Consider the following 72,089-nt stretch of genomic DNA (forward strand, 5'->3'; position numbering starts at 1 on the left):
AAGCGGAGTACATGGCAGCCTCGGAGGCAGCAGATGAAGCAATATGGGTGAAGGAGTTCATCACCGACCTAGGAGTCATACCCAATGCGTCGGGGCCAATCAAACTCTTTTGTGACAACACTAGAGCTATTGCACTTGCCAAGGAGCCCAGGTTTCATAAGAAGACAAGGCACATCAAGCGTCGCTTCAACTCCATTCGTGAAAATGTTCAATATGGAGACAGATATTTGTAAAGTACATACGGACCTGAATGTAGCAGATCCGTTGACTAAACCTCTCCCTAGGGCAAAACATGATCAACACCAGAATTCCATGGGTGTTTGATTCATCACAATGTAACTAGATTATTGACTCTAGTGCAAGTGGGAGACTGTTGGAAATATGCCCTAGAGGCAATAATAAAAGTATTATTATTATATTTCCTTGTTCATGATAATTGTCTTTATTCATGCTATAATTGTGTTATCCGGAAATCGTAATACATGTGTGAATAACAGACACCAACATGTCCCTAGTAAGCCTCTAGTTGACTAGCTCGTTGATCAACAGATAGTCATGGTTTCCTGACTATGGACAATTGGATGTCATTGATAACGAGATCACATCATTAGGAGAATGATGTGATGGACAAGACCCAATCCTAAACATAGCATAAAGATCGTATAGTTCGTTTGCTAGAGTTTTTCCAATGTCAAGTATCTTTTCCTTGGACCATGAGATCGTGTAACTCCCGGATACCGTAGGAGTGCTTTGGGTATACCAAACGTCACAACGTAACTGGGTGACTATAAAGGTAAACTACGGGTATCTCCGAAAGTATCTGTTGGGTTGACACGGATCAAGACTGGGATTTGTCACTCCGTATGATGGAGAGGTATCACTGGGCCCACTCGGTAATGCATCATCATAATGAGCTCAAAGTGACCAAGTGTCTGGTCACGGGATCATGCATTACGGTACGAGTAAAGTGACTTGCCGGTAACGAGATTGAACGAGGTATTGGGATACCGACGATCGAATCTCGGGTAAGTAACATATCGATTGACAAAGGGAATTGCATACGGGGTTGCTTGAATCCTCGACATCGTGGTTCATCCGATGAGATCATCATGGAGCATGTGGGAGCCAACACGGATATCCAGATCCCGCTGTTGGTTATTGACCGGAGAGTCGTCTCGGTCATGTCTGCCTGTCTCCCGAACCCGTAGGGTCTACACACTTAAGGTCCGGTGACGCTAGGGTTGTGAAGATATGTATATGCAGTAACTCGAATGTTGTTCAGAGTCCCAGATGAGATCCCGGACATCACGAGGAGTTCCGGAATGGTCCGGAGGTAAAGAATTATATATAGGAAGTGCTATTTTCGCCATCAGGACAAGTTTCGGGGTCACCGCCATTGTACCGGGACCACCGGAAGGGTCCCGGGGGTCCACCGGGTGGGGCCACCTGCCCCGGGGGCCACATGGGCTGTAGGGGGTGCGCCTTGGCCTATATGGGCCAAGGGCACCAGCCCCAAAAGGGCCCATGCGCCTAGGGTTTGGGGGAAACCCTAAAGGGGGGCGCCCCCTTGCTTGGGGGGCAAGCCCCCCACCCCTTGGCCGCCGCCCCCCTAGGAGATTGGATCTCCTAGGGCCGGCTCCCCCCCTAGACACCCCTATATATAGTGGGGGAGATGGAGGACATCAGACCTCAGCCTTTGGCGCCTCCTTCTCCCCTGTTACATCTCTCTCTCGTAGCATAGGCGAAGCCCTGCTACTGTGACGCCCTACATCCACCACCACGCCGTCGTGCTGCTGGGTCTTCATCAACTTCTCCTCTCCCCTTGCTGTATCAAGAAGGAGGAGACGTCACGCTGACCGTACGTGTGTTGAACGCGGAGGTGCCGTCCGTTCGGTGCTAGGATCTCCGGTGATTTGGATCACGTCGTGTACGACTACTTCGTCCCCGTTCTTTGAACGCTTCCGCTCGCGATCTACAAAGGTATGTAGATGCATCCAATTACTCGTTGCTAGATGAACTCATAGATGGATCTTGGTGAAGCCGTAGGAAAATTTTTGTTTTCTGCAACGTTCCCCAACATGATGGTGGTCCTTCCGAGCAACTGAAACGAAGGTTCTCTACAGATTCTACTCCGCCATCCTCCCAACAAGATTCGCAAGACAACGCAAGGCTAGCCAGTCAACGTAGCTGTGTAGATGATGAGCACATCTACCCTACTCCACCATCATAGGTGCTTGCTCTAACTTGACACTATTATATGTGGTTGCATGTTGCGTATGATGTCTAGCTTGTATTGCTTCTAACTTTGTTGAATTGCATCTGCTTACTTTACACAGAATGCCTGTGAATATGACATGTGTTCCTGTTTCTACATCAGACTACTATTTTTGCATATCCCGCATCAGTCACTTATGATAAGGCACCTTTAAGTTGCCACTGTGATATTGGTTGTGTCTTGCATATGATTTCTAGCATGTACTGCTTCTAATTTGTTGAAACGCCATATAGTTTGAACTTGGCAGAGTGATATTGGTTGCATCTTTCATATGGTGTCTAGCTTGTAGTGCTTCTAATTTGTTGAAATGCCTTCTACTTAGTTACCACATCATAGGTGTGAATATGTCACACCATCCTGTTTTTCATACATATTCCATCCTCGCATCATGTGTTTGCCTTTCATCCGAGTAGTGTTCGTCAGTATCATGCATGAATGAGTTCTGAAGAGCGAATTTTATCCCTTTTTCTTATCGGTTTGACTTCGCAATGCAAAATCATTACAGCTGAAGGAAATTAGTCCGGCGGTGGATGATGGTGGTCCTTCGGAGCAACTCAAACAGGGGGTATCTACAGATTCTACTCCGCCATCCTCCCAACAAGATTTGCAAGACAACACAAGGCTGGACAGTCAACGTAGTTGTGTAGATGATGAGCACATCTCCCCTACTCCACCATCACAGGTGCTTGCTCTAACTTGACACTATTATATGTGGTTTCATGTTGCGTATGATGTCTAGCTTGTATTGCTTCTAACTTGAATTGCATCTGCTCACTTTACACATAATGCATGTGAATATGACACGTGTTCCTGTTTCTAGAACATACGTGTACATGATGAGCACATCTCCCCTACTCCACCATCACAGGTGCTTGCTCTTACTTGGAACTGTTATATGTGGTTGCGTTTTCCGTATGATGTCTAGTTTGTATTGCTTCTGATTATGTTGAATTGCATCTGCGTAGCTTACAACTTATACTTGCAACGATCACTTACCCATAAGACACATTTAACTTGGGACTGTGATGTAGGTTGCATCTTGCATTGTCTTCTAGATTGTACTGCTTCTAATTTCTTGAAATGGCACTTACAACGAGACACTTTTTAACTGATAGAGTGATATGGGTTGCATGTTCATATGGTGCCTAGCTTTCATTTCTTCTAATTTTGTTGAAATGCCTTCCGCTTACTGTTTTTTCATACATATTCCATCCTCCTATCGTACGTGTGAATATGAAATGCTGTCTTTTTTTGTATATATTCCATCCTCCTATCCTGTGCTTGCCTTACATCAAAGTAGTGTTCGTCTGTATCATGCATCAACCAGTTATGCAGAGCTAATTTTATTCATCTTCTTGTGGTTTTGACTTCATAAGGCAATATCAGAAAATAGGAAGGAAAAGAGTAAGTTAGGGGATGTTGGTGGTCCTCCGCACCGACGCAAACAGAGACTCTCTAGATTTGCCACTGCTACTGCTAATGAAGTTGAAGTCCCAAGTCTACATGATGAGTTCATCTCTCGTACTCCACCATCGCAGGTGCTTGCTCTAAGTTGACAGTGTGATAATTGGTTCCATGTTGCATATGTTGTCTAGCCTGTATTTCTTCTATTTTGATTAAATTGCACCTGCTGAGTTTATATGTTATACATGTGCATATGACATGGCTTTCTATGTCTAGAATACACTTCATCTATCTATCTATCATACCATGTTCTTACATCAAAGTACTGCTGTTGTGTATCCTGCATCAGTCACTCATGATTGGACGCTTTTAACATGGCAGTTTGATAGTGGTTGCATCTTGCATTGATTTCTACGTTGTACTGCTTCTAATTTTTTGAATTGCCACTTATGACAAGACACTTTTAACTTGGCAGAGTAATATTGGTTGCATCTTTCATATGGTGTCTATCTTGCATTACTTCTATTTTCTTGAAAATCCTTCTACTTAGTTTGCACATCGTAGCTGTGAATATGTCATGTTGTCCTGTTTTTCTTACATATTCCATCCTCATACGGTTGTCTTACATCAAAGTGTTTCTTGTCTGTATCATGCATCAATGAGTTCTGAAGAGTGATATTATTCTTTTGTGTTGTGGGTACAACTTGACATGGCAAAGTCAAAAAAGAGCAAGGAAAATAATATAGTAGGGAGTGCTATTACTCGTTGGGTGAAACGGAAAAGGTTCTGCCGTCGAGATTCTGCTGGTACTTATAGTGTAGTAGAAGGTACAAGTCCATCGGCTAAATCTACAAACACAGTATCACCTGCTCCACCAGCTGCAGCATCCGCTTCAACTGTACCAGCATCTCAACCAGTTACTCATTCGTTTGCTCCGGAACTGGCCAGTTCCCAAGCTGCCTTCACACCTAACACTACTTCCGAAGCACTGCTAACAAAACAGGACTTGGCAAGATCACATGAACCTCATGAGCATCAACACCAAGACGATACCTAGCCGAGTCAAGTTGCAGTTGCATGCTCCTTTATATGTACTCTCACAGTTTGATGTACACTAACACTTTCCATATTCGTTGTTGAACTAGCACCACGGCGCAAGCGGAAACAGACATCAGGGATAATGCTTGACAGATTAACAAAATCTAAAGGAGGAAGAATGGAGATCCATTTTGAGGCAGGTTTAAAAAGGCCACGTGATGCTATAGAGTCAGCCAAGTTAGTATCAGAGGCAGCCGTTGCCGTTAGGTGTCATGCATGTATCCTCCCAATGTGGATCCAGTATAGGAATGAGAAAGTCAATACCCAGTTTAACACCTTCCTTGACCATTTATCCGTAAGTAATGTTATTCATCGCAATTAGTAATATTGTCTTGCTCTGTCCCATACTTTCTAGCTTCCTCCTAATAAGACTCACATTCTTTTTTCAACAGATGAGGTTCAAGTTGGATCCGAAAGATGATGCAACTAAACAAGCATGCACTCATGTTTTTCAGTCTGCTCTGCGACATTATCAGTACCACCTTAGAAAATCTCACTTTGAAGGCAAGGCTAATAATGAAATCGCCCAAACATCTCCAGTGGAATATATTACAGATGAAGACTGGACAGCCCTTGTTAAACACTGGTCTGATCCAAAGTATTAGGTAGGCTATATGTATTTGATCAGACCACATATTGAACTTGTATTTACGTATGTGCCTTACAAGTGTATCTTCTTCTAGGCTAACTGTTTGAAGAACAAAACCAACCGTTCTAAAGTGAAATTCCAACAGACAACAGGATCTCGTAGCTGTATTGCACACTGCGAGGCTCTTGTAAATAGCTGCTACTTCCTTATTTTTTTGTGCCATATTACCGTATCTATATTGACTTGTTCCAAATACAGAGGAAAGCCCGTGCGGACCAAAAAGAACCTGAACCAAATGCAGTGCAAATCTTCAAGGATTGCCACACCAGCAAGATGAAGGGAATGAGCACACCAGTTCAAGCCGCTGTTGTAAGTCCTTTTACTCCTCCTGCCTTGAACTGATTGGTATTGTCATGTGTTCATTTAACTACTTGGTTTGCAGCCAATGTCAGTTACTCTGTTCACTTTTATTCACAGTTGTCTTAACGTATCATTTCACCTTACATGGTTTAAAAGAGATGAAGGATATTCTTTTGGTCTTGATCTGTAATCTAGTTGTTATGTTCACGTGCGCACACAATGATAAAATAGCCTGTTTGTTTTATATCTGTTTGCCCATGATATGAATGATGTCATACTATGTTCATCCTACTTTAAACCATGTCTCTTTATCCTTAGATGTCAACGAATGTGAGGAAATAGACTATACAGTAGGCATGCTACATGGACATATGTTCCGAAAGTGATTTTATTATGTAGTTGGCACTACAATACATGCTAATGTATTACAGTAGTTCACCAAAATAAGTTATGTATAAACGTTTAACCTACTTTGTTTGTTTTTGTCTCATTAGTAACTTACCTGGTACACTAATCTACAAGTTCAAACTTTCAGGAAGCTATGGAACAAATGATTGAAAAGCCACAACCACCCGAAGGTGATGAGGCTACTACAGGCACAATGTCACCTCTTGCTGCAGTGCGTCAGTATCTCTCCACTAACAGTGCAAAAAGCACCTTCCTGCATAATTCTGGGTTGGTTGTCAAGGTAATCTCGTCCAAATCGCCTACTGAACAAAATCTTCCTGCTAGACAGAGTGATATATTTGTGCTCCAGACACAATTCCAATCCCTAATGGACGTTGTTTCGGAAACAAGAATAGTGGTTGAGAAATGTCGTCAAGATATGAATGGTTTTGAAACCAGACTATCAGACATTCGCTTCGTTGTTCAAGAGCAATGGCGGAAAAAAGGTGGAGATCGTGCTGCTCCATCAGATTCTACAGCCTAAAACATTAGCACTCAGGTCAAACGATCTGTGCTTCTATACATCTGATGGTGCTTTTATCTGGAAGGACTGTAAACTTTATGCCAACATGCCTTTTGTTGTACGGTTGGAATTTATTTTGTTGTGATACAACATTTATGATGCTGCCTCAGGCTGCAGTAATTACGACGCTATTTTTGTATAGTGTAGGTTTATCTTAGTAATGTATTCGGCCGAAAGCTTCGTAGGAGCCCAAAATGCCAACATTCGTCAGGCCCATTCCAATTGGGCTAAAAACGGTTACGGGCTGAAATTGGCATGTAGCCCACTAAAAAAATCTGGGCCTAAATCAGCATAAGCTTTCATATTTTTCTGGTAGGCATGTGCCCATAGTGGGCCTTTAATAGGCCTAAACATAATTTGGGCCCTTAGTAAAAATAGGTCGTTTACAGGTGTAAATATCTCGAGCCCATAAAAAACATGGGCCTTTAATAGACCAAAAGTGAGATTGGACCCTGATTGTGCCAAATAACCCATTGGACTTAGCAGGCCGAAAGTGGTGGCCCATTTACGATGCGGATCTTTGACAGGCCGAAATTCGGACAGGCCATAAATGTGCCGACCTAATACACGGGCCTTTAACAGGCCGGAACTTCGGTCGGGCTAGATTATCGTCATTTTTATATGGGCTGTTAATGGGCCCGATATGACGTTGGGCCACATATGGCCCATGGTTTACGTCCGGCGTTAACAGGCCGAAAATGACAACAGGCCGAAAGTGGCCCAAAGCTATAGTGGGCCTCTAACAGGCCGAATGTCAGACCTGGCCGAATATGACCCAAATCCTTCATGGTCGTTTATGGGCCGAAAGTTTTGATGGCCTGTAAATGGTCCCAAATGAAGCCGGACCTTTAACAGGCCAAAAATACACCGAGTCATAATTCGGCCCAATTACTTAGCGGGATGTTAACGGGCGAAAAGTGACCATGGGCCGCGTTGATGACAAGTTTAGGACAGGTCGTTGACGGGCCGATTTGATAGAGAATGTTGGGCCTTTAGCTGGGCCGGCCCATTATGGTCTGCAGAATCTTATGGGCCTTTAGCTGGGCCGGCCCATTGTGGTCCGCAAAATCTTGTGGGCCTTTAGCTGGGCCGGCCCATTATGGCCTGCAAAATCGTGTGGGCCTTTAGCTGGGTCGTCCCATTATGGTCCGCTAAATTTTGTGGGCCTTTAGCTGGGCCGGCCCATTATGGTCCACTAAATCTTATGGGCCTTCGGTTGGGCCGGCCCATTTAAACTTTGTGGGCCACTTTTGGGCCGGTCCATGTGTCAACATATCATAGGCCCATCTCGACCGTTGGATGAGTGACACCTGTGCCAACGCAGAGCTGACGCGTGGATCTGTCAGCCAATGAGAATTTTACACGTGGAAAATCGGCATTGGTCGTGGCTGTTAACGGGTTATCGGATCCAAAATCCGCCCCGATAGCTTAACGGCGTTCCGTTACGGTGGATGCCACGTGTCGGTCACCCTTGACGAAAGCACTTCTGTGACGCGCGATTTATCGTCATGGAAGTGGACACTTCTGTGATGATAATTTTGGCAATGTCATGGAACACTTCTACGACAACACATGTATGACTATCTTGATTCTGTCATAAATTTGTCATGGATTTACATGCATGAAAGAAAACACAACCTTCTGTGACAAACACGTATCATCACGGAAGTGTATTTTTTTGTAGTGTATGTCTGACAGGTCTGGATACAATCATCGCATTCGAAGACTATCTTGAAGTTCAGAAAGAAGGGAACCCGCCTTGCAATGCCGAAGACAAATCTGTGCGCCGGACTCCTCGTCATTGAAGCCAGGTTCAGGGGCTACTGAGGGAGTCCTGGACTAAGGGGTCCTCGGGCGTCCGGCCTATTATCCTTTGGGCCGGACTGATGGGTTGTGAAGACATGAAGGCCGAAGATTGCACCGTGTCCGGATTGGAGTCTACTTGGCATGGAAGGCAAGCTTGGCGACCGAAGATTCCTTCTTATGTAACCAACTCCATCTAAACCCTAGATCCCTTTAGTGTCTATATAAACCGAAGGGGATAGTCCAGAAAGGAGTACACATATACTCATTACCATACTCACATAGGCTAGACTTCTAGGGCTTAGCCATCACGATCTCGTGGTAGATCTACTCTTATAACACTCATATTCATCAATATCAATCAGGCATGACATAGGGTTTTACATCCATAGAGAGGGCCTGAACCTGGGTAAACATTGTGTCCCCCGTCTCCTGTTACCATCGATCCTAGACGCACAGTTCGGGACCCCCTACCCGAGATCCGCCGGTTTTGACACCGACACCCATCGATTTGATCTATCAGGCGTCACCGAGTTCCTTTGACATAGCCACTACCAGAAATCCTGATCAATTCGGTCCCACTGATCAGGATCTCGGTCTCACCGAGATGGCAATGCAAACTCTCGGTTTCCCTTCGTAACATTTCGGTCTCACCGAAATGGGCGATCGGTCCCACCGAGTTTGCAATGCAAACTCTTTGTTTCCCTTCGTAATGTTTCAATCTTATCAAAATGAGCGATTGGTCCCACCGAGTTTGCCTGACCAACTCTCTATTTGTTCATTACTGAAGTCGGTCTCACCGAGTTCATGGAATCGGTCACACCGAGATGTGGTTTTGCCCTAACCCTAGCACATCGGTCCTACCGAGTCGATCATGTCGGTCCCACCGAGAATCCTAATGTTCACATTTTGAACTAAATCGGTCTCACTGAGTTCACCTATTTAGTCTGACCGAGTTGGGTCAAATGTGTGTAATATTTTGATTTTGTGTGGAGGCTATAAATACCCCTCCACCCCCTTGTCTATTCAAGAGAGAGCCATCAGAACGTGCCTGCACTTCCACTACTCATTTTCTGAGAGAGAACCACCAACTCATGTGTTGAGACCAAGACATTCCAATCCAACCACAAGAATCTTGATCTTTAGCCTTTCCCAAGTTGCTTTCCACTCAATCATCTTTCCACCATAGCCAAATCTTTGAGAGAGAGTTGAGGGTTGGGAGACTATCATTTGAAGCACAAGAGTAAGGAGTTCATCATCATCACACCATCTATTACCTTCTGGAGAGTGGTGTCTCCTAAATTGGTTAGGTGACACTTGGAGCCTCTGACAAGATCTTGGAGTTGAACCAAGGAGTTCGTAAGGGCAAGGAGATCGCCTACGTCATGAAGATCTACCGAGGTGAGGCAAGTCCTTCGTGGGCGATGGCCATGGTAGGATAGACAAGGTTGCTTCTTCATCGACCCTTCATGGGTGGAGCCCTCTATGTACTCGCGCAACCGTTACCCTTCCTAGGTTGAAGTCTCCATCAACGTGGGCGTACGATAGCACTACCTATCAGAACACACCAAAAATCTCCGTGTCTACATTGCGTTTTCCTTCTCCAAACCCTTCCATTTACCTTCATATGCAATGTTTTAATTTCTGCTGCTACACTCTTAGAATTGCATGTGTAGGTTGATTTCTTGACTTGTGCTAAGTTGCTGAAATCTACCAAGACTTAAAATAGGGAAAAGGCTAGATTTTTTATTTGGTCAAGTAGTATAATCACCCCCTCTAGACCTACTTTCGATACTACATGTGCTCTCATCGCCGGGAGCCAGTCGCCATGGCAGCGTGACGACGAGAAGGGTGTGCCTGGGGGTTGATGACCCCATTCGGCGCTTCGTCTTGATGACCTTGTCCTGGGGAAGGCGCATGCCTTGTAGCTGCGCCCGTAGCAGGGACAGCTAGGGGGTCGCAACTCGCGCCAAAGCGGGCACCATCGCGGTAGCCGCGCCCTCTAGTGAGGTGGGGAGGCGGAGATTGAATATTATCTCCATCCGCGCCATGTGGAACATGGCCATCGAGGTGCTGCTGATGTTGCCCTCCTTCGGCGTCTTCCGCTCCTGCTTCGGCTACAGGGGGAACAATGATAGCACCGCCTGCGTCGGTCATGTTCCCCGCGGCGTCCGCGTTCCCCGAAGCCACAGCAGCCCCCATGGTATCGGTGGCTGCATGCGAGGCGGCCTTCGAGGTGGAAAGGTGAGCTATTCCACCGGACTTTCTCTTGGGCGCCATGGATGATGAAGTCGCCGATGAAGAAGATGATGGTGAGGATTGACACACTGTTTATGACCTCGAGTTCGCGCAAGCACTCCCCCCTACCTAGCACGCCAAAGATGTCGTGGCAGAACACGATCACCTATGGGGCCGTCGGCCCCTTGTGGTTCAGCAAGGGGGAAGGGCGTGTGGCAGAAAGAGCGGAGGCCGTGGAGTAGCACGACAGCGGTGAGGAGGGGAGCTTTTACCCAGGTTCGGGCCACTGCGAAGCGTAAAACCCTACTCCTGCTTTGGTGGATTGGATGGAGGACCATGACGAACACGCAGCGCTCGAGCTCGGCAAGGTTGCCTCGGGGAGAGCAGCTGCGCGTGTAAGAGTGTACAGGGCTCCAAATCCTATTTTAGATTTCCATGGCCCTCCTTCTATAGGCTAAGGGGTTACCACAGTGGCAAATTAGTCACTATCCACTGATTAGGTAGCCAACAGTGCTATCATACCTAACTCTGTCAGTTAGGACAAAGCACATTAAATGCACTTCTAGGTGTCACTCTTAAGATGAAGCCCGGCAATCCTGCCACGCTGCTGAACCACTCGCTTGTCTGTCTGCATGACATGCCTCTGGACAGGTGTCACACAGGGTGGATCTTCTTTCCAGTGGCAGCCACGTGCCAAATGATAGCCACTTAATCATTTAGGGGCTCGACACCGCACTGATAAGTTACTTGCATCGCTGTGTGGTGGAGCGGTGGAGTCTTGGCAGGAGATCTGCCCTTGGTGGCCCCGACAAGCTTGCCGGGGGAATCTTGGGGCTCGCCCTTGGTGAAGCCTCGACCTGACCGTGCTCGCCCGCCCGGCAAGTGATGTTTTTTTCTTAGTGATATCTTGTCTTTTTGGCTTATCTTGGTCTTCTTGATCCGCCCTTTGATTCCTCAAAGGGCTATCTCTCTATCTTGGTCTTGTCCTGGATGCTTGTTGTTGTAATAATCTTGCCCTTGTGCCTTTGTATAGTCTGGGCAACATACAAAGGTTTGTTGTACCGACAAGTGCTACGGAATAAGTGCCTTTATTGGAGAAAGGCAAGACAAAGCTGGAACTGCAAAGCTCTGTAGACTATAGTGCGGGTGAGTTGCACATGGGCTATCTAAGTCGTCTTCATACAAGCTGTGACATGGAAGGCGGCTTAGTAAACATGATGAAGCAGAAGTATGAGGTATGAACTTAACCCATCTCCATCTTACACATCTATACTCATGTAGCCCCCAAGGACCGGCTTATCTTGATAAGATGAGCTGGGTCTTTTTAATAATAACTTTGTGAAGAATCACATGTAACCCCCAAGGGACGGCTTATCTTGATAAGATCAGCCGGGTCTTTCAAAGTATCACTTTGTAGAAACTCGCCTGTAGCCCCCAAGGGCCAGCTTATCTGTATAAGATGATCCAGGTCTTCTGTATCACGGACTTAAAACATCATTGGACATTAGCCCCCAAGTGCCAAGGATATTGTTTGCAATGTGCTTGGGACTTAAATCCAATTGTTGGATACTAGCTCAATCACCTTAGTACTTATTTGAACACCGTTCATTGTTTGTATCCTTTCGCAGGCTTTAAGTCTAGGCGAGTCAAACATAGCGGACTTAAAGAAAAACTTGGAGATGCAACAAGCTGAACATGCCAAGGTAGAGCTAAGCTTAAAGTCTTCCATGGAAGACACAGAAACAATCAGGCCAATTTTGTAGCAGAAAGGAGCACCTTTGAATTGGAGAAGGCTGCTCTATTGAAGTGTGCAGAGGACACTGAAAACTAGCTGAAGCTGCTAGCTCGGAATTGGCCAGCTTAAAGAAGCATATCCCTGAAATGACTACTGCCATCTTCGGTAAGTAAATTTATACCCGCCATTGTTGTAACTCGTTTGGCAGCTTGTGAAATATAGTCCTAACCCGCCTAGCGACTCATGTAAAACAGGTGCAAGGAGTGCTAGCCTTGGAGAAAACATGCTGGTGAAGCTGAAGGCCATCTATACTTTGAAGGAACAACTATATGCCGGTTGCATGCGTACTCTCGTGGCAGTTTGCAATGGTAAAAGGAAAACACAACTTATCAGAGAGGTGTTGGATCAACTGTCCATAGTACCTAGTTAGATTGAGGAGCAGAAAAGATCAGCGGCCCGTGTAGGGGCTATGGTCGGGTTAGGCCGGGCAAAGTCTTATCAAACTGAGCTTGACCTTGAAGAGATGGCAGACGGGTTCCTAGAGTACAAAGATGACGGCTTTGCTTTTACTGAATGGGATTATGCCTAATGCGTCAAAGAGATGCGTCCCTTGGCATGCAAACTTGCGCAAGAGCTGGATCTGCAAAGCTACTAGCCGGCTTATGATGGCAACAACAAACTAATAAAGTTGCCTTCATTTGACATTGTTTACCTGACTCCTTAAAGGCGTAATCATATCTTTGCCTCTGATATTGATTCTTTAACTATCATCAATGACGAAGCAACCTTCGAGGCTTTAACTGGTATAGACTGGATCGTGGATAATCTTCAGATTTCTAGCAAATGCCGGCACAGTATGACCCAGGAACTTCCAGCACAAGACACCACGATGATGCTAACCCGGCGAGATCTAACCCGGACGGCTGAGAGGCCGGTTCAAAGGAGTGATGCAACTCCTGAAAAACTTAAGTGAAAAACTTTTTGGGCTCAGCTGTAGCCTTGGAATAGCTTAGTTAAAAACAGTTATCTGCCCTGCCATGCCTTCATGCATGTTTTTATCAACTTGTGCTCCAGTAGCTTAATCTCTTTGATCTTACCATATATATGCATATCTGGTCTTTCAACATCGCTGAAATTTCTTGAGGTCATTATATATAATCTCTAAAAGATCCGTCAAGTCTTGTCTTGGCGACTCACATTCACAGACCAGGGCAGGTTACAACCATGTGAAGCAACATAACCCAATGACCGTTGGTCGGAACCAATTTTTGACAGGATCACTTTGGGGGCTTATAACCATAATAAGCTCAATGTGAAGCAATATAACCCAGATCTGTATGATTTGGAAACTCATCATCTGCACATAAGCATGATTAAAGGACATAAAAGGTTTCTGCAAAATAGAAATAGAGAATATAAACATGTATATCTCAAATATTTGTTAAGCCGGTTTCTAGGGCATGGCCCAAAAAGACTGGTTTTGAAAAACTCAATTTTTTTGCTTCAAAGAAGCTTGGCGTGATAGCCTTTCATCCCGTAAGCTGGCTCTCACATGACATAAATCCGTTGTTTTAACCTTAACTAGTTCAAGGTCTTCCGAGAAGATTGACTGTTAAGAGTAAGACGGGCCACATATGTAACACACACACAATGTGGCTATATCTCCCATGTGTCGGGGCACGACTTAGAGGCATAGTCTCATGGTAGTTTATTCGCAAGTGGGGTAATATTCACACAATCCCATGTACTGAATAAGAAAGGGATAAAGAGTTGGCTTACAATCTCCACTTCACACAATACATAAATAAATCATACATCATCCAGAACACAATCAAGGTCCGACTACGGAACCAAAATAAAAGAAGACAACCCCAAATGCTAGATCCCCGATTGTCCCAACTGGGCTCAACTACTGATCAACCGGAAAAGACACAAAATTACGATGAAGATCTTCATCAAGCTCCCGCTTCAGCTTGGTTGCGTCACCTGCACTAGTATCATCGGCACCTACAACTGTTTGGAAGTATCTGTGAGTCACGAGGACTCAGCAATCTCACACCCGCGAGATCAAGACTATTTAAGCTTATGGGTAGGAAAGGGTAGTGAGGTGGAGCTGCAGCAAGCACTAAGAATATATGGTGGCTAACATACGCAAATGAGAGTGAGAAGAGAAGCAACGCAGCGGTCGAGAAGCTAGAAAAGATCAAGAAGTGATCCTACAACTACTTACGCACAAACATAACACAAGAACCATGTTCACTTCCCAGACTCTACCGAGAAGAGACCATCACGGCTACACACGCGGTTGATTCATTTTAATTAAGTTAAGTGTCAAGTTCTCTACAACCGGATATTAACAAATTCACATCTGCCACATAACTGCGGGTACGGCTCTCGAAAGTTTATACCCTGCAGGGGTGTCCCAACTTAGCCCATCACAAGCTCTCACGGTCAACAAAGGATATTCCTTCTCCCGGGAAGACCCGATCAGTCTCGGAATCCCGGTTACAAGACATTTCTACAATGGTAAAACAAGGCCAGCAAAGCCGCCCGAATGTGCCAACAAATCTCGATAGGAGCTGCACATATCTCGTTCTCAGGGCACACCGAGCAGTCTGTACAACTAAAACCAACCCTCAAGTTTCCCAGAGGTGGCGCTGCAAGGGGCTCTAGTTTGGACCAACAGTCAGAGGAGCACTGGCCCGGGGGGTTAAAATAAAGATGACCCTCGGGCTCCGGAAACCCAAGGCAAAAAGGCTTGGGTTGTTAGGCAAATGTAAAACAAAGGTTGGGCCTTGCTGGAGGAGTTTTATTCGAAGCGAACTGTCAAGGGGTTCCCATAACACCCAACCGCGTAAGGAACGCAAAATCAAGTTACATAACACCGGTATGACGGAAACTAGAGCGGCAAGAGTGGAACAAAACACCAGGCATAAGGCCGAGCCTTCCACCCTTTACCAAGTATATAGATGCATTAATTAAGATAATAGATATTGTGATATCCCAACATATCCATGTTCCAAACATGGAGCAAACTTCAGCTTCACCTGCAACTAACAACGCTATAAGAGGGGTTGAGCAAAAGCGGTAACATAGCCAAACAACGGTTTGCTAGGAAGGTGGGTTAGAGGCTTGACATGGCAATATGGGAGCCATGATATAACAAGTGGTAGGTAGCGCGACATAGCGATAGAGCGGACAACTAGCAAGCAAAGATAGAAGTGATTTCGAGGGTATGGTCATCTTGCCTAAGATCCCGTAAGGAAGAAGAACGAGTCCATGAAGGAGACAAACGGACGTAGTCGAACGGATCCTCACAACTCCGGAACGAAACCGAAGCTAACAAGAGAAGCAACCTCGAAAGAAGCAAGCAACATAGTAAAACAACCATCACATAAACATGGCATGATGCACAACCAAGTATGCTACATGTCCGGTTTAATGAGGCATGGCATGGCAAAATGCACAAATAACGCTACAAGTTAAGTGGAGCTCAATATGCAACGAGTTGCATATTGATGAAACACCACATTCAATTATTTAGTTCTCTCTCGGTTATGTACCCAACAATATTAAATGTTGTTAAACATGGCAAGAGGTGAAACATGAGTAAAATACACACTTAGGCATTTTAAATGAGGCCGGAAACATCAAACAACAATTCCGGTAAATCCTCATGTGCATTAGCAATTTGATGCAACAACAATTTTAATTTTTTTTAAATGTTATTATCATGATGTGGATGACATGTGCAAGTTTATGCAATTTTATGAAATGTTGATAAGAGCATATTATGAAGCATTTGTCACCGTGGTGGAAAGAAAGGATGCCACGGCGACGAAACGGGAATGGTGCCATGGTAACGAATCCGAAAATGATGCCACGGCAACATGTCGGTACCGGTAACTCGATTGAGATAATGATGCAAAAGAGAAGTGTGCGGATGTGTGGAACACGCAAGAGATGGTGGGGTGCTCCCGGTTACCAGGTTCCCACGGGTCGACGGTAGTGTCAAACGAGGGAACAACTAATGCTCACGGGTGGATACAACATCCAAACATGCATCTCATTCACTCATGCATTCATCCTAGGGTCATCGTATCGGCGGTTATACCTTTGAAGCATGCGAGGGATCGTCTCTCTCGCAGGGAGACGAGGTCGATAGAAGCTTCGCTGGAACAGGGGAACGATGGAGGCGCAGGAACGGCGGGACTCCGGCGTGGCAGGGAGCTCAGGTGGCTGCGGCTGGATGGGTTCGAGCACTGCTGTGGGGAGCACCTCTACCGTATGGCGCGTCGCGCGTGGCTGAGGCCACCAGAAGGAGGAGGTCAGGCGCTGCACGAAGCACCAAGGGGCGGCCATGGCGCTTGGAGCTCCTGTTGGCGGCAACAAAGAGAGGCGGTGGCGCTCCTGGCAGATGACGAAGAGGGGATGGCGCAGCGATGGGGCTGCAAGGCGGTCGAATGAGTCGCCAGAGTAGAGGCGGAGGAAGGGCTCCGGCGAAGGGGACAAGGGGCGCGCCGGGGGAAGGCTCCATCGTCGCTGGGGGGTCGAGTGCGGGGAAATGGGCGGCGACAGAGCGGCGTCTCATGGGGATGAGAGGGAGAGAGAGATGGGATCGAACGCAGGGAGAGATGGTGGCGGTGGAGGAAAAGATCGAGGGAAAAGGGGGGGTCGATCGGCCTAGAGTTGAGGCCTTGAGGGTGCCGGCCGGGCCTCTGGTGGGCTGAGGGGAGCAGGGCGGCCTGTTTGGCCGGCCCAGTGGAGAGGGAGGCTGCTGGGCTCTCCACTCCCTCTCTCATCTCTTCTTTATTTTCAACATAAAGTAATAGGAAGAAAGAAAAGAGAGAAAATAAAATGGTAGAGAAGGAACTTGGGCACTTGATTATTTTTCTGCACTCGCAAAAACGTGCACGTTCACAGAAAAATAGAAATGGCAAGATTGATTGAGTTAAATTCAAATTCATTTGAATATAATTTCAAATGGTTTTGAATTGGGACTAGGTTTGGTGTGGCCAAAAATGTTCGGGTTTTTGGTGGAGCTTGGATAAGGGACAAAAGAATTATCGACAAAGTTTGAGAGTCGAAAACCAGAAGAAGGAAAGGTCAAGGATTTTTAACATGCAAGTGGGTTGCGGATAATTCCAAATTAATGGAATACTTTATAAAAGCTCCCTAAATATTGGGAGGTATGTTATATAGAGAAATCACCATGTGAGTTCCCTCAATTTAAATAGATCAAAGATCTATGCATTTTATTTAGATGAGTTTTAGTTAGCTTTAAGAAAAAGATGGCATGATGACATGATGCCATGCAAAAATAAAAGAGCAAGCACAAATGAAACACATGGTGATCACGAAAATATGGAAGTCTTCTGAAGCGTCGGTCTTGGGGCGTCACAACACTCCACCACTACAATAGGATCTCGTCCCGAGATCTAGGATGCCACCGGAGGGAAACAGAAGGGGAAGAGAAGAGGTAAAACGAAGTTGCTTCTTTGACAAACGAGTGAGACCATGAACCTTGTGAGGTTAAACAATTTCAAGGAAAGAATACACCGGAAATGAATGAAGTTGAGAGAGAAAAAGTCAACTTCTACCACCAATGAACTAGGAAAGCACCCTTCGAAGAAGGTTAAAATGGAGTTGTTGGAAAAACCAACAACGGAACAAATAAGCTTGTAGTGGGCTTATGGAAAACTACTCAAAATTGAGGCAAAATTCTGCCACTACGGAAACAATAGATTGGATTTATATCAACAAGGAGACGAGAAGCTTATTTCACCGAGAGGATAAATGAAGAACTTGGGTCATTTATGAGCACCATAATAGCAAAAATTCTCAGGGAAAGCTTTAGGTGAAATATAACCCAAGATAACTCCAATGAAGAGGTTGATTGGTTGAAAAGATGTCTTGAGCAAAGAGAAAATGATGGATTTAGATATGTCACTCTTGAAAACTTGTGAATCATGAAACACGAAGGGAAATTATCAACAATGACATAACACCACCTCAAAAGATGAGATATGAAAGAATTGCACTTCGGAATGTAAGATGAGGAATGCTTGGACTCCACAAAACAAAACATGTGTTGAACACCATGTTTATTTTAGAGTATATCTTGGCGGAACTTAACTTCGAGAGAAATCTTGAAAAACAATTGAAGAATGAAAAGAATCCTTGACGAACCACCATGTAGCCTCCATGAAGAACTCCGGTAATAAAAGAATAATAAAAAAGAAGTGAAGGGTGAAAACAATAAGATTGAAGCCTTGCAATGATTAGATGGAGCTTAGGGGTGATATAGTTGAGAGATCTTGGAACTCCGGGAAAAGAAAGATGAACAAATGAGATCAAGAATTTTGATGAACCTCTGAAATAAGGAATTAATCGCTTGAAAGAAAACAAGAGTAGGATTTACATTATGCTTATCCTTCATCAATTAAATTGATGACAAGCAACGGATTTGGCATACTACTTATTCTTCTTGAAAAAGGATTGAGGAGAGATATAGCGTAAACTTGAGAAAAGTCTTGAACAAGCCACTGGTAGGCTTGGAAAGAACGAATGAAGTGATACAATAACAACGGAAGAGAATTCTTGAACAAACTGTCGTAAGAATTGAAAATGAATGAAGAAAATACAAAGAAACATCGGGAAGAATTATAAGAAGAACAAAGAAACTTAAGAGAATTTAGATACATGGGAACGAATAGATCATGAGCTGATTAGAGGATACTTGAATGATGCACCGATATGATTTGTGAATGAGAGCTGGAGGCTGAGAGTGAAGAAATGTGAAATGGTGGTCTTCGAAGAATCAAACTAAAAAATACTCCTCAGTTGCTCTGGATGGGTGAAAAGAATTCTCACAATCGAAATAATTATGGGAGGATGGCATCAAGCTTGAACCATGAATCTTTGGAAGAATGGGTAAGGTTTGGAGGAGAAACTCTTCTTTGGTCTTCAAATGTTGAGAATGACGATGAGAAACACCACCATGAATTGATGAGACACCCCAGGAGAATGAAAAGCAAAGAGGTTGAGCCAACAACGAAAAGAATTTGAAAGATCTTGGAGAAACCATCTGACTGATGATGATTCATTCTTACGTCAAACTTAGAAAATAATTTGAGAATACCTCCGGAAAAAATAGAAGAGTCAGGTAAGATCCTGGGTATAGAGTTGTGGGTTAGGGCCCACTCAAAAGATACACCGTTGAACGATTTTGAAGAGAGATTACACCGGTTGATTTAAATGGCTTGAATGAGATAACAACCTCGAGATATCTTGAACGGTCAAGAATGGAAACGTGAATCTTCTAAGATATCTTCAACACTCCGGAACAAATGAATAGCGAGAGGTGAGTGATTAAGAAGTGCACCAGCATGAGAAAACATTTAAACGAGGAAAGGATATGATAGACAAAGCTTGAATTTAATCCAACAGAGAAGAAAAGAGAACGAAGAATGATAAACTTGAAGCTCCGTTAGTATCTTCATAAGAAACACCGGGTAAAACATTGAAAGAAAAGACTGAAGAGACTTCCCATAAATAAAAGGATACATGATTAAGAAATCTGAGTCCTTGAAGAAAAAGGGGTGGGTGGGCGAGAAAACAAAGGAAACTTGGGGATAGATGAAACGAACAACATTGGGAAAACTGAGAGGTGATCTTGCAGATGTTGAAATAATCGGATCCACTTGAAGAGAAACACGACGGTTGAAAAGGATTGACATGACAATCTCGAATATCATGAAGGATTAGTATTCATATAGAACTGTGAGAACACCACTTAGGGAAGGTACGGAATCAACACTTGACATTGAAGCAACTCGAATACCACAACTCAAAACAAAAACAAAGGATTGGCTTACAAAATAAGCCGGAAACAAGCATATGATAGATCCCATATAATATCATGTGTCTGTTGGAAAGATATTCTAGGAGCTACTTGAATTCCCACTTATAAACTCCCGAAACTTTCTGGTTATGCAATCAGGTGTTGGGGATACAGGGGAAGCATAATATCTCACCCAAACTAACAATCCCTACATCAAGTTGTATCCATCTTTCAACACATAACCAATAAACCTTCGGAAATCATTTACCTCAACCTTCGAAAAGCATCCGCTATATGAGTCATGGCAGTACTCCCGAACTCCCGCCCCAGAACTGGGTGGCGTCGAGGTTATCTCACCAACAACTGCATAAAAGAGATTTTCGATGTCGGCGAGCTCAGGTATTCCAGAATTGCAACGATAAAATTGTGACGACAACACCTCGGAGCTCAACTCCCCGGGACACTACCACAACCCCTAAATGTCAGGAGGCACCAAGAACAATGTTTTTGTTACAAGACTATCTGAACGATTCCAAGATACCCATGTGATCCTAAAAAATCATGAAATTTGAGGAGAGAAGAGTCAAAACTTCTACGTCAAGAGGCCTCATGAGAGCGACGAAGGGACTAAGGAGTAAAAAGAATCCTACTCTCCGATATATATATATATATATATATAGCCCGTCTATTCTGATAATATTATCAGAATAGTTTTTCTTATAACACTTCCGCACTGCATTCTCAACGCGAGGGCACTGCACTTTCTTTAGCAAGAGCACTGCATTATAGAGACTAGTGAACTTCGCGTCGGAAAAAACTGCGCGTAGTGTTTTTCCGTACTGTTTTCGCTCTAATTTTTTAACCGTTTATTGGAACAAGGCGTGTAATATACTGTTGGAAAGCTACGGATTAGGCGCAACTTCACCATGCTGAACACTTTTCCAGATTCCCCGCGGTTTAAGAGCAGTTTCAAAAACGGTGCGGCCCACAATGAGTGGCAGCGAGCGTTTTTTCACGTTTTTTTCTAAACCGCTCGTCAGAATGAGGCAAATGATACACCGTTGGATATATATCGTCGAGGCGCATCTTTTTCATAATTATTGTTTTCTCTAATTCGTTACGGTTTAAGAGCAGTTTCAAATTTACTAAATCGCGGAATTCTGTTTTTTAAATTTTTTTAAATTTTCGGCACTGTTTTTGCTCCAGTTTTTTAACCGTTTGTCGAAACGAGGCGTGTAATATACTGTTGAAAAGCTATGGACGAGACGCAACTTTTATATGTTTAAATATTTTTAAGATTCCTCACGGTTTTAAGTTAATTTTAAAAATCATACGATGGACGACGAGTGACAGCGGCCGTTTTTCGTGAAATTTTTACAAATCGGTTGTCGAAATGATTCAAATGATATGCCTTTGTAAAGATATCGACGAGACACAACTTTTTCATGTAGAACACTCTCCCTAATTCCTTATGGTTTAAGAGCAGTTTTAAATTTACCGAAATGCGGACACTCTGTTTTTTCACGACACCCAAATCGACGTGGGTACTTCATCCGACTGAAAACCACACTGCATCAGACGTGTTAGGGAATGGCATGGTTTATTTTATTCAAACGTAATTTCTTTAAGGACGAGAAAGTAGAGTGCAATTCACATCGGTTGTAAATGAACCACAACACTATCAAGAAGTGAACCGCATTACTTTTTTTCGCTTTCGTAATAATTTTTTTGCACTTCGGGATGAACAACATCATACGGCTGACCGCACTGATTCAGAATGAAAACCGCACTGCATCGGATGGGCAAGCGATCTGCATAATTTCTTTTGTCGGACGAGTTTTTGTTTTTTTTTCAATTTTTTTATTAACAAGAGTGGACCACAAAGACAAGGGCAAGTGAACCACGAAATATATCAAAGTGAACCGCATTACTATCTTATTGGTTCGCTTAATTTTTTCGCACTTTCATGTTGCGGCGAGCAAACAACATCACTCTGAAAAGTGAACCACATCCGAGGATCAAACGCACTGCAAGTGTTGATGTGGTCCACTGAATTTTGAGACACACGAAACAAATTGCACTTCATAGAGAGCGGTAATGATCTGCTACACAAATGGATTGAACTACCTTTTTCAATCGTCCCACACACAAAACAAATTGCATCAGAAAAAGAAGTGAACCTCCCATGGGGATTTTTTTACAAAGTGAACCACTAAGGGGCACAGTGACATACAATTGAGGTGTGTTCGCAAGAAAATTGATGTTTAAACGGAGTGCATGTGTGTGCACCCGGCACTGCATAACCACTAAAAATGCACCGCCGCGCAACCAAAATTGCACTACAATATCGATGTAATTATTTTCTCTCTCTTTTTCACAAAGTGAACCATAGAGGGATTTACAACAAACTGCACAAATATTTGTAAAAAAGAACATAAACATTTTCACTGTAAAATTATATTAAACCCCTGAGGGTCGGGGGCGATGGGCCATGTGCCCTGTGCACGGCACTCACGGTCAATAGAAAGCACCACCTGGGCCATATACGCCGGCGAGAAGTGAGGAAAAGGTGGAACTAGATGATGCGCACTACACTGGAACCGCAAAAAACCAAATTTTCTATCGGACCACGTCAGTGAGCTGCACACGAGGCATCAACTGCACTGCACGGCCACGCGCATCGAACAATATCGCGTGCCCGCTAGGATTGGACCTCGCTCCTCGCCGAAGGGAGTTTGCACTCCGGGCGCAGGTAGTGGAGGTCGGAGCTTGACATGGCAGAGAGAGGAAGCCGTCCTCGCCGCAAATGAAGCAGCAGGAAAAGGAGGGGTGTGGCCAGCGCCAAGGATTTTCACAATGAACTGCAAAAGAAAAATTCAAGTGCACCGGGCGGGACGTGGTGGCGCCATGACCACGGGGAGGAGGAGGAGTTGGGCGCGGGAACGTCGTTGCCTGGCAGCTGCGGAACTGGCGTGGGAGGAGCCGGATGGGGATGGGGCGGCGTCGGCGGGGCAAGAAGCGGGTTGGGGGTGGGGCGGCGTCGGTGTGGGAAGAAACCCAGTGGGGATGGGACAGCGCGCCCTAGAAGAGCAGAAGGTGGATCTGGGGGAGGGCAATCGTGGCAGAGGAGGAGGGAGATGGGGTGTGTGGGCGGGGTTGGTGAGGTTTGTTTTAGATGGCTCGGCTGGCTATGTGGGTGCGGGTCGAGAGTGTTATCAGAATAAGAGATGGATGTGCAGAATAAGACTCTTAAGGGGTGTTATCATAATAGACCCACCCTATATATATAATCCTAAGACTCAAAACATTTTCTTCTAGACTCAACAACGTCAGCGATTCGATCAAGCAGGGGGCTCCTGAGAAGGGGATGGCTCTGATTACCAACTTGTAACACCCACAATGCGGCTACATCTCCCACGTGTCGGGGCACGACTTAGAGGCATAGCCGCATGGTAGTTTAGCCGCAAGTGGGTTAATCTTCACACAATCCCAGGTACTGAATAAGAAAGGGATAAAGAGTTGGCTTACAATTGCACTTCACACAATACATAAATAAATCATACATCATCCAGAATACAATCAAGATCTGACTATGGAACCAAAATAAAAGAAGACAACCCCAAATGCTAGATCCCCGATCGTCCCAACTGGGCTCAACTACTGATCAACCGGAAAAGACACAAAACAACGATCAAGATCTTCATCGAGCTCCCGCTTGAGCTCGGTTGCGTCACCTGCACTGGTATCATCGGCACCTGCAACTGTTTGGAAGTATCTTTGAGTCACGAGGACTCAGCAATCTCACACCCGCGAGATCAAGACTATTTAAGCTTATGGGTAGGAAAGGGTAGTGAGGTGGATCTGCAGCAAGAACTAAGCATATATGGTGGCTAACATACGCAAATGAGAGTGAGAAGAGAAGCAACGCAACGGTCGAGAAGCTAGAAAAGATCAAGAAGTGATCCTGCAACTACTTACGCACAAACATAACACAAGAACCGTGTTCACTTCCCGGACTCCGCCGAAAAGAGACCATCACGGCTACACATGCGGTTGATTCATTTTAATTAAGTTAAGTGTCAAGTTCTCTACAATCGGATATTAACAAATTCTCATCTACCATATAACCGCGGGCACGACTCTCAAAAGTTTATACCCTGTAGGGGTGTCCCAACTTAGCCCATCACAAGCCCTCACGGTCAACGAAGGATATTCATTCTCCCAGGAAGACCCGATCAGTCTCAGAATCCCGGTTACAAGAAATTTCGCCAATGGTAAAACAAGACCAGCAAAGCAGCCCGAGTGTGCCGACAAATCCCGATAGGAGCTGCACATATCTCGTTCTCAGGGCACACCGGATGAGCAGTCCGTACAACTAAAACCAACCCTCAAGTTTCCCCGAGGTGGCGCTGCAAGGCGCTCTTGTTTGGACCAACACTCAGAGGAGCACTTGCCCGGGGGATTAAAATAAAGATGACCCTCGGGCTCCGGAAACCCAAGGGAAAAAGGCTTAGGTTGTTAGGAAAATGTAAAACCAAGGTTGGGCCTTGCTAGAGGAGCTTTATTCAAAGCAAACTGTCAAGGGGTTCCCATAACACCCAACCGCGTAAGGAACGCAAAATCAAGGAACATAACACCGGTATGACGGAAACTAGAGCGGCAAGAGTGGAACAAAACACCAGGCATAAGGCCGAGCCTTCCACCCTTTACCATGTATATAGATGCATTAATTAAAATAATAGATATTGTGATATCCCAACATATCCATGTTCCAAACATGGAACAAACTTCAGCTTCACCTGCAACTAACAATGCTATAAGAGGGGTGAAACGTCTCCGTCATATCTACTTTTCCAAACACTTTTGCCCTTGTTTTGGACTCTAACTTGTATGATTTGTATGGAACTAACCCGGACTGACGCTGTTTTCAGCAGAATTACCATGGTGTTGTTTTATGTGCAGAAAACAAATATTCTCGGAATGACCTGAAACTCCACGGAACATCTTAGAAAAAACAATAAAAAATTCTTGCCAAAGATGAAGACTAGGGGCCCACACCCTTGTCACGAGGGTGGGGGGTACCCCCCCGTAGGGCGCGCCCCCTACCTTGTGGGCCCCCTGGAAACCCGCCGACGCCAACTCCAACTCTTTGTATTTGCTTTCAGAGAGAGAAAAATGAGAGAAGAAATCATCGCGTTTTACAATACGGAGCCGCCGCCAAGCCCTAAAACCTCTCGGGAGGGCTGATCTGGAGTCCGTTCGGGGCTCCGAAGAGGGGGATTCGTCGCCGTCGTCATCATCAACCATCCTCCATCACCAATTTCATGATGCTCACCGCCGTGTGTGTGTAATTGCGTCATAGGCTTGCTGGACGTTGATGGATTGGATGATATTTATCATGTAATCGAGTTAGTTTTGTTAGGGTTTGATCCCTAGTATCCATTATGTTCTGAGATTGATGTTGCTATGACTTTGCTCTGCTTAATGCTTGTCACTAGGGCCCGAGTGCCATGATTTCATGAATATATGTGAGTTTTTCATCCTATCTTGCAAGTCTATAGTGACCTACTATGTGTTATGATCCGGCAACCCCGAAGTGACAATAATCGGGACCACTCCCGGTGATGACCATAGTTTGAGGAGTTCATGTATTCACTATGTGCTAATGCTTTGTTCCGGTTCTCTATTAAAAGGAGGCCTTAATATCCCTTAGTTTCCAATAGGACCCCACTGCCACGGGAGGGTAGGAAAAAAGATGTCATGCAAGTTCTTTTCCATAAGCACGTATGACTATATACGGAATACATGCCTACATTACATTGATGAATTGGAGCTAGTTCTGTGTCACCCTATGTTATGACTGTTACATGATGAACCGCATCCGACATAATTATCCATCACTGATCTGGTGCCTACGAGTTTTCCATATACTGGTTTACGCTTATTTACTTTCCTGCTGCTACTGTTACAATCACTACAAAATACCAAAAACATTACTTTTGTTGTCTTTACTTTCGTTGCTGTTACCACCACTATCATATTACTTTGCTACTAAACACTTTGCTGCAGATACTAAGTTTCCAGGTGTGGTTGAATTGACAACTCAGCTGCTAATACTTGAGAATATTCTTTGGCTCCCCTTGTGTCGAATTAATAAAATTTGGGTTGAATACTCTACCCTCAAAAGTTGTTGCGATCCCCTATACTTGTGGGTTATCAATACTAATTTCTGGCGCCGTTGCTGGGGAGCATAGCTCTATTCTTTGAGTCACTTGGGATTTATATCTGCTGGACACTATGAAGAACTTGAGAGATCCAAAAACCAAGATCTATCCCTCAACTACGAGGGGAGGTAAGGAACTGCCATCTAGCTCTGCACTTGATTCACCTTCTGTTATGAGTAAGTTTGCGACACCTACACCTGCTTCTGCTATTCGTTCTGATATGTCGCATGTTATTGATGATGCCACTTCTGCTATGCATGATACTTATGATGAAACTGCTTCTATGCCTGATACTACTGTGCCCCTTAGTGAATTTCTTGATGAACAAACTGCTAGGGCTAGAGAAAGAGAAATTATTGAATCTGAATACGATGATGATAGTGATGATGAAAATATGCCTGTTATTCCTGAGGGCTATCTTTTTGATACGGAATCTTCTGCCACTATTTTTGCTTGCAAAGATAGATATGAGCTTAAGAGGTTTTTAATTAAATGGAACAAAGAATCACTTAGAGATAAAATGAGACCCGACCCTGCTTTTGCTACTTCACCTATATGTGTTCCTGATAAAGATTATGAATTCTCTGTTGATCCTGATATAGTTACTTTGGTTGAATCTGATCCGTTTTGTGGCTATGAATCTGAAACTGTTGTGGCACATCTTACTAAGTTAAATTATATAGCTGCTGTGTTTACTAATGGTGAGAGATCGCGTTACTTTTATATACTCAAAATATTTTCGTTCTCATTAAAGAGTGATGCTAAGATATGGTTTAATTCTCTTGATCCGGTTGTGTGCGTAGTCCCCAGGATATGATTTATTACTTCTCTGCTAAATATTTCCCTGCTCATAAGAAACAAGCTGCTTTGAGGGAAATATACAACTTCGTGCAAATTAAAGAAGAGAGTCTCCCACAAGCTTGGGGGAGGCTTCTCAAGTTACTTAATGCTTTGCCTGATCATCCTCTTAAGAAACCTGAAATACTTGATATCTTTTATAATGGACTAACCGATGCTTCCAGAGATTACCTGGATATTTGTGCTGGTTCTCTTTTCAGGGAAAGAACACCGGATGAAGCTGAAATTCTATTGAATAATATGTTGACAAATGAAAATAATTGGGCACCTCCTGAGCCAGCTCTTGAGCTAGCTCCTGAGCCATCTCCTGCTCCAATTACTGAGTCTATTCTTGAACCAACTCCGAAGAAGAGAGGTGTTCTGTTTCTCAGTCCCGAAGATATGCAAGAGGCAAAGAAATCTATGAAAGAAAAAGGTATTAAAGCTGAAGACGTTAAGAATTTACCTCCTATTAAAGAAATACATGGTCTTAATATACCGCCTGTTGAAGAAACATATGATCTCAATTATTTATTTACTGAAGAACCTCCTGATCCCGATATCCCGACACAGGTAGTAAAGGTAAATTCTCTCTATAGATATGATAAAGCTGAAGTCCCTCCTACTAAAATTGCTAGTCAATGCTTGGATGAGTTCGATAACTTTATGTTTAAGCAAGACGACTTCAATGCTTATTTTGGTAGACAATTAAAATAAAATGCTTATATGATTAGACGCTTGGGTGATTATATGGCTAATATTAAAGGTGAACTTAAACTTGTTAGCAAACATGCTTCTATGGTTAGCACTCAAGTAGAACAAGTACTTAAGGCTCAAAAAGAAGTGCTTGATGAAATGAATAGTAAGAAAAATGATTATGCTATTAGAGTGGCTACTAGAACTGGTAGAATGACTCAGGAACCTTTGTATCCTGAAGGCCACCCTAAGAGAATCGAGCAAGATTCTCAAAGAAATAATATTCATGTTCCTAGTTCTTCTAAAAAGAAGAAGAAAAATGATAGAACTGTGCAAACTTCTAGTGAACCTATTGCTGAACCACCTGATAATCCAAATGATATTTCTATGTCTGATGCTGAAACACAATCTGGTAATGAACATGAACCTAGTAAAAATATCAATGATGATGTTCATGATGATGCTCAACCTAGTAATGATAATGATGTAGAGATTGAACCCGCTGTTGATCTTGATAACCTACAATCAAAGAATCAACGTTATGATAAAAGAGACTTTGTTGCTAGGAAACATGGTAAAGAAAGGGAACCTTGGGTTCAGAAACCCATGCCTTTTCCTCCAAAACCATCCAAGAAAAACGATGATGAGGATTTTGAGCGCTGTGCTGAAATGATTAGGCCTATCTTTTTGCGTATGAGATTAACTGATGTGCTCAAAACAAATCCTTATGCTAAATATATGAAAGATATCATCACTAATAAAAGAAAGATACTGAAAGCTGAAATTTCCACCATGCTTGCTAATTATACTTTTAAGGGTGGAATACCAAAGAAACTTAGAGACCCCGGAGTACCTACTATACCTTGCTCCATTAAAAAGAATTATATTAAAACTGCTTTATGTGATCTTGGAGCCGGTGTTAGTGTTATGCCTCTCTCTTTATATCGTAGACTTGACTTGAATAAGCTGACACCTACTAAAATATCTTTGCAAATGGCTGATAAATCAACTGCTATACCTATCGGTATTTGTGAGGATGTGCCCATTGTGGTTGCAAACGTTACTATTTTAACGGACTTTGTTATACTTGATATTCCTGAGGATGATAGTATGTCTATTATTCTTGGAAGACCTTTTCTTAATACTGCAGGGGCTGTTATTGATTGCAACAAAGGCAATGTCACTTTTCATGTTAATGGTAATGAGCATACGATACACTTTCCGAGGAAACAACCTCAAGTTCATAGTATCAACTCTATTGGAAAATTTCCATCGATTATATTTGGAGGTTTTGAATTTCCTCTTCCTACTGTCAAGAAGAAATATGATATACTTATTATTGGGGATGTGCATATCCCCGTTGAGGTAACTTAGTGTTATTCGAAATTTCTCCGGTTTCATGATTATCGGAACGAGTTTTTTAACAAGACTTGATCAACCTTGTTAGTGGATTCTTTTTGATGAGCATGAGATGGATGAAACTAGAAGAACAAAACTTTTGTACCCTCTCTATACTGTCTGTTATTTATATTAAATAAAGTAAAAATAGTATTTTCTGTCTATTTCCTAACTTATCCGTGCAATATAAAAATATCCCAAAAATAAAAGTCCTCAGAATGCCATGCCAATTTAATATGATTTTTTCGGGAATATTTGAGGATTTACTGTGCAAAAATTACCGCGGGAGGAGCTGCCACCTGGCCACGAGGGTGGTGGGCGCCCCCCCTATAGGGCGCGCCCCCTGCCTCGTGGGCCCACGGTGGCCCTCCTCCACTTATCCCAGCACCCATCTTCTTCCTCTGTCTCACACAAACCCGAAAAACCAACTCAAGAACGAGTTCCAGCCACTTTTGCTATGATTTTCGATCTCCTTGCTCAAAGCACCTCTCGCAAAACTGCTTGGGGAGATTGTTCCTTGGTATGTGACTCCTCCATTGGTCCAATTAGTTGTTGTTCTAGTGTCTTATTCTTTGCAAATTTGTGTTGCATAGGTGACCATGTTCTTGAGCTTGCATGTCAAATTTATATGTTTCCAAGTAGTTCTAATGCTTGATATAGGCTCTAGGCACTTGTAGGAGTAGTTGCTATCAATATTATTGAATTTGGTTCATTTTTGTTTGAAGTTACTAAAAATTTCAGAATTTTTCAGAGAAAAACAATATGCTTAGGAAGATGTTCCAAGGTGGTTCCTCTAAGAAGCAAGGACCCAGGATTGCTATGCGCGATGTTGACGAGGATCCACCAAGAGACGCCCCAGTACGGCCTTGCGAATGGCCGTCGAAAAATTTTATCGACCGTGCAGGAATTAAAGAAGAATTCAAAGCATATTTGCACAATGCCGGTCTTGAGGATTTTGAGGCTAACAAATGCCCCCGGTATCATGATCTCACAAGTTCATTTGTGAGGAGGTTTGAGTATTCATCTTCGCGTAATTCTCCTTCAATCATGTTTGATCTTTATGAAAAATCTTATACCATGGACTTAGAGGATTTCACTTCTTCTTGCAAACTTCCATCATGGGGTAGTGTTAGGGATCCCCCTAAATCTGAATTTAGAAACTTTCTTGCTAGTATAACTATGGGGGAATCTAGAGATATAACGCAGGCTACCATGGGGAGCATTCACTTTCCTGCTATACATTATTTTGCTCTCTTCATCGGTACATGCATAAATGCTAAAGATGAAGCATGTCATATGTGTGTCCCTGATCTTAGCATTCTTAGGAGTGCTGTGTTAGGAGACCAATCTTATCATATGGGAGCCATTGTAGCTCGTAGGTTGCATCATAATAGACATAATGGAGATTTCTTTGGAGGAATTTATGCAACCCGCTTAGCTCATTTTCTTGAGATAGACATTCGTGAGGGTGATATGGAGTTGCCTTCTGCATATTTAGATTATGATTCTATGGCTTCGCACCAGTTTGTCGAGAGGCCTGAATCACCTCTCTTATACCGTTTAATTTTTGATAAACGATGTGTTTTCCGTATTACTCTCCCTGCTCCTGCCTTCTTTGATTCACAAACAAAAGGAAGATATGTTATTACCAGAGAGGAGGCAGAAGAGTACGAGAGGAGAACGGAGGCAGCTTGACTCCACGCTGCAGCTCAGCAGGCGATAACTGCTGCACACCAGTATGATCCCAACTATTCCTCCTCATCACAGTACGACCCCAACAACTATTATTATGGATATCCGCCAGGCCAGCCGTGGCCATAGACCAACTTAGGCCAAAAGCCTAAGCTTGGGGGAGTACGTATTTCTCACCGACATTACATTTATGTTCACACACACACTCATTGCTAGATGTCGGTGCTCATACTTTTTCACTGTAATATCCATGCTAGTTTATTTTCTTTTTCCTGCTTTCTTCTTGTGTGTTTGTTAAACCTTAAGAAAAACCAAAAAAATTAGTAGTAGTTTATTTTTCTGCTGTAGTAGTAATAATTAAAAAGAAAACCCAAAAATATTTCCTGTTCTTCTTTTGCTTGTTGGGAGCTTTCCCGTGTAAATAGTTTTATTTCTTTTCTTTTCTTTTCTTTGGGGGTCAGTAGGAGAAGACCATAATTATATTTTTGAAGTGGCTCTTATATGCATTATTGTTGATTTAACCAAGAGCCCATATTGCCTTGTCTTCTCCTGTTTATTGAATGCTCGCAGATTCTAGCTTAGTCCAATGAACGTGCACTCTTATTATTATTCACACCATTCGGTCGTGCAAGTGAAAGGCAATTATGATGATATATGATGGACTGACTGAGATGAGAAAAGCTGGTATGAACTCGGCCTCTTTTGTTTTTGTAAATATGATGAGCCCGTCATTCTTGATTCAGCTTATTATGAATAAACATGTTTGCAATGACAATTAGAGATCATAGTTGCTTGTGCCATGCTTGATTTGATTTACCTTGTATGCCAACATGCTATTGAGATGATTATGATGTGGTATGATGGGGTGGTATCCTCTTTTGAATGATTTAAGTGACTTGACTTGGCACATGTTCACGCATGTAGTTGAAACAAAATCAACATAGCCTTCACGATATTTATGTTCATGGTGGATTATATCCTACTCATGCTTGCATCCAATGCTTATTAATTTTAATGCATGTACATGGCTGTTGTCGCTCTCTAGTTGGTCGCTTCCTAGTCTTTTGCTAGCCTTCACCTGTACTAAGCGGGAATACTGCTTGTGCATCCAATCCCTTAAACCCCAAAGTTATTCCAGATGAGTCCACTATACCTTCCTATATGCGATATCTACCTGTCGTTCCAAGTAAATTTGTATGTGCCAAACTCTAAACCTTCAAATAAACATTCTATTTTGTATGCTCGAATAGCTCATGTATCAACAAAGGTTGTCCTTATCTTCCGTGTTAGGCGGGTTATTCTCAAGAGGAGTGGACTCCGCTCCTCACTCACGAGAAAATGGCTGGTCACCGGGATGCCCAGTCCCATGCTTTATGCAAACTAAATCAAAATTAATTGCAAACAAAACTCCCCCTGGGACCTGATGTATGTTGGAGGCACTTGTTGTTTCGAGCAAGCCATGGATTGATGCTTGTTGGTGGAGGGGGAGTATAAACTTTACCATTCTGTTTGGGAACTGGCTATAATGTGTTTAGCATGGAAGATATCGCCATCTCTTAGTTGTTATGTTGACAATGAAAGTATACCGCTCAAAATACAATTTATCTCTATTTCAAAACCGAGCTCTGGCACCTCTACAAATTCCTGCTTCCCTCTGTGAAGGGCTTATCCGTTTACTTTTATGCTGAGTCATCACCTTCTTATTAAAAAGCACTAGCTAGAGAGCGCAGCCGTCATTTGCATTCATCACTGTTAATTTATATTGGGTATGACTATGATTGGATCTCTTTTACCATGAATTACAATGTCTAGTCAGTCCTTGATCTTTAAAGGTGCTCTGCATTTATGTTTTGCGGTCTCAGAAAGGGCTAGCGAGATACCATCTTGTTATATCATATTATGATTGTTTTGAGAAAGTGTTGTCATCCGAGATTTATTATTATGACTTGCTAGTTGATTATTCTATTGATATGAGTAATGATGAGAGCTGAGAATTATTGCAAGTGTGGTTAGTTATGATCTATGCTGAAAACATGAATGCTAGCTTGACATAGTTACAACAACAACAGCAAACAGAGTTTGTAAAAGTTTTTCTTTCTTTCTTTCAGTTTGTCAACTGAATTGCTTGAGGACAAGCAAGGTTTTAAGCTTGGGGGAGTTGATACATCTCCATCGTATCTACTTTTCCAAACACTTTTGCCCTTGTTTTGGACTCTAACTTGTATGATTTGAATGGAACTAACCCGGACTGACGCTGTTTTCAGCAGAATTACCATGGTGTTGTTTTATGTGCAGAAAACAAATATTCTCGGAATGACCTGAAACTCCACGGAACATCTTAGAAAAAACAATAAAAAATCCTCGGCAAAGATGAAGACCAGGGGGCCCACACCCTTCTCACGAGGGTGGGGGGCGCCCCCCCTAGGGCGCGCCCCCCTACCTCGTGGGCCCCCTGGAAACCTTCGACGCCAACTCCAACTCTATATATTTGCTTTCGGAGAGAAAAAAATAAGAGAGAAGAAATCATCGCGTTTTACGATACGGAGCTGCCGCCAAGTCCTAAAACCTCTCGGGAGGGCTGATCTGGAGTCCGTTCGGGGCTCCGGAGAGGGGGATTCGTCGTCGTCGTCATCATCAACCATCCTCCATCACCAATTTCATGATGCTCATGGCCGTGCGTGAGTAATTGCATCGTAGGCTTGCTAGACGGTGATGGGTTGGATGAGATTTATCACGTAATCGAGTTAGTTTTGTTAGGGTTTGATCCCTAGTATCCATTATGTTCTGAGATTGATGTTGCTATGACTTTGCTATGCTTAATGCTTGTCACTAGGGCCCAAGTGCCATGATTTCAGATCTGAACCTATTATGTTTTCATGAATATATGTGAGTTCTTGATCCTATCTTGCAAGTCTATAGTGACCTACTATGTGTTATGATCCGGCAACCCCGAAGTGACAATAATCGGGACCACTCCCGGTGATGACCATAGTTTGAGGAGTTCATGTATTCACTATGTGCTAATGCTTTGTTCCGGTTCTCTATTAAAAGGAGGCCTTAATATCCCTTAGTTTCCAATAGGACCCCGCTGCCACGGGAGGGTAGGACAAAAGATGGCATGCAAGTTCTTTTCCATAAGCACGTATGACTATATACGGAATACATGCCTACATTACATTGATGAATTGGAGCTACTTCTGTGTCACCCTATGTTATGACTGTTACATGATGAACCGCATCCGGCATAATTATCCATCACTGATCTGGTGCCTACGAGTTTTCCATATACTGGTTTACGCTTATTTACTTTCCCGCTGCTACTGTTACAATCACTACAAGATACCAAAAACATTACTTTTGCTGTCTTTACTTTTGTTGCTGTTACCACCACTATCATATTACTTTGCTACTAAACACTTTGCTGCAGATACTAAGTTTCCAGGTGTGGTTGAATTGACAACTCAGCTGCTAATACTTGAGAATATTCTGGGCTCCCCTTGTGTCGAATCAATAAATTTGGGTTGAATACTCTACCCTCGAAAGCTGTTGCGATCCCCTATACTTATGGGTTATCAAGGGGCGGAGCAAAAGCGATAACATAGCCAAACCAAGGTTTGCTAGGAAGGTGGGTTAGAGGCTTGACTTGGCAATATGGGAGGCATGATATAACAAGTGGTAGGTAGCCTAGCAAGCAAAGATAGAAGTGATTTCAAGGGTATGGTCATCTTGCCTGAGATCCCGCAAGGAAGAGGAACGAGTCCATGAAGGAGACAAACGGACGTAGTCGAACGGATCCTCACAACTCCGGAACGAAACCGAAGCTAATGAGAGAAGAAACCCGAAAAGAAGCAAGCAACATAGTAAAACAACCATCACATAAACATGGCATGATGCACAACCAAGTATGATGCATGTCCGATTTAATGAGGCATGGCATGGCAAAATGCACAAACAATGCTACAAGTTAAGTGGAGCTCAATATGCAACAAGTTGCATATTGACGAAACACCACATTCAATTATTTAGTTCTCTCTCGGTTATGTACCCAAAAATATAAAATGTTGTTAAACATGGCAAGAGGTGAAACATGAGTAAAATACACAGCTAGGCATTTTAAATGAGGCCAGAAACATCAAACAACAATTCCGATAAATCCTCATGTGCATTAGCAATTTGATGCAACAACAATTTTAAACATTTCAAATGTTATTATCATGATGCGGATGACATGTGCAAGTTTATGCAATTTTATTAAAATATTGATACGAGCATATAGCATTTGTCACCGTGGTGGAAACAAAGAATGCCACGGCAACGAAACGGGAATGGTGCCACGGTAATGAATCCGAAAATGATGCTACGGCAACATGTCGGTACCGGTAACTCAATTGAGATACCGATGCAAAAGAGAAGTGTGCGGATGTGTGAAACACGCAAGAGATGGTGGGGTGCTCCCGTTTACCGGGTTCCCACGGGTCGACGGCGGTGTCAAACGAGGGAACAACTAATGCTCACGGGCGGATACAACATCCAAACATGCATCTCATACACTCATGCATTCGTCCACGGGTCATCGTCTCGGCGGTTATACCTTCGAAGCGTGCAAACGGGACGGTTCGGGTTCGGTGCAATGTAGAGGAAGTAGGCGTTCCCGGGATGGTCGTAGTGGAAGTAGTGGTACTATCTGTCCTCGATGATGGTAGTGGTTCACGGCGATGGTAGTCGTTCACGTTCTTAGTCACACAATTTTCCGTAGATGTTCGGGGTCACGGCGAGGAACTTGACGTCCACGGAGGTTTCGAGGGTCGACGGTAGTGGTACTTGGCAAAATGCACGTCGACGGTAGTTGTTCTCCTATCATCGTGGAAGTATTCATACTCGGCGATAGTGGTACTTGGAGTTTCGTTTGGTACTCGTTCGAGCATCCATGTGGTCTTGTCGGTGGTGTACTTGGCGAATTCCACGGAGGCGGTCTTGGCAGGCAACGAGCAGCGACGCGGTGTACCGTCGCAGCAACGCAGGCTGGTGCTCGAGCAGGACTTGCCATCGGTCGTCATCCTCGCGTACTCACACGACAAAAGCAGGGGACAGTTGCGGCGCCGGGATTGAGGAGGCTGAGGTCAACGAGAGAGGGCTCATCTCCCTCACAGAGAGACAAGGTCGATAGCAGCTTCGCTGGAATAGGGAAACGATGGAGGCACAGGAACGGCGGGACTCCGACGTGGCAGGGAGCTCAGGTGGCTGCGGCTGGATGGGTTTGAGCGCTGTTGTGGGGAGCTCCTCTCCCGTATGGCGCGTCGCGCGAGGCTAAGGCCACCGGAAGGAGGAGGTCAGGCGCTGCACGAAGCACCAGGGGGTGTCCATGGCGCTTGGAGCTCCTGTTGGCAGCAACGAAGAGAGGCGGTGGCACTCCTGGGAGATCACGAAGAGGGGATGGTAGATAATGGAGCAGCGACGGGGCGGCAAGGCGGTCGAAGGAGTCACCGAAGTAGAGGCGGGGGAAGGGTTCTGGCGAAGGGGAGAAGGGGCGCGCCGGGGGAAGGCTCCGTCGTCGCTTGGGGATCGAACGCAGGGAAAAGGGCGGCGGCAGAGTGGCGTCGCGCGGGGACGAGAGGGAGAGGGAGATGGGATCGAACGCAGGGAGAGATGGCGGCGCTGGAGGAAAAGATTGAGGGAAATAGGGGGGTCGATCGTCCTAGGGTTGAGGCCTAGAGGGTGCCGGCTGGGCCTCTGGTGGGCTGAGGGGAGCAGGGCGGCCTGGCTGGCCGACCCAATGGAGAGGGGGGCTGCGGGGCTCTCCACTCCCTCTCTCATCTCTTCTTTATTTCCAATACAAAGAAATGGGAAGAGATAAAAGAGAGCAAATAAAATGGTAGAGAAGGAACTTGGGCACTGGGATTATTTTTCTGGACTCGCAAAAACGTGCGTGTTCACAGAAAAATAGAAGTGGCAAGATTGCAGGAGTTAAATTCAAATTCATTTGAATATAATTTCAAATGGTTTTGAATTGGGACTAGGTTTGGTGTGGCCAAAAATGTTCGGGTTTTTTTGGAGCTTGGATAAGGGACAAAAGAATTATCGACAAAGTTTGAGAGTCGAAAATCGGAAGAAGGAAAGGTCAAGGATTTAACATGCAAGTGGGTTGCGGATAATTCCGAATTACTGGAATACTTTATAAAAGCTCCCTAAATATTGGGAGGGTATGTTATATGGAGAAATGACCATGTGAGTTCCCTCAATTTAAATAGATCAAGGATCTATGCATTTTATTTAGATGAGTTTTAGTTAGCTTTAAGAAAAAGATGGCATGATGACATGATGCCACAAAAATATGGAAGTCTTTTGAAGCGTCGGTCTTGGGGCGTCACAATATAGCGGAGTAGCAACAAGCAAACATGTGAGTTTATCCTAGCTCTCTGTAAGCCGGCTCTCACGTGACATAAGCCGCCGTTTTAACCTTGACAAGTTCAGGGTCATAAAAGATTGTCCGTGAAGAGTACGGCAGGTCACCTGGTGGAGTAGTAAGTTCCAAACCGGCTGGATTAACCCATATATGGCATATAAAACCGGTCAAGAGGGTATGGAATCTAAACTCAGTGAGTTGGAAGCCCCCAAGTGTCCTTATGATCAACCAATAAAGACTCATGCGCAAAAATATGAGATGAAACGATAAAGGCCCCAAAATTTGGGGATCATGGCTTTTATTATGTTGATCACAAAAAGATATGTACATTGATGAAGGTATATACAATGATGGGCGCTAGTGGCTCAAGTGTAGTAAGGCCGAAGATGAGCAATGTTCCAGGGCCTGCGGGTCTCCTTCGCAGATGTGCGTGAATCTTTGTTCTCATGTATGTCAATGAGGTAGTATGATCCATTGTTGAGGTTTTTGCTAACCACAAAAGGTCCTTCCCAAGGAGGTGAAAGCTTATGCATCCCTGACTGATCTTGAATCAACCGGAGCACTAAGGCGCCTTCCTGAAAGGTCCAGCTTCAAACCATACGGATGTGATAGCGACGTAGGTCTTGTTGATAGATTGTTGAACGAGCCGCCGCAAGATCACGCTCCTCCTCAAGAGCATCTAAAGCATTCTGACGTGTCGCCTCAGTGTCGGCCTCCACATAAGCCGCCACTCTAGGCGAGTCATGACGAATATCGCTTGGGAGAACTGCTTCAGCTACATAACCATGAAGAAAGGTGTATAACCTGTTGACCTGTTGGGGTGGTCCTGATGCTCCAAAGGACCGAAGGAAGCTCTTCCACCCAACAACCCGATGTCCTCTTTAAAGGAACCATGAGCCGGGGTTTGATTCCTCTCAAGTTCTCCTGGTTAGCATGTTGTGCCTGACCATTGGACTGAGGGTGTGCAATTGATGAAACATCAATTCTTTCATAGCAACTTTAGAAAAATTCATCCCATTATCATTGATGATACTATGAGGATAACCAAAGCGAAAAATCACCTTCTTGACAAACTGAACTGCAGTAGCCACCTCAAAATTACTGACTGGCTCTGCCTCGACCCACTTAGTGAACTTGTCAACCGTGAAAAAAAGGTGGGTCTTCTTATCCATAGATCTCTTGAAAGTTCCAACCATATCCAGCCCCCAGACCACAAGAGGCCAAGTGATTGGGATCATCCGCAATTCCTGAGCCGGCACATGAGCTTGCCTTGTGAACTTATGACACCCACCACACTTACTAACTATATCCTCTGCCACTACATGAGCCGTCAACCAGAAAAATCCATGACGAAACGCCTTAGCCACTAATGATCGTGAGCTGGCATGATGACCACAGTCGCCTGCATGTATCTCCTGTAAAATCTCGCGGCCCACCTCAGGAGAAATATAACATTGGAAAACATCAGTCACACTACATCGATGTAACTCGCCATTGATGATAGTCGTAGACTTGGAAAGCCGTGTGATCTGATGCGCCAAATTTTTATCATCGGGTAACTTGCCATGAGTGACATAAGCCAGATAAGGCAGCGTCCAGTCAAGAATAGCATGAAGAGCCGCCACCAACTGTCCTTCCGGGTCATGTATAGCAAGATCCTCCTCAGATGGCAACTTAACCAAAGTATGGTGTAAAACATCGAGGAACACATTGGGGGGCACCGGCTTACGTTGAGACCCAAGACGGGATAGTGCATCAGCCGCCTCGTTTTTTGTCGATCAATGAGATCCACCTGATAACCCTTAAAGTGACCAACAATATTGTCGACCGCCTGACGATAAGCCACCATAAGTGGGTCTTTAGAGTCCCACTTTCCTAAAACTTGGTGAGCCACGGGGTCTGAGTCGCCCAGACATCTGACCTGGCTTAAATTCATCTCCTTGGCCATGCGAAGCCCATGGAGCAAAGCTTCATAGTCATCTACATTGTTAGTACAAGGAAACATTAGCCTTAAAACATAACATAATTTATCACCTCATGGGGAAGTCAAAATAACTCCAGCCCTCGAGCCTTCTGATTTCCTGGATCCATCAGAGTGCGTTATCCAATATGTATTTTCAGCCTTCTCCTTAGGTTTTTGTAACTCTATCTAGTCATTTATAACGTCCACCAAAGCTTGAGACTTGATGGCTGTTCTTAGCACATACTTCAGATTATGAGATCCAAGCTCGATTGCCCACTCACCAAACCGGTGAGTGGCTTCTCTGTTTTGAATAATATTCCCTAAAGGAGCAAAGCTAACCATCGTAATAGGATGCCCAAGGAAATAATTCTTGAACTTGTGACTCGCCATGAACACCCCAAACACCAGCTTCTGTAAATGTGAATATCTTTGCTTGGACTCAGTCAAGACCTCACTGACATAGTAAGCCGTCCGCTGGACTGGGTACTCTTTCCCTGCCTCTTTGCGCTCCACAACAACTGCTACACTGACTGCCTTGTCATTAGCCACCACTTACAGGAGCAAAAGCTCTTTTTCTATAGGAGCAGGCAAGATGGGCGGCTCAGCCAGCTGATTTTTGAGCGCCTCAAATGCCTCATTAGCAGAATCACTCCAGACAAAATGATCCTTCTTCAACATCTTACATAAAGGAATTGCCTCCTCTCCCAGGCGACTTATGAAACGGCTTAAGGCCGCAGTGTGACCTGCCATGCGCTGGATGTCATTGACACATGCTGGCTTAGAAAGTGAAGTGATGGCCTTTATCTTCTCTGGTTAGCCTTAATTCCCCGCTCTGAGACAAGAAACCCTAGCAGTTTACCTACAGGCACACCAAAGAAACACTTGGCCGGGTTAAGCATCATCTTGTAGACCCGGAGATTGTCAAAGGTTTCCTTGAAATTAGCAAGTAGAGTCTCCTTCTTCCTTGACTTGACCATAATATCATCCACATAAGCATGAACGTTGCGCCCAATCTGACCATGAAAACAATTCTAGACACATCACTGATAAGTCGCCTGAGCACTCTTGATTCCAAAAGGCATAGAAACATAGCAAAAGCCCCAAAAGGTGTGATAAAAGATGTCTTCATTTGGTCTTTGACTGCTAGCTTGATCTGATGACAGCTAGATAAGCATCCAGGAAGCATAAAATTTCACAACCCACCATTGCATCAATGATCTGGTCGATACGGGGCAGAGCAAATGGATCAACTGGACAAGCCTTGTTGAGATCTATGTAATCAACAAACATACGCCATGTGCCATTTTTCTTAAGTACAAGCACAGGGTTAGCCAACCACTCAGGGTGAAAAACTTCCGTCATAAACCCGGCCACCAAGAGCTTGGCTACCTCTTCTCCAATAGCTTTACGTCATTCTTCATTGAAACGACAAAGGAACTGCTTGACCTACTTAACTTTGGGATCCACATTAAGGTGTTGCTCAGCAAATTCTCTTGGTACACCCAAGATGTCAGAAGGTTTCCATGCAAATATGTCTCGATTCTCATGGATGAACTTGATGAGCGCGCTTTCCTATTTTGGATCTATATAAGCCCCCATAGTGAACTGCTGAGATGAGTCGCCAGGGACAAATCCACTTGCTTGGTATCATCAGCCGACTTAAATTTCCACAGAGGGTCTTGTCTAGTACTAGGCTTTTTCAGAGGGGTCATATCAGCGGGGTCAACATTGTCCTTGTAAAACTTGAGCTCCTCAGTGGCACAAGCTGACTCTACATAAGCAGCATCTCCTTGCTCGCACTCCAGGGCGAGTTTGCGATTTCCATGAACAGTGATTGTCCCTTTTGGCCCTGGCACCTTAAGCTGCAAGTAAATATAACAAGGGCGGGCCATAAACCGAGCATAAGCTAGCCGTCCAAATAAAGCATGATATGGACTCTTGATTTTGACCACCTCAAACCACAACGTCACCGCTCTGTAATTGTACTCATCACCAAAAGCCACTTCTAGTGATATCTTTTCAACAGGATAAGCCGACTTGCCATGCACAACGCCATGGAATACTGTGGATGACAGGTTGAGATCTTTGTCAGTCAGATTCATCCGGCGAAAAGTATCATAATATAGGATGTTGATGCTGCTACCGCCGTCCATGAGTACTTTAGTGAACTTATAGCCATCAACCTAAGGGGCCACCACAAGGGCCAAGTGACCCGGGTTATCAACCCGTGGCGGGTGATCCGCCCTGCTCCATGATATCATGTGCTCAGACCATCTCAAATATCGGGGAACAGCTAACTCTACTGCATGAACCACCCACTTATGAACCTTCTGGTCTTATTTGCAAAGACTTGAAGTGAAAACGTGGTATTGACCTCCATTAAGCTATTTTGGATTACTCTGATATCCTGACTGATTATTGTGCTGCTGGTTGCCCTGACCAGACTGCTGATTCTGACCATCTTGACCCTGATAACTAGAATTTGATCCGCCACCACCAAAGACGGACCCTTGAGAACCGGATCCTGACCCGCTAGGCGGCCCATTGCCACTACCATGATGCTGGTGAAGGCTGTAATTCCTAAACTCCCGCATAACATAACAATCCTTCGAGGCGTGAGTGGACGACTTGTTCGGAAAACAATGTTTCGGGCAAGGTTCATTAAGCATCGCCTCAATGTTAAAAGGCTTTGCTCTGCCAAAAGGCGGCTTACCATTACCATTGCGGCGCTAGTTTTGTACTCAGTGTTGGTGTTAGCCACGAGATCTGACCCGCCATTGGGGTTTCTTCGCTTACCACAGTTACCCTGGTTTTTGTCATTATGCCCTGCTATATTCTGCTGCTGGCCCTTACCATTTCCATTCTTCTTGCCTTTATTGGACTTATCATCATCACATCTAGGGTCCTTTGTATTATCAGAGTCTGCATATTTAGTGAGAGCTGCCATGAGGTCGCCCATGTCATTTGTAACACCCACAATGCGGCTATATCTCCCACGTGTTGGGGCACGACTTAGTGGCATAGCCGCATGGTAGTTTTTTTCGCAAGAGGGGTAATATTCACACAACCCCATGTACTGAATAAGAAAGGGATACAGAGTTGGTTTACAATCACCACTTCACATAATACATAAATAATTCATACATCATCCAAATACACTCAAAGACCGACTATGGCCAAATTCAATAGAAAAGGAAGATAAACCCCAAATGCTAGATCCTCGATCGTCCCAACTGGGCTCCACTACTGATCATCAGGAAATGAAACGTAGTAACGACCCAGATCCTCATCAAACTCCGACTTGAGTTCGGTAGCATCACCTACATTGTTCTCCTCGGCAACTGCAACTGTTTGGAAGTATCCATGACTCACGAGGACTCAGCAATCTCACACCTGTGAGATCAAGACTATTTAAGCTTATGGGTAGGGTAAGGTAAGGAGGTGGAGCTATAGCAAGCACTAAGCATATATGGTGGCTAACATACGCAAAAGAGAGCGAGAAGAGAAGCAACGCAACGATCGAGAAGTTAGAAGTGATCAACAAGTGATCCTGAAACTACTTACGTTCAAGCATAACACAAGACCGTGTTCACTTCTCGGACTCTGCCGAAAAGAGACCATCACGGCTACACACGCGGTTGATTCATTTTAATTAAGTCAAGTGTCAAGTTCTCTACAACCGGATATTAACAAATTCCCATCTGCCACATAATCACGGGCACGACTCTCAAAATTTGATACCCTGCAGGGGTGTCCCAACTTAGCCCATCACAAGCTCTCACGATCAACGAAGGATATTACTTCTCCCGGAAAGACCCGATCAGTCTCGGAATCCCAGTTACAAGACATTTCGACAATGGTAAAACAAGACCAGAAAAGCCACACGATGTGCCGACAAACCCCGATAACAGTCGCATGTATCTCGTTCTCAGGGCACACCGGATGGGCAAGACGTCGGGTTGGCATAGACACTAGTTGCCCAGGGGGCGCCGGACATCACCTAGTTTGGACCAACACTCAGAGGAGCACTGGCCCACGGGTTTAAAATAAAGATGACTCTTGAGTCTGTGGAACCAAAGGGAAAAAGGCTTAGGTGGCAAATGTTAAAACCAAGGTAGGGCCTTGCTGGAGGAGTTTTATTCAAGGCGAACTGCCAAGGGGTTCCCATAACACCCAACTGCGTAAGGAACGCAAAATCAAGGAACATAACACCGGTATGGCGGAAACTAAGGCGGCAAGAGTGGAACAAAACACCAGGAAAAAGGCCGAGCCTTCCACCCTTTACCAAGTATATAGATGCATTAATTAAAATAAGAGATATTGTGATATCCCAACATATCCATGTTCCAAGATGGAACAAACTTCAACTTCACCTACAACTAGCAACGCTATAAGAGGGGCTGAGCAAGAGCGGTAACATAGCCAAACAACGGTTTACTAGGAAGATGGGTTAGAGGCTTGACATGGCAATATGGAAGGCATTATATAACAAGTGGTAGGTAGCGCGACATAGCGATAGAGCGAACAACTAGCAAGCAAAGATAGAAGTGATTTCGAGGGTTTGGTCATCTTGCCTGCAATGTTCTCAGAGTTGTCGAAAGCTTAATCCTCGTTAGCGTACTCAACAGGTTCCTTGTTCACGTACATGTCTCCCGGATCTACCCAAAAGAAGAACACAAGCAATGGAACAACAATCAATCACAGTGCAATGCACAAACAACATGATGCAAGACATGGCATGATATGCAAGATATGATGTTCAATGCATATGCGTGCTCTGGGAGGGAAAGAATGATCAAGGCATTAACTTAGCAAACCAAGTATGCCTCTGGAAAGATGAGGTGATTTCGGTTGAAATCGATATAAAGATCACCGGAAACGGATGCACGGTTTGCAAATGGCAAGCAAAACAAGAATGACGCAAATCTGCGATTAACAGCATGATGCCACTTAGAATGCAACGAGAAACTAAGCTACTACACTCCAACATAGCAAAAAAGCATATGGAAGTGATTTATAAGAGATGCTTGACAAAACATGAACACTGAGCTACGGCTAAATCACACTAGAACAGGTTCAAAGAAACATGGAAAAAGTGCAAAAGATATCAGCTTCACAGACTTAGTGAAAATACTAGCATGTCAAAAACAACATCAGGAAGCAATGTTTAGAGCAAGCAAACAACATGCTACAGGAACATATAATAGAAAAGAAAGGCATGTCATGATTCTACTAAATGTATAGAACAAAAGTCCCTTACTGAACATGAGCGGAAAAGGCATAGAAGATATGATGGCACCCATGTAAACATAGCAATTTTTATTAACAGTTTCAGAAGTTTACATGGCATCAAAATGTAACAGGAAATGGACTAAACAAAACTATTGTCTGAAATCAGCAACATATGGAGCCTACTTTGCATGCTTGTACTAGTCCCCACCTAGATCACAAAAAAATAAGACTTGCACCCATGTAAAGATGGCATGATGGAGATCATAAAACATGCAGACATCATGCTCATAGGATGCACACACAAAATGCAACAAAAATGAAAAATCATCAAGTTCTGTTAAATCCCAGTAGGCAACATCATATAGCACTTTTGCAATGAGGATAATGGCATCAATATGGACAGAAACATGCATGCAAATGACACTAACATGAGGATCATCATGAGACGAACATTTTGATATCATATGCATGATTCGGAGCTGCGAACAAAGAGATATCGCATGATGAACAAGGCATAAAAATGTGACAAATTTGGGACTTAGTGAGAAAATGAAGTCAACTTCCGGATCGGATCTAGGGTTCCGTGGCATGGATCTCGAGGTGGGGCCGGAGCAGCTCGTCGGAGTTTGGCCCGGAGAGGAGGGAGATGGTGGCCAGAGGAAGGAGCTCGCCGGAGAGGTCGGGGCGCCGGCGAGGAGGTTCGGGCGGTGCGGCGACCGGTGAAGATGGCGGCGGTGGCGGGCGGAGCCTCTACGGGGTCAACGGTGAGGGGCGGCGAGGGCGTGCGGCGCCGACCAGCGGGAGGCCCTGCGGCGGTGGATGGTGAGCGTGCGCGCAGGAGCCGGGGTGGGTGTGGGACGTGCGGGCGGCGGTGCCGGGCCGGGAGGGCCGTGGTTGGGCCCTGGCGGGCTCGCAGTGGAGGCGCGCGACGATGTGGGCGCCCATGAGGACATGGCGGTGGCTGAGTGGCTAAGGCGGCGGGGATGGTGAAGTGTCACGCACCGATTGGCCGAAGCGACGTGTCCGGCGGAAACGTCCGGCGGCGATGATTTCGTCCAGCGGCGCGAGGGGAGCGGGGCTAGGGTTTCATCTGCGAGAATTTCGGGGGAAGACACATATTTATAGGTAGAGGGAGCTAGGAGAGTCCAAAAGAGGTGCGGTTTAGATGGGCTAGTGGACTATTTTGTAGGGGTGTTGGGCTGCAACAAAAGAGGGGCTTTGCGGTTACCCGGTTAACCGTTGGGGCATCAAATGAATTCCAAATGGAACGAAATTTGACATACGACCTACTGGTGATGTACCAAGGCCACTCAAAAAATCCCGACCCATTCCAAGAACGTTTTTCTCCCGCTCACGAAATGAGATTAGAGGTACAACGGGTGCACGAGAGAGCGTCAGATTGCGAAACGGACAACGGGGGAAAAGACCGGATGCATGAGACAAACACGAATGCAAATGAGATGCACATGATGACATGATATGAAATGCATGACATGAACAAAATGCAAAACAATGACAAAAACCCAACCATGAAGGGAATCTCATATCACGTAGACGAAAATGGCAAGAGTCGGAGTTACAAATATGGAAGGTTACATCTGGGGTGTTACAACACTCCTCCACTACAAGAGGATCTCGTCCCAAGATCTAGACTGAAAGAACTCCGGATATTCAGAATGAAGGTGATCCTCGTGACCCCGGGTGGCTTCTCGGTCAGAATGGTGTGACCACTTCACTTTCAGGAATTTGATTGACTTGTTGCGAGTCTTGCGCTCGGTTTCTTCAAGAATAGCAATGGGATGCTCATGATAAGACAAATATTCTTGGAGATTAATCTCTTCGAAGTTGATAGTGCGCTCGGGGGTCTTGAAGCACTTGCGAAGCTGTGAAACATGAAACACATCGTGCGCGTTTGTGAAGTTGGACAGAAGCTCGAGTTGATAGGCGAGGTCGCCTCTTTTGCCAATGATCTTGAAAGGACCCACGTATCTCGGGGCAAGTTTCCCTTTGATACCAAAGAGATGAGTGCCTTTCATTGGAGAGACGCGGAGGTAGACATGTTCTCCGATCTCGAAAGCCAAGTCACGGTTCTTGTTATCATAGTAACTCTTCTGGCGTGATTGCGCGGCTTTGATATTTTCACGGATGACTTTACACATTTCTTCAGCTTCTGTGATCAAGTAGTTTCCAAGAAGTTGGCGTTCACTAGTATCTGACCAATTGAGAGGAGTACGACACTCTCTGCCATATAGAATTTCGAATGGGGCCTTGCCCGAACTTGCTTGGAAGCTGTTGTTGTCGATAAAAATTGTGATGACAACACCTCGGAGCTCAACTCCCCTGGACACTGCCACAACCCTAAATGTCAGGAGGCACCAAGAACAATGTTCTCGTCACAAGAATATCACAACAATCCCGAGATACCCGCATGATCCTAACAAAACTCGTCAAATTTGAGGAGAGGAAAGTCAAAACATCTACGCCAGGAGGCCTCACCAGAGCGACGAAGGGACTGAGGAGTAAAAAGAATCGTACTCTCACCGGATATTAACAAATTCCCATCTGCCACATAACCGCGGGCACGGCTCTCGAATTTTATACCCTGCAGGGGTGTCCGAACTTAGCCCATTACATGCTCTAATGATCGACGAAGGATATTCCTTCTCCCAGAAAGACCCGATCAGACTCGGAATCATGGTTACAAGACATTTCGACAATGGTAAAACAAGACCAGCAAGACCGCCCGACTGTGCCGACAAATCCCGATAGTAGCTTCACATATCTCGTTCTCAGGGCACACCGGATGAGACATCCTGCGAGTAAAACCAGCCCTAAAGTTTCCCCGAGGTGGCCCCACAGTCTACTCGGTTCAGACCAACACTCAGAGGACCACTAGCCCGGGGTGGCTTAAAATAAAGATGACCCTCGGTTCTGCAGAACCCAAGGGAAAAATCTTAGGTTGGCAAATATAAAACCAAGGTTAGGCCTTGTTGGAGGAGTTTTATTCAGAGCGAACTGTCAAGGGGGTCCCATAGCCCCAACCGCGTTAGGAACGCAAAATCAAGGAACATAACACCGTTATGATAGAAACTAGGGCGGCAAGAGTGGAACAAAACACCAGGCATAAGGCCGAGCCTTCCACACTTTACCAAGTGTATAGATGCATTAATTAAATAAGAGATATTGTGATATCCCAACATAACCATGAACCAACATGGAGCAATCTTCAACTTCACTTGCAACTAACAACGCTATAAGAGGGGCTGAGCAAAGTGGTAACATAGCCCAACAATGGTTTGCTAGGAAGGTGGGTTAGAGGCTTGACATGACAATATGGGAGGCATGATATAACAAGTGGTAGGTAGCACGACATAGCGATAGAACGAAATAACTAGCAAGCAAAGATAGAAGTGATGTCGAGCGTATGATCATCTGCCTGTAATGTTCTCAGAGTTGTCAAAAGCTTTCTCCTCATTAGCATACTCAACAGGTTCCTTGTTCACATACTCGTCTCCTGGCTCTACCCAAAGCAAGAACACAAGCAACGGAATAACAATCAATCACGATGCAACGCACAAGCAATATGATACAAGACATGACATGGAATGCAAGATATGATATGCAATGCATATGAGTACTCTGGAAGGGAAAAGATGATCAAGGCATCAACTTGTCAAAACAAGTATGCCGCTGGAAAGATGTGGTGATTTCGGTCGAAATCGATATAAGGATCACCGGAAACGAATGCACGGTTTGCAAATGACAAGCAATACAAGAATGATGCATATCTGTGATTAACAGCACCATAGCACATAGAATGCAACAAGAAACTAAGCTACTGCACTCCAACATAGCAAAAAAGCATATGACCATAAAGTAAACATGAAGCTCTACAAATCATGAACACTAAGCTCCTTCTAGTTCACACTAGAACAAGCTCAAAATGACATGGCAATAATGCAAATGGTATCAGCTTCACAGACTTGGAGAAATTGCTAACATGTCAAAAACAGCATCAGGAAGCAATGTTTAGAGCTAGCAAATAACATGCTACAAGAACGTATCATTGAAAACAAAGGCATGACATGCCAATACTATATGCCCTTAACAAAACTCCCTTAATGATCTTTACCCAATGATGCATGAAAAATGATGTGACAGCCATGCAAACATGGAAAGTTATATGAACAATTTCAGACTTGGAAGCAAAACAGAGCATGGCAGGAACAGATTCATGACAACAAGTTTGCAAGCTCAATTCACTCACCACAAGGCATTTCATGGCATGACAAGGTAACCAACATGAAGTAGACATATTCAAGTATCTAAGCATGGCAAGAGTAAGTTCATAGGGTACATGCATCACTATGAAAACACATGGCAAAACTGATCATCATGTTAACAATTTGCCAGGAACAATATTTAGCAAACATCGAGCAAGGAAATGACATGCTAGAGTACTCCATAATTGCAACTAGAGGCATGAATGGATAGATCAATACCACATCTACAAAACATGCTTACTGAACTATCTCAAAAAGGGCATGGTTCTCATGGTAGCAACAAGTTTACATGGCATCAAAATGTAATAGGAAAAGGACTTAACAAAACTACTGTCTGAAATCAGCAACATTATGGAGTCTACTTTGCATGCTTGTACTAGTCACCACATAGACCACAAAAATACAAGACTTGCGCCCCTGTAAAGATGGCATGATGGAGATCATAAAACATGTAGACATCATGCTCATAGGATGCACACACAAAATGCAACAAAAATGACAAATCATCAAGTTCTGTTAAATCCCAGTGGACAACATCATATAGCACTTCTGCAACATCATGGCATTAATATGGACAGAAACATGCATGCAAATGACACTAACATGAAGATCATCAAAAGACCAACATTTTGATATATCATATGCATGATTCCGAGCTACGAACAAAGAGATATCGCATGATGAACAAGGCATAAAAATGTGACATATTTGGGACTTAGTGAGAAAACGAAGTCAGCTTCCGGATCGGAGCTAGGGTTCCACGGCATGGATCTCGAGGTGGGGCCTGAGCAGCTTGCCGAAGTTTGCGCCGGAGAGGATGGAGACGGCGGCCGAAGGAAGGAGCTCGCCGGAGAGGTCGGGGCACCGGCGAGGAGGTCCGAGCGGTGCGGCAACCGACGAAGATGGCGGCAGCGGCGGGCGGAGCCTCTGCGGGGTCGACGGCGAGGGGCGGCGAGGGCGTGCGGCAGCAACCGACGGGAGGCCCTGTGGCGGTGGACGGCGAGCACGTGCGGAGGAGCCGGTGCGGGCGCGCGTTGACCCAGGCAATGGCGGGCGCGGGACGTGCGGGCGACGGTGTCGGGCCGGGCCGGGAGGGCCGCGGTTGGGCCCCGGCGAGCCCACGGTGGAGGCGCGCGATGATGTTGGCGCCCGTGCGGACATGGTGGCGGCTGAGTGGCTAAGGCGGCGGGGATGGTGAAGTGTCACGCGCCAATTGGCCGGAGCGACGTGTCCGGCAGACACGTCCGGCGGCGGCGATTTCGTCCGGCGGCGCGAGGGGAATGGGGCTAGGGTTTCATTTGTGAGAATTTCAGGGGAAGACACATATTTATAGGTAGAGGGAGCTAGGAGAGTCCAAAAGAGGTGCGGTTTTCGCCCACACGGTTGTGATCCAACGACGGAGAGCATGGAGGAGGTTTAGATGGGCTAGTGGGCTGTTTTGTAGGGGTGTTGGGCTGCAACAAAAGAGGGTATTTGCAATTACCGGGTTAACTGTTGGGGCATCAAACGACTTCCAAATGGAACAAAATTTGATAGACGGCCTACTAGTGATGTACTACGGCCACTCGAAAAATCCCGACCCATTCCAAGAACGTTTTTCTCCCGCTCACGAAACGAGATTAGAGAGGTACAACGGGTGCACGAGAGAGCGTTGGATTGCGAAACGGACAACGGGGGAAAATACCGGATGCATGAGACGAACATGAATGCAAATGAGATGCACATGATAACATGATATGAAATGCATGACATGAACAAAATGAAAAACAAAGACAAAAACCCAACCATGAAGGGAATCTCATATCACATAGCCGAAAATGGCAAGAGTCGGAGTTACAAATATGGATGGTTACATCTGGGGTGTTACAACACTCCTCCACTACAAGAGGATCTCGTCCCAAGATCTACACTGAAAGAACTCCGGATATTCAGAATGGAGGTGATCCTCGTGACCCCGGGTGGCTTCTCGGTTAGAATTGTGTGACCACTTCACTTTCAGGAATTTGATTGACTTGTTGCAAGTCTTGCGCTTGGTTTCTTCAAGAATAGCAACGGGATGCTCATGATAAGACAAATCTTCTTGGAGATCAATCTCTTCGAAGTTGATAGTTTGCTCGGGGGTCTTGAAGCACTTGCGAAGCTGTGAAACGTGAAACACATCGTGCACGTTTGCGAAGTTGGACAGAAGCTCGAGTTGATAGGCGAGGTCGCCTCTTTTGCCAATGATCTTGAAAGGACCCACGTATCTCGGGGCAAGCTTCCCTTTGATTCCGAAGCAATGAGTGCCTTTCATTGGAGAGAGGTAGACATGTTCTCCGATCTCGAAAGCCAAGTCACGGTGCTTGCTATCATAGTAACTCTTCTGGCGCGATTGCGCGGCTTTGATATTTTCACGGATGACTTTACACATTTCTTCAGCTTCTGTGATCAAGTCGTTGCCAAGAAGTTGGCGTTCACCAGTATCTGACCAATTGAGAGGAGTACGACACTTTCTGCCATATAAAAATTTTGAATGGGGCCTTGCTCGAACTCGCTTGGAAGCTGTTGTTGTCGATAAAAATTGTGATGACAACACCTCGGAGCTCAACTCCTTGCTACCTCTTGGGCACTGTGTTGGTTTTCCCTTGAAGAGGAAATGGTGATGCAGCTAAGTAGCGTAAGTATTTCCCTCAGTTTCTGAGAACCAAGGTATCAATCCAGTAGGAGGCTACGCACGAGTCCCTCGCACCTGCACAAAACAAATAAATCCTCGCAACCAACTGGGAAAGGACACCGCAAGATTGAACCCAAAGCTAAGCAGACCTTGGCGCCAAGATCTTGGACGTACTGCATGAAGGTGCGGCTCGTGAATTGTGTACCGTTGTCGGTGATTATCCTGTTAGGGATCCCGAAGCGGCAAACAATCGACCTGAAGAACTTGACTGCTGACTATGCTGTCACCTTCCTCACTGGTTCCACTTCCGGCCACTTTGTGAACTTGTCGATTGCTACGTACAAGTACTCAAAGCCCCCGACTGCTCGGGGAAAGGGGCCGAGGATGTCGAGCCCCAGACCGAAAATGGCCAGGATAAAGGGATCGTCTGGAGAGCTTGAGCTGGTTGGTGTATTTGCTTGGAATGGAACTGGCATGCTTCACACTTGGTTACTTATGCAGTTGCATCCTGGAGGGCTGTCGGCCAAAAGAAACCTTGCCGGAATGCTTTGCCGACAAGTGCTCTTGCGCCAATGTGGTGACCACATATGCCTCCATGTATCTCTGCCACCAGCTTTTGTCCGTCTTCCCGGTGAATACACTTCAATTTCACACCGTTGAGTCTTTTTCTATACAGTGTCTTGTCGACAAACTGGTACATACTTGACTGCCGGGCTACTCTTTCCGCTTCTTCTTGCTCTTCGGGAAGTTCTCCTGTCTGAAGGAAACGGACAATCTGGTGCGCCCATGCTGGAGCTTGTGGCTCGACAACAAGGACTAAAGGCAAATCTGCTGCTGCGGGAACATCCGCTTCTACGGCAAGAACCTGCGGCTCTGCCGAAGCTTGACGTTCCCTGACAAGCTTGCCGGAGCAAAACTTGTTGGCAGCTTCTGCTTCAACGGAACAAACCCTGGGGCTTGCCGGAGCATAATGCTCCTCAGCACTCTTGGCGTTGATCTTGGGGACCTTGGCGGCGGCTTCGGGAAGCTCTACCGGAAAATAGTCACCAGAAATCAACTTCCTCTTCTTGCTCTGTCCAGTTGATGGTGTTACGGACGTTTGAGTCAGCTTGAGCACAAAGATCCCTGGTTCCACAGGTAACTTAAGTGCGGCGCACTTTGACAGGCCATCGGCAATGGCGTTCTGAGCTCTTGGAACATGCTCCATTTGTAGGCCGTCAAAGTGCTCTTCTAGCTTTCTCACTTCGTCGACGTAAGCTTCCATCAACGGACTCTGATAGCTCTTGTTTACTTGGCAGACGACAAGCTGTGAGTCACCCCTAACAATGAGCTTCTTGATCCCAAGGTCTGCCGCAATCTTGAGACCGGCAAGCAAGCCTTCATGCTCTGCAGTATTGTTTTTTGCTTGCTCCTTGGGAAAGTGCATCTGGACTACGTACTTGAGGTGCTCTCCGGTGGGTGCGACAAGCAGCACGCCAGCACCGGCGCCTTGCAGCGAAAAGGCACCATCAAAGTACATCAGCCACTCTTTGCTTGCTTCCTTGACGGGGATGCTCATTTCTGGAATTTCTTCATCTGGTGTTGGCGTCTATTCTGCTATAAATTCTGCCAATGCTCTGCTCTGGATAGTTGAAGTAATCTCAAACTTGAGGCCAGAGCTTGATAGTTCCAGTGCCCACTCAACAATCCTGCCTGTCGCTTCTGGATTTTGTAGTATCCTCTTCAGCGGAAAGCGAGTGACAACTGTGATCTCGTGTGCTTGGAAGTAATGGCACAGCTTTCTCGAGGCCATGAGAAGGCCGAAAAGCAATTTCTGCACGCCAGAGTACCTTGACCTAGCCCCCTGCAGAAGGGAACTGACAAAGTAAACTGGGCGCTGCACCATCTTCTTCTGTGTCTCCTCGTGCATCTGCGCAGATCCATCTTTGTCGGGACCAGAGCTTGCCGGGGGAGCCCCTTGCTTGTCGCTGGATGCGCTTGCCGTGGTTGCTGACTGGTCATCTGCCTCCCTCTCTGCTACTAACGCAGCACTAACCACTTGATTGGTTGCCTCTATATACAGCAGCAACTTCTCTTGTGGCTTAGGTGCGACAAGTATTGGAGGGGAGGACAGGTATCTCTTCAAGTCTTGCAGCGCAGCCTCCGCTTCCGGAGTCCATTTCATTGGACCTGCCTTTTTCAATAATTTGAAAAATGGCAGGGCGCACTCAGCAGACCTAGAGATAAACCTGCTGAGAGCAGCCACGCAACCGGCAAGTCTTTGTACATCCTTGACGCGCTTTGGTGCTTCAATCTGCTCAATGGCCTTGATCTTGTCGGGATTGGCTTCAATTCCCCGCTGAGACACGAAGAACCCGAGAAGCTTGCCGGAGGGGACTCCAAACACACACTTCTCTGGGTTGAGTTTGAGGCTGATTTTGTGCAGATTTGTAAAGGTCTCGTCTAAATCTTGGATCAGAGTTGTCTTGTCCTTGCTCTTGACCACTATGTCATCCATGTAGGCTTCCACATTTCTGTGTATTTGTGGCTCAAGGGCGACATGGACTACTCTTGCAAATGTTGAACCAGCATTTTTTAATGCGAAAGGCATCCGTACGAAGCAGTACGTGCCACATGGAGTAATGAATGCGGTCTTCTCCTCATCCTCTTCTGCCATGAAAATCTGATGGTATCCTAAGTATGTGTCAAGAAATGAAAGCAAATCACATCCGGCTGTGGAGTCAACAATCTGGTCAATGCGCGGCAAAGGAAATGGGTCTTTGGGACAAGCTTTGTTAACATCGGTAAAATCGATACAAAGTCTCCATTTCCCGTTCGCCTTGCGCACGACTACAGGATTGGCCAACCACGTAGGATGGAGCACTCCTCTGACAAGGCCTGCTGCTTCCAACTTCTTGATTTCTTCTGCAATGAATTCTTGGCGCTCCACTGCTTGCTTCCTGACCTTCTGCTTGACGGGCCGTGCATGAGGACAAACGGCAAGATGGTGCTCAATTACTTTCCTGGGAACACCGGGGATGTCAGACGGTTGCCACGCAAACACTTCGACATTCGCCCGCAGGAAAGCAATGAGCGCGCTTTCCTATTTAGGGTCAAGAGTGGCGCTGATGGTGAAGGTACCGCTAGTGCCGTCCTCCTTGGCGGACACCTTCTTGGTCTCTGGCGGAGCTGCCATTGTCTTCTTGCACTTGCCGGTGGAGCTCAATGGTGCGTCCTCGACGGCAGCGCAGCACTCCGAAGAGGTGCGCTTGCCGGAGTGGGCATCAGAACTCTTGCCGGACTTGGTCTTCTTCCCCCCGGGAGCTTCAACGGCAAGTGACTTGCGATCTGTTGCGGCTGCCACTTCCCGGTAGATCTTGTCGGCGCAGATAAGAGCATCCTTCTTGTCGCCAGGGACAGAGATGACGCTTATCGGGCCTGGCATCTTCAGCATGTTGTATGCGTAGTGAGAGGCTGCCATGAACTTGGCGAGTGCTGGAGGGCCAAGTATCCCATTGTAAGGCAATGGAATATCGGCAACGTCAAAAGTGACCCTCTCAGTCCTGAAGTTCAACTCGCTGCCAAAAGTTACTGGCAACGTGACCTTCCCCTTCGGCTTGCTCCTTCCCGGGTTGATTCCTTGGAATGTGCCGGTCTCTTCAAGCTCGCTGTCAGGGATCTGGAGTTTCTGGAGTACAGCGGAGAAGATCAGGTTCAAGCCGGCCCCGCCGTCAACTAGCATCTTAGTGACCTTGAGGTTGCGGATAGTTGGTGAAACCAACATCGGCAAGCACCCGACCGCAGTTGTGCGATCAGGGTGGTCCTCAATATCAAAGATGATAGGCGTGCTGGACCATTTCAGAAGCTTGCGTGACTCGACAGGTGGTTCCGCTGCATTGACTTCCCGCACCCACTACTTGAGTTGGCGGTGTGAAGTATGCAGAGAAGCACCGCCGTCAACGCACAAGACCTCTGTGGCTTTCTGGAACTCCTGCTCACTGCTTTCTGAAAAAGGCAGGTCCAATGAAATGGACTCCGGAAGCGGAGGCTGCGCTGCAAGACTTGAAGAGATACCTGTCCTCCCCTCCAATACTTGTCGCACCTAAGCCACAAGAGAAGTTGTTGCTGTATATAGCGGCAACCAATCAAGTGGTTAGTGCTGCGTTAGTAGCAGAGAGGGAGGCAGATGACCAGCCAGCAACCACGGCAAGCGCATCCAGCGACAAGCAAGGGGCTCCCCCGGCAAGCTCTGGTCCCGACAAAGATGGATCTGCGCAGATGCACGAGGAGACACAGAAGAAGATGGTGCAGCGCCCAGTTTACTTTGTCAGTTCCCTTCTGCAGGGGGCTAGGTCAAGGTACTCTGGCATGCAGAAATTGCTTTTCGGCCTTCTCATGGCCTCGAGAAAGCTGCGCCATTACTTCCAAGCACACGAGATCACAGTTGTCACTCGCTTTCCGCTGAAGAGGATACTACAAAATCCAGAAGCGACAGGCAGGATTGTTGAGTGGGCACTGGAACTGTCAAGCTTTGGCCTCAAGTTTGAGAGTACTTCAACTATCCAGAGCAGAGCATTGGCAGAATTTATAGCAGAATGGACGCCAACACCAGATGAAGAAATTCCAGAAACGAGCATCCCCATCAAGGAAACAAGCAAAGAGTGGCTGATGTACTTTGATGGTGCCTTTTCGCTACAAGGCGTCGGTGCTGGCATGCTGCTTGTCGCACCCACCGAAGAGCACCTCAAGTACGTAGTCCAGATGCACTTTCCCAAGGAGCAAGCAACAAACAATACTGCAGAGGATGAAGGCTTGCTTGCCGGTCTCAGGATTGCGGCAGACCTTAGGATCAAGAAGCTCATTGTCAGGGGTGACTCACAGCTTGTCGTCCGCCAAGTAAACAAGAGCTATCAGAGTCCGTTGATGGAAGCTTACGTCGACGAAGTGAGAAAGCTAGAAGAGCACTTTGACGGCCTACAAATGGAGCATGTTCCAAGAGCTCAGAACGCCATTGCCGATGGCCTGTCAAAGTGCGCCACACTTTAGTTACCTGTGGAACCAGGGATCTTTGTGCTCAAGCTGACTCAACCGTCCGTAACACCATCAACTGGACAGAGCAAGAAGAGGAAGTTGATTTCTGGTGACTATTTTCCGGCAGAGCTTCCCGAAGCCGCCGCCAAGAAGGTCCCCAAGATCAACGCCAAGAGTGCTGAGGAGCATTCTGCTCTGGCAAGCCCCAGGGTTTGTTCCGTTGAAGCAGAAGCTCCCGACAAGTTTTGCTCCGGCAAGCTTGTCGGGGAACGTCAAGCTCCGGCAGAGCCGCAGGTTCTTGCCGTAGAAGCAGATGTTCCCGCAGCAGCAGATTTGCCTTTAGTCCTTGTTGTCGAGCCACAAGCTCCAGCACGGGCGTAGCAGATTGTCCGTTCCTTCAGACAGGAGAACTTCCCGAAGAGCAAGAAGAAGCGGAAAGAGTAGCCCGGCAGTCAAGTATGTACCAGTTTGTCGACAAGACACTGTACAGAAAAAGACTCAACGGTGTGAAATTGAAGTGTATTCACCGGGAAGACGGACAAAAGCTGTTGGCAGAGATACATGGAGGCATATGTGGTCACCACATTGGCGCAAGAGCACTTGTCGGCAAAGCATTCCGGCAAGGTTTCTTTTGGCCGACAGCCCTCCAGGATGCAACTGCACAAGTAACCAAGTGTGAAGCGTGCCAGTTCCATTCCAAGCAGATACACCAACCAGCTCAAGCTCTCCAGACGATCCCTTTATCCTGGCCATTTTCGGTCTGGGGGCTCGACATCCTCGGCCCCTTTCCCCGAGCAGTCGGGGGCTTTGAGTACTTGTACGTAGCAATCGACAAGTTCACAAAGTGGCCGGAAGTGGAACCAGTGAGGAAGGTGACAGCACAGTCAGCAGTCAAGTTCTTCAGGTCGATTGTTTGCCGCTTCGGGATCCCTAACAGGATAATCACCGACAACGGTACACAATTCACGAGCCGCACCTTCATGTAGTACGTCCAAGATCTTGGCGCCAAGGTCTGCTTCGCTTCTGTTGCTCACCCGAGAAGCAATGGTCAAGCGGAGAGGGCAAATGCTGAAGTGCTGCGCGGGCTCAAGACCAGGACTTTCGACAGGCTGCACAAGTGCGGAAGAAACTGGATCGAGGAGCTGCCAGTGGTTCTTTGGTCGATCAGGACGACGCCAAATCGAGCCACTGGCCAGACACCTTTCGCTCTAGTCTATGGAGCAGAGGCAGTTATCCCCACGGAACTCGTATACGGGTCACCTCGAGTGCTCGCTTATGATGAGCTAGAGCAAGAGCAGCTGCGACAAGATGACGCGCTGCTCCTTGAGGAAGACCGTCTTCAGGCTGCTGTGCGAGCTGCTCGCTACCAGCAAGCTTTGCGCCGCTACCATAGCCGCAAAGTTAACGCCAGAAGTCTCAAGGAAGGCGACCTTGTTCTTCGGCATATTCAGTCGGCCAAAAATTCCAACAAGTTGACGCCGAAGTGGGAAGGCCCTTACCGGGTGAAACGAGTCACTAGGCCTGGGCTGTCCGCCTTGAGACCGAAGATTGCATTCCGGTGAGCAACTCCTGGAACATTGAGCATCTTCGTAAGTTTTACCCGTAAGGCGCGGTTGCCGGAACCTGTTCCGGCAACCACCTTTTGTACAAGTCTTGCCGCTGTTGCATGTAATCCTTTGTACAAAGCCGGGCGCAGACCCCGTGCATAAGTAAAGCTCATGTGCTCCGCACATCTTGTCAATTTCATGCTTTCTATTTTTTGCATGTGTTATCTGACACTTTGTGCAGCACCTACTCCCCGGTAAGCAATAACGAGCCGTAAGGCTCCATATCTTTATTTTCTCTTCTTTCTTTTTTCTCGAAGGAAAGGAAGGTTCCCTCGCCCACAAGTTTGCCGGGGGAGAAAGGAGAAGATAATGGTATGGACCAGGCGTCGTTCAAGAAAGTTTCGCCTTGCCGGGAAGCAAACGACAGAAAAGCTAAGTTGCCAAAGTTTGAGCAATCAGATTTTTTAATTTTTAAGTTATCTCCCTTGAACGACCGCACTTTGTATGGAAAACCTGTGCGCGGAGGAACCAACTCGTAGCTAGTTGCACCCTTATTTTGTTTCGAGTCCGCTCAACAACTTAAGTGAGCTGCAACTAGTTGCGACAAGGTTACTTGTCGGTAGCGGCACCGCCAGCAGGCTGCTGACGTCCCGCACTCAGCGATCGCGGCTCAGGTGCCTGCACCGGCAAGTTCCCTAAAAGCGTAGGGCAAAAACATACAAAGGGACGAATCAAGTAAAGGGAATAACATTGCAATTACTGCCCAGAATAGAGTTATATTACAAAGATAGCTTGTCGCGGCTCTAACAGATTGTTTTCATAACATGACAAACAGCGACAAGAAAAGAAGAAACGGGCGGCCTAGTCTACGCGATCGCCTTCGATCCTCTTGATCCCGCTCACCTTGTCCACAATGGGTGCGACAAGTGCCTTGAGCGCCTCCAGATCAGCATCTGGCGGCAGGGTCTTGAGGACGTTGGTGAGGTTGAGGCCTGGATTGCAGAAGGCCACCTTCACCAACACTTTCTGAAGAGCTCCCGCACAGATCTTGCGCGACTCGTCGGCCAGCTGCTTTGGGATCTTCTCCCGGAGTCGCTGGAGGGCCGTCGACATGCCCTTGAAGAACAAGACGAGCTTGGCGCTAGGTTGGAGGTTCTCGTCGGAGGGATACCCGAGGTCCTCCATCCCCAGCTACGCCAGCTCCCTGTCTATGTCGGCGGCAACAGTTACAAGACTCTCCGTCCAGTGCTCCACATTCTCCCTGAAGGCATTCTGGGTGCCGGCAACACTTTCCAGCAGCGCCTTGTCGGCCTTGATCTCTTCTTTCAAGGCCGCCTCCTGCTTCTTGGCGCCGTCCAGAGTCTTGGTCAAAGTGGTCAGCTTCAACTCAAGATTCGCGTTGGAGTCCTTGGCAGCACTGAGCTCTTTGCTCTTCTCGGCGAGATCGGCCTCCAGCTGCGCCACCCTCGTCTCCAGCTCCTTCTTGGCGGCCTCGGCGGTGGCGGCAGCATCCTCTGCTTGCTTGTGGGCTCCGCCGAGTTTTTCCTCGCGCACGGCAAGCTCCTCCTCGTGGGCGTCAAGATTGACCTTCCGCTGCGCCAGCTCGCCCTCCTCCGCGGATAGCTTCACAGCGGCAAGCCGCTGCTACTCTTCGACTTCGGCCTTCTCGAGGAGGAAGGCCTTCTGCGCTTCGTCGAGTTGCTCCCGCTCCTCTGCCAAGGACCGACGAGCTTCCTGGTGGAAGCCCCGGAGCTCCTCCGCGCGCTTCTCAATGTCTGCTCCCGCCTTCGCGACAAGCGCCTCGCGGGATTCCAGCTTGGCTTGCCGCGCGCGATAGAGCGACAATAACTTCCGCAGCAGCCGCTCTTCCTCAGGCTCGTTGCTGCTGCTGCTCGGCGCGTCAACCAGCGTCAGCCCCGCGGAGGCAAGCACTTCCCCGTCGAAGATCTCTCCCTCGATCGGCGCCCTGGAGCTTGACGCCCAGGGGAGGTTGATGAAGACGTCATCGCCGGCCTTCAAGTACACGCCTGGCTGGGGCTCTTCGGAGCCTGGCGCTGCGGCAGCGGCGGACGGGTCGGCGGTCGGTGTAGCGCCTGGCGCTCCTGCGGCCTCAGGGCCGTCAGTGCGATCGCCTGACCCCTCGCCAGTTGCTGCGGAGGCAGCCTTGGCGGCCTCTGCGCCAGCGGGATCGCCAGCACCGGCTGCTTCTTCGGCGGCAACCTCGGTCTCCATCGGCTCCGTAGCAGATGGGTCTGACAGCCGGAAAGGGGAGAAGAGTCAAGCAAAAATCCAACAAAAAGAAGATCGAGAGAAGAAGAACCCAAGGGAAATCTTGTAGCGAAAGGATTACCTGTACCGGGTTCTGCAGTCATGGTCTCCGCCGTCGGGGGGCCGCTGGTGCTGTCCCTTGCCGGAGACTTCTCCCTTACCGGGAAGCCCTCCCTTGCCGGAGAATTCTCCCTTGTCGGGGGATTCTCCCTTGGCTCCTGGTGGGGCTGCTCTGCTCCTACACAAATCAGCAATCAAATATCAGCCAAGACAGAGTATCCATGCGCACCTCACAAGCGGAAAGCAAACCATATACTTACGTTGGGGGCTGCTCTGGAGAAAAGTTGCCGGGTCCGGCAAGATTGTCTCGGGCGCACCTCCTGCTGTCGCAGTTGGTTCGTCCTCGATGACGATCACCGGGACCTTGGCCCTCTTTGCTGCTCTCTGGGCCAGAGTCCTAAAGAGGAACAAGTTCAGAGAAAAGCAAATGAGATACAAGACAAACAGTAAGGATTGAAGAACAAGGCGAAGAAAGGGTATCCGTTTGGAGCCTTCTTCCAAGCGGCGGCGGGGAGTACCTTCGTGCGCGGATGCGCTCGTGTCTCCGTCGACCAGAAGAGGTAGTAGTTCTCCCTCAGCTCCCTCGCGGCAAGCTTGGGGGGGAAGACTGCTCGCTCCTTCCGCAGCGCCGCAAGCCGCTGCGCCTCGGTCGACTTCACGACCTTCCCCTTGTCGGCTTTTGGAGCCGTGGCGGAAGTGGTGGAGGAGGTCGACGGTGTTGGTGGTGCTGGTGGCGATGGGGGGCGGAGCGCTGCTCTCTTTCGGCTTTGGGAAGACGAGGGAGCGGCGAAGATTTCTGAGATTGGAAACAGCAACGGGCGAATAGGCGAACTTCCCCTATTTCCCCTCCTTATAAAGAGGGAGGGGGCAGACGTTCCGCATTTCCGAATAAAGAAACCACCCACGATCTCTCCCACGATGCCGCATTCAACGCGTGCCGCTCGGGGAGGGCGCGGTGGATACGGAGAGAGATACGGCGTAACCTAGGCCGCGCGTGCCCGTGCCCTGTTTTGGGCCTGGCCCAACAGCGCTCGGCACCGTGTATGGCCCAGGCCCAGGGGCTCCTGTCGGTGTACTAGAGTAGGGGTACCCTAGTATCCCGAACTTGTGCACGGGCAATCGCAGCATCCCGCGGCAAGGCTTGCCGGGTGACCGCCAACATCCTCCGTGGTTCCTTTGGGGCCATTCAAGAACAAAGTATCCAAACCAAGGAGACAAGACCCCGGCAAGAGGAGCTTGCCGGGAAGGCCAACCCAGGCATCTCAAGACCCCGGCAAGAGGAGCTTGCCGGGAAGGCCAACCAAGGCATCTCAAGGAACTTGCCGTGACGCGCCACGCGCTCCGGCAAGGCCCGGTGAGCGACAAGCTCCCGGACGCGACAAGACAACGACCGCGGCAAGGCGCTTGCCACGGCAAGCCACCACTCTGTGCCCGCGCTCCAGCACATCCACCAACGTGTCGCTCTGGGACCCTTCTAGGCGTACGTGGCAGGAGGCTGTGCAGCCAGCGGTGAGCGGTGGCAAGCGGCGCTGACAAGTTTGCCATCGTGGCGAGCGGTGGCGTCCCTGATGGTCCCTTTTGCACTATTTAGGCGACACAGACGGGCATTTAATGCCCTTGTCCCCTGCCGTCAGGGTTAGGTATGATACACTGTAGCAGGTAGCTGTACCTACCACAGCACCTTTCCATTTTTACCCTTTGCCTCCGTTGCCATCTGTCGGTGACCCCTTGAGCATATAAAAGGAGGCCCATGCGCAACGTGGGGGGGGGGGGGGTTAGCTAGTTCAGAGAACACTCACGCTCGGTCTCGTTAGCTGCTGGTGTGTACTGTAGCACTCCGCACTCCCGAGCAAGAAATCAATACAAACCACAAAGCAGGAGTAGGGTTTTACGCATCCGTGCGGCCCGAACCTGGGTAAATCGCTCGTGTGCTTCGCCTCGATCCACTCTTCGTGCGACCTCCGCCCCCGCCGAACCGAAAGGGACTCGGTCCGCCGGTCCCATAGGTGCTCGTGGATCAGTACCCCGGCAGGGTTCCATGGGCATCCCCAAGCTTAGGCTCTTGCCACTCCTTGTTCCATAATCCATCAAATCTTTATACAAAACTTGAAAACTTCACAACACAAAACTTAAAGTAGAAAATTACGTGAGCTCCGTTAGCAAAAGAAAACAAACGACCACTTCAAGGTACTGTAATGAACTCATTATTTATTTATATTGGTGTTAAAAATACTGTATTCCAAATTCTCTATGGTTTATAAACTATTTTACTAGCCATAGATTCATCAAAATAAGCAAACAACACACGAAAAACAGAATCTGTCAAAAACAGAACAATCTGTAGTAATATGTAGCTAGCGCAAGATCTGGAACCCCAAAAATTCTAAAATAAATTTCTGGACGTGAGGAATTTATCTATTAATCAGCTGCAAAAATAATTAACTAAATATAACTTTCCAAATAAAAATGGCAGCAGTTCTCGTGAGCGCTAAAGTTTCTGTTTTTTACAGCAAGATTAACAAGACTTTCCCCAAGTCTTCCCAATGGTTCTACTTGGCTCAAACACTAATTAAACACAAAAAGACACAACCAAAACAGAGGCTAGATAAATTATTTATTACTAAACAGGATAAAAAAGCAAGGAATAAAAATAAAATTGGGTTGCCTCCCGACAAGCGCTATCGTTTAACGCCCCTAGCTAGGCATAAAAAGCAAGGATAGATCTATGTATTGCCATCTTTGGTAGGCAATCCATAAGTGGCTCTCATAATAGATTCATAAGTTAATTTAATTTTCTTTTTAGGAAAGTGTTCCATGCCTTTCCTTAATGGAAATTGGAATCTAATATTTCCTTCCTTCATATCAATAATTGCACCAATCGTTCTAAGGAAAGGTCTACCAAGAATAATAGGACATGAAGGATTGCAAACTATGTCAAGAATGATAAAATCTATGGGCACATAATTCCTATTTGCAACAATAAGAAGATCATTAATTCTTCCCATAGGTTTCTTAATAGTGGAATCCGCAAGGTGCAAGTTTAAAGAGCAATCATCAAAATCACGGAAACCTAACAAATCACACAAAGTCTTTGGAATCGTGGAAACACTAGCACCCAAATGACACAAAGCATAGCATTCATGATCTTTAATTTTAATCTTAATAGTAGGTTCCCACTCATCATAAAGTTTTCTAGGGATAGAAACTTCCAACTCAAGTTTTTCATCATAACATTGCATCAAAGCATGAACGATATGTTTGGTAAAAGCTTTGTTTTGGCTATAAGCATGAGGAGAATTTAGCACGGATTGCAACAAGGAAATACAATCTATCAAAGAGCAGATATTATAATTAAATTCCTTGAAATCCAAAATAGTAGGTTCATTAACATCTAGAGTTTTGATCTCTTCAATCCCACTTTTATCAAATTTGGCATCAAGATCTAAAAACTCCGAATTTTTGGAATGCCTTCTAGGTAAAGGTGGATCATATTCAGTCCCACCATTATCAAGATTCATATTTCAAAACAAAGATTTAATAGAGGACACATCAATAACTTTTAGATCTTCATCTTTGTTATCATGGAAACTAGAAGAACACGCTCTTATAAAGGAATCTTTCTTAGCACGCATCCTAGCGGTTCTTTCTTTGCACTCATCAATGGAAATTCTCATGGCTTTGAGAGACTCATTGATATCATGCTTAGGTGGAATAGATCTAAGTTTCAAAGAATCAACATCAAGAGAAATTCTATCAACGTTCCTAGCCAACTCATCAATCTTAAGCAATTTTTCTTCAATCAAAGCATTGAAATTCTTTTGTGAAGTAATAAATTCTTTAATATTAGATTAAAAATCAGAGGGCATCTTATTATAATTTCCATAAGAATTGTTGTAGGAATTACCATAATTATTAGAGAAATTACTAGGATAAGGCCTAGGATTAAAGTTTCCTCTATACGCGTTGTTACCAAAATTGTTCCTACCAACAAAATTCACATCCATAGATTCATTATTATTCTCTATCAAAGTAGACAAAGGCATATCATTAGGATCAGAAGAAACACTTTTATTAGCAAATAATTTCATAAGTTCATCCATCTTTCCACTCAAAACATTAATTTGTTCTATCGCATGTACTTTCTTATTAGTAGATCTTTCAGTGTGCCATTGAGAATAATTAACCATAATATTATATAGGAGTTTAGTAGCTTCTCCTAAAGTGATTTCCATAAAAGTGCCTCCCGCGGCCGAATCTAAAAGATTTCTAGAAGCAAAATTCAATCCGGCATAAAAAATTTGTATAATCATCCACAAATTCAAACCATGTGTTGGGCAATTACATACCATTAATTACATCCTCTCCCAAGCTTGTGCAACATGTTCATGATCAAGTTGCTTAAAATTCATAATATCGTTTCTAAGAGAGATGATCTTAGCGGGAGGAAAATACTTAGAGATAAAAGCATCTTTGCACTTATTCCACGAATCAATACTGTTTTTAGGCAAAGACGAAAACCAAGCTTTAGCACGATCTCTAAGCGAAAAAGGAAATAGCTTCAATTTAACAATATCATTATCAACATATTTCTTCTTTTGCATATCACACAAATCAACGAAGCTATTTAGATGGGTAGCAGCATCTTCACTAGGAAGGCCGGAAAATGGATCTTTCATGACAAGATTCAGCAAGGCAGCATTAATTTCACAAGATTCAGCGTCGGTAAGAGGAGCAATCGGAGTGCTAATAAAATCATTGTTGTTGGTATTGGTAAAGTCACACAATTTAGTGTTATCTTGAGCCATCGTGACAAGCAAGCAATCCAACACACAAGCAAACGAGGAACGGGCAAAAAAGAGGCAAATAGAGAAAGAGAGGGAGGATAGAGAGAGAGGGCGAATAAAACGGCAAGGGTGAAGTGGGGGAGAGGAAAATGAGAGGCAAATGGCAAATAATGTAATGCGGGAGATAAGGGTTTGTGATGGGTACTTGGTATGTTGACTTTTGCGTAGACCTCCCCGGCAATGGCGCCAGAAATCCTTTTTGCTACCTCTTGAGCACTGCGTTGATTTTCCCTTGAAGACGAAAGGGTGGTGCAGCAAAGTAGCGTAAGTATTTCCCTCAGTTTTTGAGAACCAAGGTATCAATCTAGTAGGAGGCTACGTGTGAATCCCTCGCACTTGCGCAAAACAAATAAATCCTCGCAACCAACGCGATAAGGGGTTGTCAATCCCTACACGGTCACTTATGAGAGTGAGATCTGATAGATATGATAAGATAATGATTTTGGTATTTTTATGATAAAGATGCAAAGTAAAATAAAGGCAATGAAAATAACTAAGTTTTGGAAGATGAATATGATGAAGATAGACCCGGGGGCCATAGGTTTCACTAGTGGCTTCTCTCAAGAGCATAAGTATTTTACGGTGGGTGAACAAATTACTGTTGAGCAATTGACAGAATTGAGCATAGTTATGAGAATATCTAGGTATGATCATGTATATAGGCATCACGTCCAAGCCAAGTAGACCGACTCCTGCCTGCATCTACTACTATTACTCCACACATCGACCGCTATCCAGCATGCATCTAGAGTATTAAGTTCATAAGAACAGAGTAACGCCTTAAGCAAGATGGCATGATGTAGAGGGATAAACTCATGCAATATGATGAAAACCCCATCTTGTTATCCTCGATGGCAACAATACAATACGTGCCTTGCTGCCCCTACTATCACTGGGAAAGGACACCGCAAGATTGAACCCAAAGCTAAGCACTTCTCCCATTGCAAGAAAGATCAATCTAGTAGGCCAAACCAAACTGATAATTCGAAGAGACTTGCAAAGATAACCAATCATACATAAAAGAATTCAGAGAAGTTTCAAATATTGTTCATAGATAAACTTGATCGTAAACCCACTATTCATCGGTCTCAACAAACACACCGCAAAAGAAGATTAGATCGAATAGATCTCCACAAGAGATGGGGAGAACTTTGTATTGAGATCCAAAAAGAGAGAAGAAGCCATCTAGCTAATAACTATGGACCCGAAGGTCTGAGGTTAACTACTCACACTTCATCGGAGAGGCTATGGTGTTGATGTAGAAGCCCTCCGTGATCGATGCCCCCTCCGGCGGAGCTCCGGAACAGGCCCCGAGATGGGATCTCATGGATATAGAAAGTTCCGGCGGTGGAATTAGAGTTTTGGCTCCATATCTGATCGTTTGGGGGTACGTAGGTATATATAGGAGGAAGAAGTACATAGGTGGAGCAACAGGGGGCCCACGAGGGTGGAGGGCGTGCTTGGGGGGGTAGGCGCGCCGCCCTACCTCGTGCCCTCCCTGTTGGTTGCTTGACGTAGGGTCCAAGTCTCCTGGATCTTGTTTGTTCCAAAAATCACATTCCCGAAGGTTTCATTCCGTTTGGACTCCATTTGATATTCCTTTTCTTCGAAACCGTAAAATAGGCAAAAACAGCAATTCTGGGCTGGGCCTCCGGTTAGTAGGTTAGTCCCAAAAATAATATAGAAGTGGATAATAAAGCCCAATAATTTCCAAAACAGAAGATAATATAGCATGGAGCAATCAAAAATTATAGATACGTTGGATACATATCACTCCCCGGGACACTGCCACAACCCTTAAATGTCAGGAGGCACCAAGAACAATGTTCTCGTCACAAGAATATCGGAACGATCCCAAGATACCCGCGTGATCCAAAAAAATTCGTGAAATTTGATGAGAGGAAAGTCAGAACATCTACGTTAGGAGGCCTCACCAGAGCGACGAAGGGACTAAGGAGTAAAAAGAATCCTATTCTCCGATATATAATCCTAAGACTCAAAACATTTTTGTTGTAGACTCAACAAAGTCAGTGATTCGGTCAAGCAGGGGGCTCCTAAGTCGGGGATGGCTCTGATACCAACTTGTAACACCCATGATGCGGCTATAGCTCTCACGTGTCGAGGCACGACTTAGAGACATAACCGCATCGTGGTTTTGTCGCAAGAAGTGTCATCTTCACAAACATCCCATGTAATGAATAAGACAGGGATGAATAGAGTTGGCTTACGCTCGCCACATCACACAATACATAAATAATTCATACATCATCCAAATACACTCATAGACCGACTACGGTCAAATTCGAATAAAAGGAAGATAAACCCCAAATGCTAGATCCCTGATCGTCCCAACTGGGCTCCACTACTGATCATCAGGAAATGACACATAGTAACGACCAAGGTCCTCGTCAAACTCCCACTTGAGTTTGGTAGCATCACCTGCACTGGTATCATCGGCACCTGCAACTATTTCGGAACTATCCGTGAGTCACGAGGACTCAACAATCTCACATACGCGAGATCAAGACTATTTAAGCTTATGGGTAGGATAAGGTAAAGAGGTGGAGCTGCAGCAAGCGCTAAGCGGATATGGTGGCTAACATACACAAATAAGAGTAAGATGGGAAGCTACGCAATGGTCGTGAAGCTAGAAGTGATCCTGAAACTTCTTACGTTCAAACACAACACAAACCGTGTTCACTTCCTGGACTCCATCGAAAAGAGACCATCACGGCTACACACACGGTTGATTCATTTTAGTTAAGTCAAGTGTCAAGTTCTCCACAACCGGATATTAACAAATTCCCATCTGCCACATAACCACAGGCACGGCTCTCGAAAGTTTATACCCTGCAGGGGTGTCCGAACTTAGCCCATTACATGCTCTCACGATCAACGAAGGATATTCCTTCTCCCGGAAAGACCCGATCAGTCTCGGAATCCCGATTACAAGACATTTCGACAATGGTAAAGCAAGACCAGCAAGACTGCCCGACTGTGTTGACAAATCCCGATAGGAGCTGCACATATCTCGTTCTCAGGGCACACCGGATGAGACATCCTACGAGTAAAACGAGCCCTCAAGTTTCCCCGAGGTGGCCCCGCAGTCTAATCGATTCAGACCAACACTCAGAGGAGCACTAGCCTGGGGGGGCTTAAAATAAAGATGACCCTCGGTTCTGCAGAACCCAAGGGAAAAGGCTTAGGTTGGCAAATGTAAAACCAAGGTTAGGCCTTGCTGGAGGAGTTTTATTCAGAGCGAACTATCAAGGGGGTCCCATAGCCCCAACCGCGTTAGGAACACAAAATCAAGGAACATAACACTGGTATGACGAAAACTAGGGCGGCAAGAGTGGAACAAAACACCAGGCATAAGGCCGAGCCTTCCACACTTCACCAAGTGTATACATGCATTAACTAAATAAGAGATATTGTGATATCCCAACATAACCATGATCCAACATGGAGCAATCTTCAACTTCACTTGCAACTAACAACGCTATAAGAGGGGCTGAGCAAAGTGGTAACATAGCCCAACAACGGTTTGCTAGGAAGGTGGGTTAGAGACTGGACATGGAAATATGGGAGGCATGATATAACAACTGGTAGGTAGCACGACATAGCGATAGAATGAAATAACTAGCAAGCAAATATAAAAGTGATGTCGAGGGTATGATCATCTTGCCTGCAATGTTCTCAGAGTTGTCGAAAGCTTGCTCCTCGTTAGCGTACTCAACAGGTTCCTCGTTCACATACTCATCTCCCGGCTCTACCCAAAGCAAGAACACAAGCAACGGAATAACAATCAATCATGATGCAACGCACAAGGAATATGATGCAAGACATGGAATGGAATGCAAGATATGATATGCAATGCATATGAGAACTCCAGAAGGGAAAAGATTATCAAGGCATCAACTTGTCAAAACAAGTATGCCGCTGGAAAGATGACGTGATTTTGGTCAAAATCGATATAAGGATCACATGAAACGGATGCACGGTTTGCAAATGACAAGCAATACAAGAATGATGCAAATCTGCGATTAACAGCACCATAGCACTTAGAATGCAACAAGAAACTAAGCTACTGCACTCCAACGTAGCAACAAAGCATATGAGCATAAAGTACACATGAATCTCTACAAATCATTAACACTAAGCTCCAGCTAGTTGACACGAGAACAAGCTCAAAATGGCATGGAAAAAATGCAAATATTAGGTTCACAAACTTGGAGAAATTACTAACATGTCAAAAACAGCATCAGGAAGAAATGTTTAGAGATAGAAAACAACATGCTGCAGGAACATATCATGGAAAACAAAGGCATGACATGCATGCTAGTACTATATGCCCTTAACAAAACTCCCTTACTGATCTTTACCCAAAGATGCATGGAAAATGATGTGATAGCCATGCAAACATGGAAATTTATATGAACAGTTTCAGACTTGGAAGAAAAACAGAGCATGGCAGGAACAGATTCATGATAGCAACTTTGCAAGCTCAATCCACTCACCACAAGGAATTTCATGGCATGAAAATGTAACCAACATGAAGTAGATATATTTAAGTATCTAATCATGGCAATAGAAAGTTCATAGGGTACATGCATCACTATGAAAACACATGGCAAAACTGATCATCATGTTAACAATCTGCCAGGAACAATATTTAGCAAACGTCGAGCAAGGAAATGACATGCTTGACAGCTCCATAATTGCACCCAGAGGCATGAGTGGATAGATCAATACCACATTTACAAAACATGCTTACTTAACTATTTCAAAAAGGGCATGGATCTCATGGTAGCAACAAGTTAACATGGCATCAAAATGTAATGGGAAAATGACTTAACAAAACTACTGTATGAAATCAGCAACATTATGGAGGCTATTTTGCATGCTTGTACTAGTCACCACATAGATCACAAAAATACAAGACTTGAACCCCTGTAAAGATGGCATGATGGAGATCATAAAACATGTATACATCATGCTCATGGGATGCACACAGAAAATACAACAAAAATGACAAATCATCAAGTTCTGTTAAATCCCACCAGACAGCATCATATAGCACTTTTGCAACGAGGATGATGGCATCAATATGGGTAGAAACATGCATGAAAATGACACTAACATGAAGATCATCACGAGGCGAACATTTTGATATATCATATGCATGATTTGGAGCTACAAACAAAAAAATATCGCATGATGAACAAGGTATAAAAATGTGACATATTTGGGACTTAGTGAGAAAACAAAGTCAACTTCCGGATCGGATCTAGGGTTCCGCGGCACGGATCTCGAGGTGGGGCCGGAGCAGCTCACCGGAGTTTACGCGGGAGAGGATGGAGACGGCAGCCGGAGGAAGGAGCTCGCCGTAGAGGTCGGGCCACCGGCGAGGAGGTCCGGGCGATGCAGCGACCGGCGAAGATGGCGGCGGCGGCAGGCGGAGCCTCTGCGTGGTCGACGGCGAGGGGCAGCGAGGGCGTGCGGTGGCGACCGGCGGGAGGCCCTGCGGCGGTGGACGGCGAGCGCGCATGGAGCAGCCGGGGCGGGCGCGCGTTGACCCGGGCGACGGCAGGCGCGAGACGTGCGGGCGGCGGTGCCGGGCCGGGCCGGGAGGGCCGCTGTTGGGCCCCGGTGGGCCTGCGGTGGAGGCGCGCGCCGATGTGGGCGCCCGTGCGGACATGGCGGCGGCTAAGTGGCTAAGGCGGCGGGGATGGTGAAGTGACACGTCCGGCGGCGGCGATTTCGTCCGGCGGCGGCGATTTCGTCCGGCGGCGCGAGGGGAGCGGGGCTAGGGTTGCATCTACAAGAATTTCGGTGGAAGACACATATTTATAGGTAGAGGGAGCTAGGAGAGTCCAAAAGAGGTGCGGTTTTCGCCCACACAGTCGTGATCCAACGATGGAGAGCATGGAGGAGCTTTAGATGGGCTAGTGGCTGTTTTCTAGGGGTGTTGGGCTGCAACAAAAGAGGGGCTTTGCGGTTACCGGGTTAACCGTTGGGGCATCAATCGACTTCCAAATGGAACAAAATTTGATAGACGGCCTACTGGTGATGTACCAAGGCCACTCGAAAAATCCCGACCCATTCCAAGAACGTTTTTCTCCCGCTCACGAAACGAGATTAGAGAGGTACAGTGGGTGCACGAGAGAGCGTCGGATTGCGAAACGGACAACGGGGGGGGGGGGGGGGGAAGACTGGATGCATGAGACGAACACGAATGCAAATGAGATCCACATGATGACATGATATGAAATGCATGACATGAACAAAATGCAAAACAAAGAAAAAACCCAACCATGAAGGGAATCTCATATCGCATAGCCGAAAATGGCAAGAGTCGGAGTTACAAATATGGAAGGTTACCTCTGGGGTGTTACAACACTCCTCCACTACAGGAGGATCTCGTCCCAAGATCTAGGACTGAAAGAACTCCAGATATTCAGAATGGAGGTGATCCTCGTGACCCCGGGTGGCTTGTCGGTCTGAATGGTGTGACCACTTCACTTTCAGGAATTTGATTGACTTGTTGCGAGTCTTGCACTCGGTTTCTTCAAGAATAGCAATGGCATTCTCATGATAAGACAAATCTTCTTGGAGATCAATCTCTTCAAAGTTGATAGTGCGCTCGGGGGTCTTGAAGCACTTG

The sequence above is a fragment of the Triticum urartu genome, chromosome 7A (assembly GCF_056163025.1).
Source record: "Triticum urartu cultivar PI428250 chromosome 7A, HENAU_Tu73, whole genome shotgun sequence".
NCBI classification, from domain to species: Eukaryota; Viridiplantae; Streptophyta; class Magnoliopsida; order Poales; family Poaceae; genus Triticum; species Triticum urartu.